Below are 53,868 nucleotides of genomic sequence, written 5' to 3'. Positions count from 1 at the left end.
TCTGTGTTGGCGATTCTTATATTTCCCTCTGTGGGTAGCAAGAGGAAAGACTTGAAATAAATCCCACAATGAGTGTCCCTTGGATTCCAGCTGAGATCTCCCCCGTACAGATCTTTAGTATTGATTTTAACAATCTCCTGCACAGCATTTAAAGATACAGTTATATAATATTGTCTGTGCCAGCTTCAAAACCCATAACACCATCAGACATTTGTAACATCTGTATTAGGAACTCGGTCTCTATTTTAAGTCAATGAAAAGAAACAAAAACCTCCAGAGAATGAGTCAGATTTCTGCACACAGACAGCTCTAGTTAGGATTGAATAGTTTATATTCAAATACTACAATGTTTTTGCTAGTAGCGTTTTGTTTTTATTTTAACCCAAGTGTGAATATGTTTTTTTTCTGCTTTGATCTAGTTTTCAATGATGAAAATGCTATAATAAGAAATTTCTACTAGAAGAAAATCAAAGCCAGGCTCTTCTTTTAATCTTTGTATCACAGTTCTGTTATTACAGTTTTACTAAAAGGTAGCTCTGAGTAAGCCTGCATGCACAAGTCCCTTGGTGAGGCAGGGCTCTGAGTGACCCAAAAGTTCTTCCCTTACAGAGACACCCCTTTGAATTTCACACCAAAGCATGAAGCTTGTGCTGACCTTTCTTCTGCACCTCAGTAAGTACAAATGTCACATTTATTCAGGCTAATTTTGAAATAATATCATAGGATTTACATGTCTCTATAAGATTTTTTAGAACACTTTTTTAAGGTACATTATTGATAGTGATTCCTTGTTCTGTCATCTCCTGTCCAGGAGCTATGGGTCTGATGTGAAACCTTGAAGTACAAAGAAAAGATACAAATTGTAACTGAGCTTGAAGCAGGCCCTACAAGGGGCAGTGTATATCTGCTAGCAGCCAATAAGTGTGGATCTGGAAAATAAGAAAGGGCAAGATACAAACACAGGCATTGATTTATATTCAAAGAATTAAGTTTCAACGATTATCCAAAGTATAGCCTGAACCATAAAATCTGGCTGTTGCAGATGTTTATACAAATATTCTTCATAAGCACTATGTATTTACTGCTGTAAGTGCACTAGTGTTTCTAATGTTCCTCTGGGATCTTCATGTATTGATTTTACTTTTTTAACCGCACTTTGTATAACAAGTCGAGCCAAGCAAAGCAGAACAGATAAAGCCTCCAAGGTACCCATTCCTGCTCAGGCTTTCAGGACAGAACTTGTTTAAAAGGACAGGTCCTGCAAGGGAAGTCCTAACATAATGGAAAAAAATATTTAAAGTAATTTCAGGCAAAACGAACCAAAGGAACTTGCAATTATTTACTGAATTCTGAATGACACTCTTTAACTACTAACATCCATTCCATGGTTCTTTATGGAGAGTTCTGAAGCCACACCATCAGGTTCATTTCAAATTACTAGATAATGGAAGGGAGCCCTGACGTTGATTTGGATCTCAGTTACACCAAGATAAGCTTGGAGAACTTAGCAGAAATCAGCAGAATAAGATCAATGTCTGCTTCTGCTCATGAAGGTTATTGAAGTGTCTGTGACTAGGCTGCAGTAGTGCTGGGAATATCAGGAGAGGAAGCATAGTAAATTATTGCTCCTAGCAGGCACTGAGGATTAAAGTTATAGGACAAATTGGCAATATGCTAGCTATTACATTTTTCTAACGATTTTGTAGCAGGTGCACCCATTAAAGAAGCTCTTCAAAATTCTGCCAAATGGTTTTATTAAGGACAAAAGGAGTGCAGACAAAGGATAATTTATTTTTCTGCCTATATTAGAATGAAACTGTTTCTGCAGCTAATGCTGCTGAGTATATGAATGAGTCTTTGCTCTTTTGTGCTCAGTGCTGCTAAGACTCCAGCGTGCACAGGACGCCTGTGATGCCGGTTCTTGCCACCCGGCCATTGGAGACCTCCTCCTGGGTCGCAGCAAGCAGCTAATGGCCTCGTCAACTTGTGGGATGAACGGCCCTCAGAAGTACTGCATCGTAGGTTACCTTGAGGTTGGTTTGTTCCTTTCCTTTTTTAATAAACTAAACTTTGCTTACTAAGAATATTCTCATTTATAAAAAGGAATTGTCCGGAGTAGGACGTTTCTCTTGGAGTTGTTTGAATAACCATCAGGCGGCACAAAATAAGCCTAGTGGAAGTCTACAGCTTATTGCAGCACAGATGGAGCGTTTGGCAGTAAACAGCAAAAAACCTTCAAAGTGACACATAGCTTCTCAAGAGAGAGGAGCATCAGCGAAATGCCAATGAGCGCAAGGACTTTGCTCTGAAAACCATCTTCCTGCTCAGAGGCCTCAACGATAAGGACCAGAGTTTGCATGGGCAGTGGTGTTTGGCACGATGAGCGCTGTAGGCTGTAGACCTTCCTGAGAGATCCTCCCACCCTGCACCGAGACCTGAGGCAGCCTGTTAGAGATTCATACCCTGTCTGCTCATGTGGTTTGATCTAAAATAAGATCTATGTTGACAAATGCAGAAAGACATCTCTGGCAGAGGGAAACCCTACAGTACGCTGCACTGGGACCAGTGTCACTTCTCCCCCTCCCTCTTCATCCTCTTTTGGTCCTGGTGCTTTCTTCCCTCCCTTTTCAAAACTGTCTCAGTGAAGCTGGGAATCCTTCCATTAGCGGTGGCCATAGGACTCCCACACAAGTCCTGGGTTCCTTTGCCAGTGATGAGGGACCAGATTGCTTGGGTTGGGAGCACCAGTTCCCATATGTACAGGCTGCACCTATGGGTCTTGCTGGCCATGGGAGAGGTCCCTCTCGCTCCCTGGCAAGGAGGGAGGTGCCTGTCAGGGCTCTGCGGGTCCAGCTGGTGTGTGGAAACACCAGCAGAGATGAAGGGAATTCCCCTTTCTCAAATCCTGGAGGACTTGGCCCTAGTGAGCTAATAAATCAACACAAGTAGAAATATTCTTTTTTTTTTTTTTTTTTTTTTTTACCAAAAACCAGCTATAGGCCGAATGGGAAGTTAATAAAATACTGCTTATTTTATAAGCAATTAAAAACTCTTACAGCTAATCACCTTCCAGCATAATGCCATGACACATTTACAGTTTAATGCTCTGCAGTACTGAGGTGTCACTGAGCTCTGCTTGGAGTTATTCATGGCAAATAGGTTTTTCTGCAAATTTGAAATGCCTCTTTCTTCTTCCCAGAGAGCCTGTGAGCCAAACTTCACCTTTTGCCGTTTTCCTCCCACATGGTTTGTTAAATGGGACTTCGGCATTTACTCTGTGTGTAGGCATTGCTTGGGGCACAGGAGTGCAAAGAGCCACCTAAGGGACCTCTTGAGTACTAGATAATTAATATTTTCATTTGCCGATACTTACCCTTTGAATTATGTACATACAAAGTCATTAAAATGAACAGCTGTTCTTGAGATAATCCGTGTGATTTAATGCTGTTTCAGTGTAGCTGGACCCCTCTGGTGACTCTTTCTTGAAGATAAGAGTCACAAATTCTGCTGCTTTACAGAGCTCGGAAGATAGAGGCTTATGCTCTGGCAATTTGATTTGCTACACTAGCTCCCTGTAAATGTGTGTGTGACTTACAGTCTATCAGAGAGATCTGCTGCAATTAGTTCTTCTCACCAGCACATTTTGTGTGCTTTCCTAGAGGGAGGCCAGGAAGCTTGGCATCTTCCAAAGTCAAGTTCTTTCCCCTAAAATTCTCCTTTGATGACCCATGTCAGATATCACGACAAGAACAAACCTTACTTGTGAAAGTACGCATTAGCCAATGTGGCAAACTGCCCAAAATCAGTAAGTGGTTAGGATGTTTTGTTGAAAATTCAGATCGAAAAATACAGAGTTTAATGTCTTAGTGTTTGAAAAGAGGCACTGTAATTATATGCGGTCTTATTTAGAATAACACATCCATTTGTTTCTAAAGACATTCAGTGGATTTTAGCCCTCTGAATGGATTTAACTTACACATATTCTGAGAGAAAAATAGAGAAAACTCAGTACTGAAGAAAGTACAAAGCTGCACACTGCAGAGACAAACAGGATCTGGCAGGCTCGCATTATGTGGACATGTATGTGCTTGTCATTTGGGAAGCGAAAAGATTTTTACCGTGCAACCTTGAATGTAAGTTGAATGAGTGTCATATTATGTATCTATATAAACTGCTTGAGTAACTTGAGCACTCCACACCAGAGCTATCTAAAATCTGGTGACTGGGTATTTTTTGTATTTCTGTCTCATCTTACAAATTGAACCACTCATCACATCCATGAGTCAAGTACACTGTAGAATGGCTAAATACAATATATATTTATCATATAATTTAAAACACGCCTGTGTATATAACATACCTGTGAATCTATATCTGTTTATTTATTTAAACATGAATAACTCCCAGCTGATTAAAGATGTGCAAACCATTCCTAATACTTCTCTGCACACCTTGAGCCTCAACTAAAGGCCTGAATCTGTGGCACCACTTCCGTTTGCTCCTCTCTACCCTAAGGTAGGGTTGTATTTTCTTCATCCTGACGTCCTGTCCCCCTTGGCTCCCCTGGCAATCTCCTCTGGTTCTTTACCCTTTCAGAGCACTCGCTGGAGGATCCTCCTCTTGCTGCTGACTTTTCCAGGGGCTCTGCTATCCTGAGGATCTTGCGTGAACTAGCTTTTAAACCAGTGTCTCTCATATTTCTCTGTCTGTAAAGAGATCAGATGCCTCATCTAGGTGTTCTTTCTTTCTGGATGTAGCAAAAACAAATTAGTGAGATTTTTTCCTTTTCATCATTTGAAACAATATTGCCATTGTACCTGCCAGTCAGTCACAGAACTTGAGCATTACCTTTGGCTTCCACTTCTCCATAGGTCCTTACAGCCAGACTGTGCCTATGGTTTGTAGAGTCTCCCTGTGCAGCATGTTGTAGAGGCAGCTGTTCATGTCATAGTCATGTCCCCACATCTTCTTTCTCACGTCGTTACATTTCCCCAGGGCATTGTTGAGGACAACCATATTCCACCTGTACTTGTTCTCAGTGTATGAACATGGATGATTTTCCAGCCTGGCACTTCAACCTTGTCACCTCTCCTTACATCTTCTACTAATTCCTGCTTCTTTATCATCATGAACACGAGCTACTTGCCTTCACTTTCAGAGCCTTTTTCAGACAACAACCTCTAATCATGCCACTTTCATCATGTGCTTGTTGCATTTTCAAACAAGCCCTATCACTCTGCTGATGCCCAACCTCCCCTACTTCACTTTTAAGCTTTTCCCATTCCACTATGCCTACAAGAGGCATCAACAGTGGCTGCAGTGATGGTATGAGGCAAGATCACCTATTTGTATTATGTCAACGGCTAGTTTTCCTTCTTTTTATACTGTTTGGTGCTCTCAGCCAGGTCTTTGAGGCACCACGGTGTCATAGATAACAGAGAATGTGCAAAAGGCAAAGTGAAATAAATCTATATGTGATTTAGGAAATGTCCCTTCCAGAGCTTCTCTCAGATCTTGAAAGAGCAACTCATCCCTCATATCCACTCTGCTGCCTCACTCCATTCACCCACTTGAATTTTCTGCAGCTTTTATGCGATACAACTAAAAACTTAACTTTTGAAAAATAATTTTCTCCTGAGAAATGCTTGCGAAAGAAACCACCTTACAGCTAAAGCTAGAACCAACACCTTGATAATCTTATTTATTTGCTAAGATTCCCTCTTCACAGCAGAAAATGTGTGTTTCTATATGGCGCCTGAGGCAAACCAAGGTCCTACCATCCCAACACCCATTACATTCCTGCATTCTTTGTGCATATAATGAATTTGTTGAACTCAGTTAGAGGTTTCCTTTACAGAGGCATCCAAAGCAACATGACAGGTTCCAATCTTACAATCAAACATGTATGTGTATATCCACCAGATGTTTAGAAAAAAGACCAAATTCATCCATCCTGCTTATTTTGTTTTCCAGGCTGACCAGAAGTGCTTTCTTTGTGATTCCAGACACCCATATAATTCCTATACACAGCACAACAGCCACATGATTGAAAATGTTATCACAACTTTTGAGCCTGATAGGAAAAAAAAATGGTGGCAGTCAGAAAACGGTAAGTTTCTTCAAAAAAAAAAGTCACTTCATATGGTTTGATTCACTTATATAATCATTATTCACTATTTTCCCTTTATAAAAAAGTAAGACAAAATTGCACACCTACTATTAAATAGGCATTTATTTTTATTAGCATCATTCTTAAAAATGAGGAAAACACTTTGGAGGGAATTAAAAGAAGAAATCTAGCTGCACACAGGATGACACAAACCTCACCGTCATCACGTATTTACAGAGCAAATACGGTGTGAACTGGTCTTGGAACATCCCATGCAGCCTCAGTGACATGCAGCATCGCTGGGTACCACATTGTGCATTGCATTACTCTGCAGGGAGGGAAGGGGACAGAGGGGTCTAGGCCGGATGCCAGTTTTGTGCTCCTTGCAAATGGAAAAGGCACTTTACATGTCCCACTGAAAAGCTATCTCAGCAGCCCCTGTCTTTCACTGTCTTTTCAGGCATTGACCATGTCAGCATTAGATTGGACCTAGAAACTGTGTTCCAGTTCAGCCATCTTATCCTGACTTTCAAGGTAATGTTGTATGCACATATTTTACTTGACCTTTCATTTAATTTTATACACTAATTATTAAATCACTGGAATAGATTGCTTAGAGAAGCTGTGGAGTCTCTGTTTTTGGAGGTTTGTAAGAACAGATTAGATAAACACCTGTCAAGAACGGTTAAGTTATAGCTGATACTGCCTTAGGGGAGTTAGATAGGCAGAATAGTTTCCTCTTCATGTGCCTTCTGGCCTTATTTTCTACTAATCTGAAAATTGTAGTTGAAAAAAGAATAAATTACAAAGTTGAGTTCTCAAAATTTAGGAAATGCTAGAACTGAGCATACTCATTCAAATATAACTATGCCTTCTCCTGCATATGTATTAGGATCCAAATGGTTACAAGTTTTTCACTACAAAATCAGTATTTTGTTGTAGTATATTGCCTTCCTGAAAACTCAGCTTGTATTTATAAAGAACATAGCCATTCCTCTTTGCTGAGAGGGTCCAGCTGAGGAATGCTGATTTTTATGTGCTTCGGGTGGTCTGCTTCAGAGACCCGTGTAACCAGCACAATAACCTCCTGATGGGCCTACAAGCTACGAAACACGGAATTTTAGCTGTCAGCTGTTGATGTCCCCCATACAGGAATGACAATACAACAACCTTTGATATCGATGCCTGGTTAAGGACTTCTTAAAATAATGTTTCTTACAGACATTTCGGCCTGCAGCGATGCTGGTTGAGCGCTCCACAGATTTTGGTCAGACCTGGAAAGCATTTAGGTATTTTGCCCAGGATTGTGCAGCTTCTTTTCCCAACATCTCTTCTGGTCCAGCAAAAAGTGTGGGAGACATCATTTGTGACTCCAGATATTCTGACATTGAGCCCTCCACTGAAGGAGAGGTATTACCAAATATCTCTATTCTATGATTTCAGACCATATATTAATATTTTTCTGTATCTGAGGAACTCTGTTCTGAGTCCATTGTATATATATTTATATATAATATATACATATCGAAAGAGAGAAAGAGACATGAATTGTTACTGATTTGACTAAAAAAGAGAAAAAAAAACCTACTGCATTTAACCTTCATATCCAAATGAACTCATAAATGAACTTTTACAAAACTTTTTAGTGTTTTTTTTTTCTGGTTTCCAAATTCATATAAAATTCTCTCCTTATAAGAAATATTGGCGCCCCATTGACCTCTACTGCTATGGCAAGGGTTTGTCCTTTGATCCCTTTGGAGGGAGCCAGCCCCATTTTCTACATCAGGCCTTTCCTGACACGTCCCTCCATCAAAAGGTCTTTTGCTTCACTTCAAAGCTATGCTGAACAGGGTGAGAGCATTTGCTGGATGAAGGGAACAGCCCTGTTTTCCCTTCTGTAGGATCAGTAAAGTGGCATCAGTAACAAGTGAGTCTCAGGTGACAGATTTTGTATGTCAGAAGAAAAGATTGCATTACATCTATTACTTTTTTTTTTTTTTTTTTTTTTGCAGGTTGTCTTAAAAGCTTTGGATCCCAGCTTTGAAATAGAAAATCCGTATGTGCCATATATCCAAGGTACGAACAGCCTGGGCTTTCTCCAGAGATATTTTGCTGATATTGTTTGTGTACGGAAAGGGTGAAGGGTTCAGCAGTGTAACTCAGTGATTCTGAAAATTAAGTATATAAAGATTTTAGGGAAACATCTGTGCTAAATAAAATAAGCCAGTTTTATTATTTGGTCTTGATGGTGAATGGCATGGCTCTGTGTAGCTTGGATTGATCACATCCTTAGAGGTAAATTATTATTCTTAGGAGCAATCTCAGAGCCATACTGCAAAATGCAGTTTGGTCCAAGCCAGAGCCATGCCACGGAGGATGCCAACACTTAAATAGCTGTATGCTGCAAACGGGTCTGTTCCCTGGCATGATACAGGTGACTGACCTGGAGGAGCTTGACTGACAGCAGACTACTTTACCTGGATTTCTTTGGTTTAGGGAAATTTCTGGATGATTTATCCAAGAAGATTTGACTTGGTTTCAAGTGTATAGAATTTAGAGTAGTTTGGGCTCTTCATTTCTTTTCTTTTCTTCTAGAGTTCACTACTTTGACAAACCTAAGGATAAATTTCACTAAACTCCACACCCTTGGGGATGCTCTGCTTGGAAGAAGACACAATGATCCCCTCGAGAAGTATTACTATGCTGTCTATGAAATGGTTGTGCGTGGCCGTTGCTTTTGCAATGGTCACGCCAGCCACTGTGATCCTGTGCAGAGCCTGCGGGGAGATGTTTTCCATCAGCCTGGAATGGTGCGTCCTAAAAGTCCTCTCCAGGAGGGCAGGCCCTATGGATATTTTGGAAGAAGGGCTGCAGAGGGGAGCAGAAGGGAGGTCTCTGATGATCCTTGGATTGATCATACGCAACTACACCCTGTAAAATGTTTCAATACAGCTTCATCCTTACAAACCCTAGGACTGTTTGCCCAGAATTTGTCCCTTTGTTGGCATTAGTGTGGGGCTTCTAAAGCAACCGAGAGGAGACATGTTGATGATAGCATCAAAATACCAGAGCTGTAATGGTGCAAATATAATGCAGTAAGTAGCTGGTGCTACGTGCAGGCTTGAAGGGCTGCTCATTGGGCACATTCCTTCCCTGCCGCTGGACTTGGGGCATCTGCAGCAGCAAAGGGAGACACCAGCACAAAGACAATCTGACAGCATTAAGATAACCGGTGAAAAGTGGCTTATTATAAAATTCAGGAACATGATCATGAGTTTCTTCTTTTTGGGAACAAGTGTTTTTATTTTGTTTTGTTTCCCTAGGAAGATACATATATGAATAGACATGTGGGTAGAGAGATGTAGAAATAAAAAAGGTTTCATTTACGTCACTAGAAATAGGTTTTCTTTCTAAACACTGCACAGCAGCTTTACAACTGGTTAAAGTTGGTAGGTATTCTCCATACCTTTTACTAAAAGACTTTTGTCAGCTGAGGGAGCCAAAGAGCTTTGGATTTCCCTGATTTTGCTGGCCATACCAGAGGCAGAATATTACTTGAGTTTTACCGATGTGAATTTTAATGTAGTGTACGGAACACAGGAGGCCTTTTAACCATTTTATGAATGGTTATATACAGGTGCAGTAGGTACCTGGAATGCCTTAATTTGATTTGTCCTGCTGGAGGCTAGTGGCCATTTCATGGTATTGAAACGTGCATCAGTAAAGAAAAAATAAACCACTTTAAACCTGTTACTTAATGGAGCAGTAAAGTCACCAGGAACAGAATTTATAAAAATTTGTTCTAAGATGCAAGAAGGGCAAAATCTGATTCTGTCATAGAAGAGGTCTTATATATGGAAGAAGAAACATCTTTTTGATCTACATCTATCTGTTTCATTTGGGATGGGGAAGGATACTTTAGTTTTCCCCTTCAAATTCCACAAAACTAAAGAAATCTCTCTTCTGTTTTCCTTTCCCGGGCCTTGCAGGTGCATGGGAGATGCATCTGCCACCATAACACCGCTGGTGTGGCCTGTGGAAGATGTAAGGATTTCTACAATGATGCTCCCTGGAGACCTGCTGAAGGGACGCACGACAACGCTTGCAAACGTAAGGACAACATATGCTCTTCCTTCTCTAGCACAAGGAGGACAGGTGTAGTACAGGCCCAGGGCAATGCTTAATGGATGGCCAAGTTTCCGGGAGGAAATCTTTTCCATGACCCTGTCTAGCAACATAGATGGATTTGTGTGTCCATCAGTGCTCAGCTGCCCTACAAGAAAAAAGAGCTGCTTCCCATTCTTATTTTTCATAAGATGATAAAAACAGGAAAAGGTGACTAACACAAAACAGATCATTCATTGGTTAGCATTAGGTCTTTCTTGTAAAGGAAAGACAAGGCTGAATTCTTTATTTTCAAAGTGAATGAATAACATTGGACTACAAAAATAATGTATCAGGATCTGTAACAAATATACAGTGAGTTCTTTCTTTGATGAAACTGTGTTCACTGCAGTGTATCAACCACACACATCAGCATGGACATTTTTCCAAGTTTAGGGCCCAGTTTTGTCTTAAGTTTCCAATTATCCTTTGCAAGAATATGTGATAGTTTATTTTTATAGTCTTTTTTTTTTTTTGGTCAGCCACTGTGACTAGCAAGCAAGCTATCTGCAGCAAAATTGAATGCAGAATAATGAATCATCATTAATACCATATACGTAGTATCAAAACTGTAAAGGTACAAAATCATAGATTTTAGAAATAACTGTTTCTACTGGAAAAGGAGGTCTGTTTTTGACCTGCACCTGATCCAGAAAATGTGTGTGTTTGGGTGTGCTTGCCAAGTGCAGCGTTGCCAGTTCCCACTAATTTAGGTAAGCCAGGCAGTTTTGGCTCCACTCCAGGAGCTCCCTGGCTTGCAATGCACTGCTGAGATCAAACTGCACCAATTTGATTGTAACACAGGCTCTTGGCACAGCTGGCAAATGGCCCTTCCTGGGTGCAGATGTCGGCAGGGCCTTCTCCTCTTCAGAGAGGTGGAGAAGAGATGATGCCACCGAGCGGCCATTTTCTACCAGAGGAGAAAAGAAAGGGGAAGAGTGAAGAGCAGCAGCCTCTGACTCCTCTTTCCCTACCCAAGGGTTGCGCTGAGGTGTTTCATGGGTGGATGCTGCTCTTCGCTGTGGGTGGGGAACTGGAGACTAAGTCAGGCAGAAGGATCTTCTGCTTGAGGCAGGACTGGACATTCCCAGGGTTTCTTGCATGGTCTGGCAGCAGTGGTGCTGCTCATGGTGACATCAGCCCTAAGTGAGATGCCTGGAGCCTTCTGTTTTCTTCCCACTGGTGGCTTATTTGACTGCTTGGTTTATGCTTTAGAGCATTTATATGTACCCAGGTCAACTTCAGAATGATTCAGAACTACCTCCTGCACATTGCTAACTTCTGTAGCCAAGAGAATTAGAAGAGCATTTGTTCTTGCTCCCCCTTCTCTCCAACTGTTCCACACAGTCATATGCTTCATTTTCCCATTAGCCCATAGTCTTGCCATCATTATGACCCACTATGACCCACTAGCGTATATATATAAAATAAAACTTGTTGGCAGCACCAAAGCTACTAAATTTGCTGAATGCAAATGTAAGCATCCTTGCAAAATTTGGACACTGAGTTCCCTGGAAAATCTTGGTGTTTCCACAGCTGCAACGCACTTGGTCTAGGAGGCAATAATCTTGTTGGCATCCCTGGGGCACTGAATATCATACTAATAACAAGTAGCTCCGTGTTAATGGTAGATAGAAGTGGTGGCAAGATCACAGTAAGACATACGGTGCAAAGTCCCTCACCCTGTGTTTTTGGTTTCAGAGTGTAACTGCAATGGCCATTCTGACAGATGCCACTTCGACATGGCAGTGTACAAGGCCAGTGGTGGTGACAGCGGTGGTGTTTGTGAAGACTGTCAAGACAACACCATGGGGCAACACTGTGACCAGTGCAAACCTTTTTTTTACCAGGATCCACTCAAAGTCATCTCAGACCCTCACGTGTGCCTTCGTAAGCTCCCCTTTTGTAGTGTTTTTAAGAATGGCTCAGAATGTAGTGGCTCCAGTTCTGTCTGTTGCTCTCTGAGCCCCATTGCATCACTACACTTAGATGTTAGTATAGTTGTAAAAATATTAATAGACCTATTACATCCAGGCTACCTTATAAAGTAACTGCATAACAGCATCCTTAAACTAGCATTATAAAAGGAGCTGTGTATTTTCAACTCATTGCTCAACTAAGCTTTGATATACAGCAGAGATGTCATCTTTCTTAAACAACATGAACAGAAAATATGCATAGCAATGGTGTTCTTGCTTCCATGATAGACATGGATTATGAAAGAGATGATAAATGATGGGACAACTAGTATCTTTTGCTAGATCAAATGCCATATATGGGAAATATAAACTTTCAGGCATGCAAGCCCTTCTTCTGAAAGATGGGCATAATTCATTATTAACATAGCACGGGAAAAATGCTCCGAGTATAATTTAGTTGTTGTAATTGATTGGTCGTTTTGAGTGAAAAGCAGAAGGGAAGATCATGAAAGGTAGAGGTGGGGTAGATATCTGCTGTGCTGTGAGAAATGGTTTGCACCCTTGGGAAAAATGGGATGCTTCATAGGACTGGTGTCTTCTGTTGAATCCAGTGTTTCTGGGAAACAAGTCAGCCATAGACAACTCAGGCTAGCTCTGTGGAGGTGACTCGTGTGTGGAATCCCTCTGCAACTGTTTTGAGCTTATATCTAAATATGCTTTTTTTATGTTTCCTGCTGTGTAGCCTGTGACTGTGACCCAGCAGGCACCTTGCACCCTGGCTTGTGTGAGCGCCACACAGACCCTCTTATGGGAACCGTTGCTGGCCGATGTCCTTGCAAGGAAAACGTGGAGGGAACCCGCTGTGACAAGTGCAGGCCAAACTACCATGGCCTGAATGGAAATGACCCTCTAGGCTGCCAGCGTATGTAAACCACCTCTGTTATTCCTCTTTCCAAAGCAGGTCCTGGGCAAGCTCCGGAAGTATGGGATAGATGAGTGCACAGTGAGGTGGATTAGGAACTGGCTGGATGGCAGAGCTCAGAGGGTGGTGATCAGCAGTGCCGAGTTTAGTTGGAGGCCTGTAGCTAGAGGTGTCCCCCAGGGGTCAGTCCTTGGTCCAGTCCTGTTCAATTTATTCATCAATGACCTGGATGAAGGCACAGAGTGCTCCCTCAGCAAGTTTCCTGATGATACAAAACTGGGAGGAGTAGCTGATACCCCAGAGGGCTGCGCTGCCATCCAGAGGGACCTGGACAGACAACTGAGCAGCGAAAAACCTCATGAAATTCAACAAGGCCAAGTGCAAGGTCCTGCACCTGGAGAGGAATAACCCCAGACACCACTACAGGCTGGAGACTGACCTTCTGGAGAGCAGCTCTGCAGAGAAAGACTTGGGTGTCATGGTGGATGACAAGTTGACCATGAGGCAGCAGTGTGCTCTTGTGGCCAAGAAGGAGGCCAATGGGATCCTGGGGTGCATTAAGAAGAGCGTCTCCAGCAGGTCGAGGGAGGTGATCCAGCCCCTCTACTCAGCCCTGGTGAGGCCACATCTGGAGTATTGTGTCCAGTTCTGGGCTCCACAGTACAAGGGGGATGTGGAGCTGCTGGAGAGAGTCTAGCGCAGGGCTACAAGGATGATCGGGGGCCTGGAACATCTGCCCTATGAGGAGAGGCTGAGGGAGCTGGGCCTGTTCAGCCTGGAGAAGAGAAGGCTGAGAGGGGATCTAATCAGTGTCTATAAGTACCTCAAGGGAGGCAGTGAGGAGGATGGTGCTGCCCTCTTTTCACTGGTGGCCACCAACAGAACTAAAGGAAATGGCCAGAAACTGAAGCACCAAAAGTTCCGCATGAACTTGAGGAAAAATATTTTAACAGTGAGGGTGACAGAGCCCTGGAACAGGCTGCCCAGAGAGGTTGTGGAGTCTCCTTCTCTGGAGATCTTCAAAACCCACTTGGATGCAGTCCTGTGCCACGTGCTCTAGGTGTTCCTGTGTGTGCAGGGGGATTGGACTAGATGACCTCTAGAGGTCCCTTCCAACCTTAAGCATTCTATGATTCTATGATTTGAAAGCTATTGAGGTACTAGAGCCCGTGGAAACACACATGACCTGCTTTACAAATTACCCAGTTGCCTACAGGAATTTAATGGCAGGGAGATCACATTCCTGAGGAAGGCAAAGGTTATCAGGACTGAAAAGACACACAGACGTTTGCAGAACATATGCTTATATTATAAAAAAAGGATTATTAATAGAAGGATTGTTAAATAGGCAATTTCATTGAAAAAAAAAGATTAAAACACGTGAATGTCATTTTATAATCAAAATGAGCAAAAGGGTGATTTAATAACCATGGAAACAATCCCAAGGTCCCCTCTGAGGATATCTGGGTTCTACAGAGCAGGGTCAAGATGGCCCAGCTCCAGCCTCAGAGATAGCCTCGCTGCAGTGCTGGGAGATTGAGGCCAGCTCTTTTACCGCATTTTAACTTCTCAGTGCTCACCTCTCGACTGAGGTGTCACAGACTGTGCAGGGTGGGTGTAGTTATACAGCAGGCTAACTCGATGTAAGCATTTCCCAAAACCATTCTTTCCACTCCGGTGATAGTGCTGGGCTGTAATGTGTAATGTTCTGCTTCCTCCTCCGTAAGGTTCCCAATAGCTAAGACTAGTTTCTATGGAACATATATATATGGCTCTTTCTGGGCAGCCATGGTCTGAAATGTTCTTTTAAATTCATTTAGGAGCCGTTTGTCAGGAAGCAAATGTATTTTTTAGGAAGAGGGAAATAGAAATACCATCCAAACCCACATATTCGGCTCACTTCAGGTTCCATGCTCAAACTACGGCTAACATAAAATGAAGAAAAATCCATGTGGCCTGAAGCAAACCCCAAATGAATGCTCCTTGAGGCTAATAAGATCATGACTTATTTTGCCCCTCTGCTTGTTTTCTAAATTTTGGGGATGGTGTTTTGGGGCTCTTGATGCGTAGCACTTAGTGACAGGGGAGTGAGAAAGCTGCTGAGTGCTTGTCTTGAGAGCCTGCAGCCAGGCAGTTCTCTGAAGTAGGAGACAACACATCCGTCTCCTACTTGGAGACATTCTGAATCTGTGAGCAAAATCTGAGGATCAGCACACAGGCTTGCAAAGAAAATCACTGCATGGACTCCTGCCAATCATTCCCTGTTGCCCCCAGAGAGGTTCCCCACCAAGGCAAAGGTCCTTTCCCCACAAACAAGCAGCTTCCTGTAGGCTTGGGCCAGGGAATGTCGATCTGCAGATCCTTTACCCGAGCGATGGGGGCTCCCGCTGCCACGTCCGAAGCAAATGGCCGCCCTGCTGCACGCAGCAGCGCCACACGAGTAACCACCCGTTTCTCTCCTCGCAGCCTGCAACTGTGATCCCTCGGGAACGCTGCCCTTCTCCAGCTGCGACACGGTGACCGGCGAGTGCCTCTGCCAGCAGCATGCCACCGGGCAACGCTGTCAGCAATGCGTTGTACGTACCGAGGCCCTCTTCCATGCGACACTGAACTGGGCCTTGATTCATGTGGTTTTGGAAGATGCCGCTCCCATTGCCTGCCTCCCTGTGGGCTCTGTGATGGCTTTGCACCAGAGCAGAGAGTGGCAGATGTTCTGGGTGTGCGGCGCCGTTTCTTATGCATTTAGAAACAGAAGGAAAATGAAAACTATTTGCTTTCACTCAGGAAGCTTATTGTATAATAATATTGGTTCAAAACTTATTGCATCTGTCTACAGAATTAAAGCATTTTAAATGGCAGAAGAAACAAACAAAAAGTGCAGAAAATTGCCCTATATACAAACTTTGAAAGCAGAGAAAGGGGCTAGACAGCAGATAAACTTTGCTGATGTTCCGCAGAGCTCTGTGGACAGCGTGGTATAGCTCATACAGCAGCTTGGCCTACTAGGGCTTGAAGCTTAATAACACATCCTTTCTTAACCTTACATCATAGCTCCAGAGGATTGTGCATCCAGAGAAGTAAATTTTGTTATGCTTTATATACTTAGATATTTTCTGTAAAAAATCATTTTTTTTTCTTTATATTCCAGCCAGGATACTGGGGCCTTGGCAAGAGCTTGTATGGCTGCTCTCCATGTGACTGTGACATTGGGGGATCCCAGAATAATTTGTAAGTCAGTGTTCGCCTTGAAGTTTTGTCTTGGCTTTGGCTAGACTTTCTAATTAGTTTCATACAGTCTCAGTACAAATGGAAAAATAGACTGAAGACAATTTTCTCACATGCAAACACCATAAAGTCATGTTGGGATCCTGGAAATTTGAGATTTTATAGGGGATTTGCCTTTTTTCTTTTGAAGTCCACTTTGAATCTCGCGGAGTTGAGATTATTTTAATGAAAAATACAAACCATCTAGTTTGAGAGAACCAGAAGCTCTAATATTAGTAGAAATGAGCAATAAGTTAGGGGTGACATTTTTAACTCAGCTTCCAATATCCACTTTAAATGCTAAAAATGTCTTATTTTTTCAGAGGTACTGGGCTCCTATTCAAAAGGCATAATTTTAGAGACAAGCTTTGTTTCAGTTGTGCTCCTCCAAGATTTAGATCATTGCTTGTTAGATTTCAGATATAGGATCATATAATCTGATCCCATAGGACAATTCCTCAATATGGCAATATGACCAGTGTGTGGTAAATCATAACTAGCCATTATGTCATATGGTAAATAAGAGTGTAAGTATATGAACATTACCATATCGCATCAAATCAAAACTCCTTCTGACCTAATGCTCTGTCCCTAAAAATGATAGGTGATATAATCTTAAGACTAGTAATAGACATAGTAATAAATAGAGTAACAGATATAATAATGGATAGTGGCAGATGCTCAAGAAACAAAGGAATTTGTTATGAAATAGACAGAAAAAGAAAGAGCCTGTCACACCTCTTGTAAGTGTTGAGAAAGTAGCAGTAGATTAATCCAGCATCAGACAGAGGAAATAGATGGTTCGCAGTAGGAAAAAGTATTATAAGGGATCTCATCTAGTGATGAAAGAAACAAAGCTGAAACAAAGCTGGAATTTAGTTCCTTTTGTTTTCAGAAGACCCAGATGTTTTATACTCTCATATCCTTCCTTTACCAACTCTTACCCTAGGTGCTCACCAGAGGATGGTCAGTGCAGGTGTCTTCCCAACATCATGAGCCGCCAGTGCAACGAACCAGCCCCAGGCTACTTCTTTTTACCCCTGGATTATTACATTTATGAAGCTGAGCAAGCCAAGCCCCTTTCTGGCTCTGCACCTTTGGTATGTTGTGTGCTTTTTAGGTGTGGAACTGAGAGGAAATTCATGCAGGGGCTACAGGGGAGCTGAGGCTCAGGAGAGCAGCCAGAGCTGCTCCTAGGCAGGAAGGTGCAAAACAACTTCCACAGCCATCATCTCATCCACTCATCCTTTTTGTCCATGTACAAGACTGCACCTGAACTGCGGTGGTCAGGGAACAGTCACTGCAACATGGTGTGACCATGTGCAGAGATGTCCCTGATCCCCAACTGGGTGCTGGTCTGGTTTAAATCAGAGCAATTAATTTAATTAATTAAATTAGAGAATGTATGTGAGATACCAACAGCTCTAGGATGAGATATCACAAACTGATATTTCTGCAAAACTCTTAACAGGGGGAAGAACCAAATTTCTCTCCGATCCACTGAACTCCATCCTTGCTGCTTTGTGTCATGACACTGATTATAGCCCAATTTCCTCAAGAATTTGGCATCCATGCATAATGTTTTTAGAGCACTTTTACTCTTACTATTCCTATTATTCACAAAATTACTCTAGTTGTTCTCCATCCCAAGTACAAGTCTGACCTTGCTGGAATGTGTCCCTTCCGCTGCCTGCATTTTTACTAATATTTCTTCTCTGATGTGTTGTTCAGAAGCTTTAGAGAAGGGATAATAAAAAAAAAATGTTTATTTGCAGGTCACGTCCAAAAATATTTAGCTATAATCACAACCAGTAATCATCCTACAGTCCAGCAATGAAATGGAAAACAGATGTCTGGGACATAGCTTATGAGAGGAAGGACAAGTTAATTGTAACAGAGCAAAAAAAAAGTTTCCAGGAGAGCTGGGAGCAGTTTTAGAAGAAGATAGAACTTGTTTTATGAATAACGATTTTCGCTTAGCTGCTTATCCTTCAGTATAGTTCAGACAACGCTGTCTCCTCTCTCGTTGCTTTTGTTTTTTAGGTTAAACCAACAACTCTTCCAAGGTGTGACGTCTATTTCCAAAAGCAAGGATATGAGTTCACAATAGAAAATGGAAAGATTGTTTTAAACAGAAGCAAGAAACAAAGTGTAAGAAAAGCAGGATTGAAACAGGTAAATAGGTGCTGTAATAGTTATTTAAGCAAGAGTACACCACATACTAAAATGTAAATTCACAAAAGAAGGTTGTGCAAGGAAACGTATTAAACCAGCAGCATCTGAGCATGTGAAATTCAGAGTTCTAGACAACACAATCCTGCTACAAATGAAATCAGTTTTTGGTATGCAATTGGCCTGGACATTATATAATTCACACAGGGCAGGCTTATTTTGCTATATTAGTGCAGTTTGTAGAGCCATGTTCAATGAACTGTTTAGAAGGGAAGGGGCCCCATGAAAGCAAAACATTTTTGTGTGTGTGAAGGATGTTTTCAATGTCAAAGCTGTACTTAGATGCTTCCATACCTACTCTACTTAAATGTTGTCAGCTTTGTCATGTTAAGTATTTATGTTTATGGAATGTAAATTGTACTGAAAAATATGCCCATGCTTAATTCTAAAACATAAATATATTTAAACTCTTTTTTTCTTTTAATAGTGTTACTTCTACTGAGAAAATTTATGTATCTGTACACGTGTAGGCACATGCACGTGCAGTTTCTAAATAGAGCTATCAGTATTTTAAATTACATTTGAATACATTTCTTGTATTTTTGAGAGGAAATTATTTTCCACAGATACAAATGCTTACAATGAAAAATCTCACCACAAAATCAACTTTACTCCTTTTAAGGTTTGCACTGTGAACACTTGGAGATGCCAAATATACAGAGATTGATGGGTTAGTCTAGTCACTCTTACTACTGTTGTTGTAAAGGTCTGGGAAGTTTTTCTGTCTAAGTGACCCTAATCTTCCCACACTTGAGAGTTAAGAGTGTAAATCCAGAGTATGTTTAGACAACCAGGCTGATTAATAGCTGAAATATGTAAACTACATGGCAAAAATCCTGCCTTTCTTTTTTCTCTGAATTGGTATTTTCGTAACTTGACTGTTTTTTGGTGAGAACACCAGTGTGTCTTTGCAGGGCCCGGCTCAGCTGGGGCAGAACCCCGCTGTGGACGTGGTTTTCCGGCAGCCCAGTCCAGGCAGGCCCGTCACGTGGACAGGGCCCGGCTTCGCCCGGGTTTCCAGGGGAGCAGGGCTGAGATTTACCATCAACAACATTCCCTTCGCTATGGACTTCGATATCATCATCCGCTATGAGCCTGAGGTACTCGTGAAGTTTCCGTTCAGGGCCTGTTTTACCAGCAATATGGCATGGCTTGTGTTTAAAGTTAAAATTCTTGCCTTTTCATCCTTATCAAGGGAGAAATAACACGCCCTCTGCCAATCTCCTTAACGCTTTCCACTTTAACCTTAAAAAAACAGAGTGATAAGTATTTTCTAGCCATCAGCCAAGATTTCATCTTCTGATTTCTGATCTCTTACCTCTGCTTGGATTGCACTTTTGTACACAAATCAGACACATGGCAAAATACAGATTCTTTTAGATGGCTATCCCAAATTTCTAGCTGGGATTTCCTAAGCAAGAATGTTTGTGCATGCAGGAGTGGGCTGATCCATGCATATTCCGTAGACATTTGTCCGAGACTTTTGCAGACATCCAACTTCCCACTTGCTCCAGCTGGGCTGGAGATGTATGAACATTGTAGGAAAATAGCCAAAATCTTGTTTTCTGCCTGAACAAAATTTCTCAATGATGAAGAGACATCTAGGAAAATCTGTTAATACAGATCTGGTTAAATCCAAGACTGAAGGCACATGTTCAAAAACATATGCCAGAGTTTTATCTTTACCAGTATCTGTGCATTCCTTGTGCAGTTCCCCCCCAGCTCCTTGGGATAATCATGGCATTCGAGATAGATACTCATTCTGCCTACTATATTCGGCTATTTTCCCATCATTTTGAGGCAAACAAACAATCCATTGACTTAAAATGTGAAAACGGACATTGAATAATTTTGTGGTAGGATGATCTGATTTTTCTACGTAAGAATTAGACAAAATAGTTGAATTTTAAAGACTCTTGTTACAAAGTCTTTTATGCTTGTTATTCTTTACAAGATATGAGTGGAGGTACATAATGAATGATTTCTCTGGGACACAACTGTCCTACAAAGAGGAACATCTCAGGTGACTTTAAAAGACCTGTTTTCATTTGCACCTGCTGAGGTCCTTTCCATTACTCCAGCTGCATTTGCCACGGCAAATACAGTGCATTTCTCACAGGTAACTCTTTTTTTTTTTTTAATCCTGTAAGGAGCAAAGAGAAAATGTGTTTTCTCACTGCAGTGTGCTGTCACTCAGTTTCAGTAACAATGACAAAGAGGAAAGGTTGTTTTCAGATACGAAAAATTACCTTTTTTTTTCCTTTGTTTATAGTCCTTGGAAGACTGGCTAGCAAGAGTTACCATTCAACCCAATGGTATTTTGTCAAGTCACCACTGCAAAAACAAGGCCATTTCACAGGAGTCACATGCATTGGCTCTCCCTGCAATGAAAAGGTCTGCCTATTCCAGCCCTTACAGCTGTGATATTCTGTGTACAAATCTTTTACTGAAGCACCACAGAACAGTAGATGTGGAAGAATATTAGAACACTAGAAACACACATGACACTAGAAACATGGCCTATCCTCTTGCTGCCATACCATAACACCATATAGCTCAAAGGAATAAACCAAGAATCTGATGCTTCAGTCCTTAGTCTGGCAGAGGTTTGTCAAAGCAAGGAGAGCAGCCTTAGGTTCTGCTGGGGTTAGTTGTTGCTTTGGCAAAAAAGACAGTTAAAGCTATATCAGTATAGAAGGGGAATACTGATGTAAAGACACTGTCCTAGCCTATTTTGAAAAATCAGCTGGCATTCATGGAAAGAAGAGAAAGGAGCTAAGAGGACTTACTGCAGTCTTCATAAAACATCAGTACAAAAGGACTAGGGTGAAGAGTGAATTGCAAACTCTCTTGCTTGGTAGAATAAAACCTGCCAAATTCAGTTTAACTTCATGCACAATCAGAGAGGCAGAAGTCGTGTAGCTTTCCCAAAGGCAGTGACACTGGAGCCTGCAAGCTGGGACAGGTTTGGGAAGCACAGCGGGTCCTGCAGCAGGGTTTGCTTGGGACCAGCAGCAGGGAAAGGCCTCTGTTCAGCAGAGAAGGGCAGCTCATGACACCGAATAAACTTATGTTGTGCTGCTGTGCTGAGAGACCCCTGACTGCTGGCCTTAACTGTGCTTTCTTTCCACTAAACAGAATTGCTCTTCTACAAAAGCCAGTCTGTTTGGAGCCAGGAACAGAATATTTTGTGGATGTTTATTTTCCTCAGCCATCTGCCTCTGACCCAAATGTTATATCATTCATCTTGATCGACTCAGTGAGTAATTCTGTCACAATTCCCTTGAAACTCTATTCATACTTCTTTTTTTACACAGACATTCAAACTATTTAAAAATGATTCATAAATTTGCTTTATCAGAAATTCAAAGAAGTGAGCTTATACTTACCTCGATTTGTCCTGCGTTTATATGTTTTTGTATGGAGAGAGGAATTTTATGCTTTAATTTTTATCAAGCAACGCCACAACACCTCATCAAGCCATAGCTGTGGGATATGTTAATAGCCAGTTAGAAGATGCACCTCTATTCAGTGTTTATTTATTATGAGCATGTTCCATGTACACTGACAAGATGCTGTGGTTAAAGATAGGCATTAATGCAGTCCTTTATCCATCTACTTTTAAAAAAAAATCTGTGTAATTTGTCTGATTCTAATTAAAAATTATGGCTATGTTTAGAGATGGGCCCTGCATAGAAAAATAAAATCACACCTGCAGTTTCTCGGGAATCACATACAGGCATTCCCCAGGTTTCCAAGAACTCATGAACTGTGTGTTAGTGTTGGGTCCTACTCTTGAGACCTTTGAAAGCTTTAAAAATCCATTCCTTTAGTTATCTCTACAGAAGTGAGCTTGACAAGGGTGGGCCATACTTGGACAGAGTCTTCAGTTGATTTTTCTCTGTCTCAGTAATACAAGTACAAATTTTGTTTGATACTGCTTTCAGGGTCATAAATGGCATCTCTTAGCAGCAAAAACAGTTCTGTGCATACATCTGAGTCTTATTATAACTGGATTTTTATGTACAGTCTCTTTTATTTGAAGAACTCAGGGAATGTCTAGAACTTTCAAATAAATATGAATTTAGATGACTGAACACCATAGTGACAGATTTAAAAATGTGGTGCTCAAGGCTTCTGTCCTTGCAATGCAGAGCCCAGTAACAGAATGTGGGAAACTTTAGTCTTCAGCATATCTAAGCATAAATATTTTCTTTTCTTTCTTAATGCCAAAGCTTGGAATTATTCCCAGAATCAGCTCCGTGGAGAACTTCTGCAGTAAAAGAGATTTAGAAGAGTACCAGAAGTACCAGTGTGTTGAAACGGCCGCAGAAGTTGGCGCTCACCTCCTGCCGGAAGCGTGCGCAAGGCTCATAGCGAGCCTGTCCGCGCGTATCCATAACGGAGCAGTTGGTAAGGAGCAACCTGAACACATTGTTATTTTGCACAAATATAGGTGGGTAGGATATTTTGACTGGCAAGCTTTCAGCCTGTAGCAGTGAGAAGCTTATGAAACTTATCAGCACATGGTGTACAAGAGCATGCAAAATATGGCCTGCTGAACCCCTAACATGCTACAAACAGCTTTCTGTGGTGTGTGTCCCTTGGTGAGTCACCACTAAGATAGACTTTGAGGTCAAAGAGACAGGAATCGTGGCAGTGCGGGTGTGTTTTTCAAAGAACATTGCAACCAGATGCTGCTCTGCCAGATGACCACAACGGAAGTACCTAAATGTTAGCTGTTCCATTAGCACTGGCTGGTTGCCTCGAAATGGCACAGTTGTTGTTAAGCCTTCAGCAACAGATGCAGCAGCAGCCAGCTGGATACAAGGGCAGGATGGTACACAAGCTTATTCACTTGAAGAGACCAACCACGTAAACCCTACCAGTCTCCTAAGAAATAGGCAGACAGGTGGGTTTGAAGCCCTGGGCAATCCCAGGGACCCACTGGTGGGTTTCCCAGGGACCCACCGGTGGAAAGGCAGCTTGTAGCTCAGCAGCTAAGTGAACTTCTCCTGTACTGGACGTGTAGCTGTGGGGCTTCTTTGGACTTCCTCTAACAGCAGGTGCCTTTATGGGCAACTTTGAGGGCCAATTCCTTGCAGGAGCCTCGCCTCCAATGGACTCAATAGCTTCTGCTTGCTTTGGGCCAGTGTTAGAACAGATGCTTACTCTACATCATGCAATATGGTCATCACTACACAGCCACAAAGGGCCCCTCATTTATGCTAGGCCTGTGCTGACTCCCCGTTAGCCTAATCAGGAGAGAGTTTGGGATTCTGGTTTCTGGAGGCAGCAGCGCACTTGGAGTCCTCAAGGAGACAGTACCTGAGCACCCCTGAAGGTGGGAGGCAGGTCTGTGCCAAGATAGTCCAAGGTGTCCAAAAGCAGCAGGCTTCATACACAGATGCAGGCTGAGTTTTGCATTCAGATTACATCCAACACTGGTGCTAGCCGCAGACCAACATCAAACGCTTCTGGACTTCAGGTTATCTCTATTTGGATCCACATTTTGATATACCCTTTCCTGTCCTATCTCCAAGAGAGGCTGAGGCCTGTTTGTCACACCTCCAATGCCAAGACTTGTGCTGGTGCCTGATACACCATCATCACATATACAGAAATATCAAATAACCCAAGCTATGGCTGTCAGTCATTAATGAACTCATGATGTGAAGTTGTTGAGCTCTTTCCTTCCCATTTTTAAGTGTGTAACTTCAAGTGTGCATGAACAGCCACGCTCATTTGCATTGTTTTGCCTTAATAAACCTGCTGTGATTTACTTTCCTGTTGGCAGCATGCAAGTGCAGTCCCCAAGGGTCGCTGAGTGCCAGCTGCTCTAAACTCGGCGGCCAGTGCCAGTGCAAAGCGAATGTCGTGGGCCGCTGCTGTGACATGTGCGCGCCGGGGAGCTACGGCTTCGGCTTCCACGGCTGCTACCGTGAGTACGCGGCAGTGCCCCCGGCAAGGCAGGGGAGGCTCTGCCCACCCAGCTGACTTCACCTCAGCTTTTAGGACCTCTGTCCTAGCCAATCCGTGTGGCTCTGCCCTTCCTGGCATTTGCTGAGGATGTAGGAATGGAAGTAGAAGAGTTGGTGGCCAGTCCTTCCTGGCTGGAGGTCTTAGCACAGTTCCAGAGGTCTGAGCACAAAACTTCTCACAAGATTTGTCACCCTCGCCTTACATTTGCAAACCATTCCATTTCAAAGGACTCTGTTTCAGTTGCAGAGCTTTCAGTACCAGCTCTTCAAGCACACCAAAGCTTTCAGGACTTTGAATCCTTTGTTTTGTGGCAAGCCATGTACAAAATGTTTCCACAAAACTAACAAATTTACCCACCCCCGCAGCACCTCTGAGTGGAGGTGTCATTGGATGCAGCGTTGCCTTTGGTGTTTTCCAGCGTGCGAATGCCACCCCCGGGGCTCGGTGAGCACGCTGTGTGACCAGGTGACAGGGCAGTGCTCTTGCCGGCGAGAGGTCGTGGGCCAGCGCTGCAGCCGCTGTCTGCCCGGCTATTTTGGATTTCCCAACTGCCGCCCGTGCTCGTGCAACGGCCACGCAGAGCTCTGCGACCCGGTGACAGGAGCGTGTCTCAACTGTGGAGGGTTTACAGCTGGAAGCCACTGTGAAAGGTAGGTGATGGCGGTCACTGCAGAGCTCACACCAATGCTGGTGGGTCTTTAAAATGTCTTTTGCCAGGGGGCAGTTCAACTTCAGCCATCAGCGCCCACTTAAGTCCCCATGAATGCATTGATGACCTTAACAGAAAATGTGCTTGGATTAAACTTGGCCTTACTACTGGATGGCAGGTGCATATTTGTTTAGAACGTGCGAGTTTTAAGGTGCTGGTCCATCTTAGCTGTTTTTGGAGGACTGGGGCACAGTCTGCAGAATAGCGTGTCAGGCTCCTGGTGCGAGTTGTGCAAGGTGTCAACGTGTCATGTGTTTGGAGACATGTGCAAAGTGCCATGTACAAGATAGACTTCTGCCAGTTTTCAAATAGCCAAGAGGCTATTTGTACCAAATACCCTTTTTAATACCTATAATTATCTCTGAGGAACTTAAACAAACATGTCCTCTTTGCTGGTTTGTATCGCTGCCATGTGACCAGCAAATGCCTTTTCCCACATGTTCCAGCTCCATTAAAACAGTGTTCCTCTTTTGTTCTACATCTTGGCAGCAGTATCAGAGAGTAGATGTCGGAGTAAAATTCATTCGCTGGTTAGTTTAGTTTGGTTGTTTTGCACCTTGCAATTCACTATTAAGAGAATTTTCCCATGAAACCTATTGAGTTTTTCTTGTGACACTCTTGGACAACAGAGTGGCTGTATTGCTTGTATGTGGTAAATAAATTAAAAATGGAAGAGCAAAGCACTTTTTGCCCTGTGCCTCCGCATTTGCTCCAGGCCCCAGGGCAAATATCATGGAGTAGCCACATTTTTTAGTCAGGATTGTGTAAATATACAGATTGTGCTCCCATCTGCCACCATAAAACAGGCTAAGGACTGATGGAGCTGCTTCAGAAGCCATTCTGCTGTCCTGCCCGGGGTCACAGGCATGGATGGCAGCGCAGCCAGCTCTGTGGCTGGTTTCAACAGAGATGCAATATATATATGCAGCATTTTCAATAGGAAATGTTCTCCTAGTGCATGCTATCAGTTTTTTATTTGCATCAGGATTTTCTAATGTCATTTCAACCACTCTGTTGTGTATACAGGGTGATAAACAAATATATGAATATATATAATGAATATGTATAATACATGTGATAGATGAATACGAAGGATTTTTACACTGCAGTTTTTAGCTATATGTACAGAGCATGTGTGGTGTGATATATGTATTGCCGTTTAGATTAAATTTGTTCTGAAGCAGGTGAAAGTCTTCAGTAATATTTCAGTAATATTTCTTGACGAGCAAATTATAAATTTATCTTTTGCCAGATTGGGGAATGCGCCTCTGATACTGCATTTTTGAGCATCTTTGAAGCTGGATATTCATTCAGGATTCATTCACCTTACAATGACCGGAACTGTTAAATCAATTATAAATATATGTAAATTGACTCACCTGCAGGGACTGAAAGGTGCATTTGTTGACTCACATTGCTTTGTCTTACCTGTTTTGGCAGGTGCCTGGATGGCTACTATGGAAATCCTGACAAAAGAGAACCCTGCCGCCCTTGCCTGTGCCCAGAGGCACCTACGAGCAGGAGATATTTTGCACATTCCTGTTATCAAGACTCCCAGACTGCACGATTAATCTGCAATTGTCTCAAGGGATACTCAGGTACAAAGCAAAATAAAGTGTGATTTTCATTATATTAACATTAATGCAAGGCAGAAAAGTTACCATGCTTTGCTCAGAAATGTGCAGTGAGAAAATGTGCAGATAATGGTAATAAAATAAATAACGAAAGTTAAGTATATAATTCACCTATGTGGATATGCTAAAGTCAGTAATTAATCTGAAGTGTTTATTCGGGGATGAAACTCTTGCATGTGTCCAGCTTTGCAAAAATGGGCTCCAATATTGGTGGCTCTTAGAGTTAGATGATTAGGAGGCATGAAGTTGTTCTGGGAAATCTTAACAAACTAAAATATGAACCAATGCTATCATCTTTCCCTAGATCATTTTTTTTTTTTATTCAAGAGGGATTTTGCTTGAATGATTGCTATAGGGCCATTTTTTTTCTTGTTGTTACTTACCCAGGGGACATCTGTCCTTAGAAACTACCAGTGTCCTCAGTTCTGAACTCTCTTGCTCCTGGTGGTCCCAGCAAAGCTCTGAAGCACCTCTGTGGCTCTAGGCTCACTTCCTCAGAGGCTGGGAAAGGCTCTGGTGGCACCTGGGCTGTGGGACGATGGAGTTGACAGTCCTTGGCAAAGAATGCACTAATGGACGAGATCCCCATGACACCAGTGTGCCCCAGAAAGGTCTCCAAGATGCACAGAGGGAGCACCCCTCACCAGGGAGGGCTCTGGGATTGCTGCAGACGTAGGTCATGCCAGTGAGCTAGGACTGAGAGCCACTGAACACCCCAGAACTCATCTGACCTCATGGAGGATCATCCAGTGGGATGGATCTGCTCCAGGAAAGGGCCTCCCTCCCCTCCATGTCATTGTAGGCCTCAAGGCCACAGGGAAAATCTTGCAGAATGACCCAGCACTTACTACCACTTTTGGAAAGACTTTGCTGGAAAAAAAAAAGATGTTCGGAGGTGTTGTCTGATGCTATTAACTCCCATTGAAAGGATTTCATGGTAAAAAAGGAAAAGTTTCCATCATCTTGCAGTGTGCAAGAGAGAATCTTAATTGATTAAGGCACAACAGTGTCAAACAAGTTGATATTTTCCATTGGAAATGTGTGTTTGAACAGTATGATTCCATTAACAGTATTGTTAAAAATTATACTTTCCATCAGCCCATTCCCATCAGCCAGCAAGTGTTTTTACCTTCCTTTCTGACAGGCAATCATTGCGATGAATGTCCTAGTGGGTTCTACAAAAATCCACGAAACCCTGGGGCTGACTGTTTGCCATGTTCCTGCAATAACAACATTGATGTGACAGACCCCGAATCCTGTAACAGGGTCACCGGAGAATGCACCAAGTGTTTACACAACACACATGGAGCAAACTGCCAGTTCTGCAAACCAGGGTATTTTGGCTCTGCTGTTGATCAGAACTGCCAAAGTAAGTAAGCAACACCTTGCAGCTGCGTATCACCACCAAGAAAAGATTTAAAGAACTTAGGGTACAGGCAGATGTTAGACTTTCGAGCCAGCACAACTAAAGCAGAGCAACGGAGAAAATATGCATCTGAGAGCAGCAAATACATTTCTGTCCAGTGATACAAAGAACTGTTAATGCAGCATCTGTTAAATTCTATCATTGTCATCCAAGTCTCACTAAATCTTATACTGAATATCTCTCCTAGGAAACATTCATCTGTGAAATGAATCACTATTTGTTAGAAAAACAAATGTGCATCCAGCCCTTTCAGGGAGGAAGCAAAATTAAAAAAATCAAAGATAATTGTTTATCCATGGTGCTGGTTGGTGCCAGCTAAGCAATGTTCAGTTAACCAGATGATCTCTTGCTGAGCTCCCAGACTTAGCAGTTGTGTTTATTAAATGACTAGAAAAAGACTGTTTAGACAATTGAACAGGCTACATGAAGACACTGTCCTTGTCTTCCACGTTATTGAATCTTGGTACAAGTTCAATACCAAGTTATTGAACTTGATATTTCTAATAGAAAGGAGTGTAAGAAAATTTAAAGTAACATTTCTTCAGTTTCTCAGTTTCAAAGACTATTTTCACAAATGAAGATGACTAAGGGTCTGATTTCTACAGGACAGAAAAATCTAGATAGTTTTAAGAAGCTCGTGTTCTGGGAGGGTCTCCAAAACACAGTGCAGGCCCATTCCCTAAACATTTTTGGATGATATCAGTTAGAAATGGTTTAGCAAGAGCTTTGTCCCATCTCAGGGCAGATTATCAGCTGGCTTACAGTTAAGTGACATTTCCCATGCTCTATCATGCCTACTGTAAATCAGCGACTCGTTCATCACATTTAACATTTCATTCTAATAATATTCAAAATTCACTAGGCCTTCATTTTTTGTGCCTGTCTTAAAAGTATTAAAAGCTCACAATAAGTTAGTTCAAAGCCATACCATAGAAGGATAAACAAACTATAAGAGATAAAAAAAAAAATCAAGTATCCTGGAAGTGAAGCTATAACACAGGCTTTATATACCATCTGATTGTCCGCTGGCTATCTGTATTACCATCTGCTGTAGTGATTGTCCCTCTTTTTGCAGGATGCACGTGCAATCTTGCGGGTGTGAGCGCTGCCGTGTGCCCAACTGGCAGCGAAGCCTGCGTGTGCGACCCGGCCACGGGGGCCTGCCCGTGCCTGCCCAACGTGGTGGGCATTGCCTGTGACCAGTGCGCTCCTGGCTACTGGCACGTGGCTAGTGGGAAAGGATGTCAGCTCTGTGACTGCAGTCCAAAAAATTCCCAAAGTCACCAGTGTAACCAGGCAAGAAAATTAGTCTGACCTCTGGGAACTGGGTTTGTGGCATTTTGACATGACATGGTCAGGACCCTCTCATAGACAAGAACGCTTATTCTTGTCTTACTGCCTGAAAATTCAAGTCTTTGGTAGTTTGGAGTTGGCATGGTGATCTCGCTTTGAGTCACTATGTCAAACATGCTTTTCTGATATTGCAGCTTGTTCGCAAGCAGGTTCTCTTTGCCCATGTTGTTCTTTGTAAAATGAATCATGGAAATATTTGGTAAGAAAATGACACGCAGAAAATACCTGCTTCATAAGCATGGGTACAGAGAAGCCATAAATCCAGTCTTGGTGTCACAAGAGTCTTGTGAGTGTTGTTTTAAGTATTATGCATTTAAGCATTTTCATAAAGTAGCAGTGAGGCCATGACTGTAATGATGCTTCAGGTATAATACTGTTCGAGTATGTTTATCATATTTAATTTCTGCTAACCTCTGTGAGCTAAAATGGAGAAAAATCTAAGAGTGTTTCAGAATACACTCGTGAAATTGTGATCACCTGAAATCAACAGCTGCCTCTCTACTGACTTAATAGCAACAGGAGCTTATCTCAAGATCCTGCTGATAGGCTTTCACACTTTGCTTTCAGCATGCTTTTTGCTCGTTCTAGTTTATTTAGTGGTTTTCCATGTTTTTCTAGGAAAAGTAGCTCTTAATTTTGAAGAACTACTACTGCTTTTCAGAGTTGTACTAGTTATCTGAACTGTAAATCCTTGCAGTTTAATTTAGTAGCTGAATTTCAAAATAAATTTTCTAGAGCAATGTACATAATGTATCCTTGAGATTTTAGTTACAGTGATATATAGTTAAAAGTTGAATTGTAAAGATCAGTACTTTGCTCCAGCAGAAATAAGAAATTAATCAATCATCTGTTTTATTAACTTCAGAGGGGAAAACCTCTGAGATAATGGTCAGATGATAAGTTCCTAAAGATCATCTCTAGACGGGAACATTCAAAATCTTTCTTATTAGTAAATTAAAGCTATGTCTCAAAATCCGTTTTGTTCTTACAGCCTTTAAGAAGGTGACTGTAGGTATCTGGGAATCTTGGGCAAAAAAGTATATAAACTATGTTGTTTAAAGAATGTGCAAAAGTAGTGCCACTGCAGGCCTCATATAGGTGTATTATTATAGAGGTCAAAGAGAAAATAAAAAAGCATACTTATATTCAGTCATTCTACTTTGTGGGCAGTTATTTAATGCTGAACTTTTGTTACAGTTTACAGGCCAGTGTCCATGCAAGCCAGGCTACAGGGGGAGGCGTTGTGATGAATGTGAGGAAAATTACTTTGGCAATCCACAGACACACTGCATTCGTAAGTATTATTAGGTGGGGGGCAACTGGATTAGAAACTATGTTTAAATTAATTTATGCCTTTCATTCAATTCATGGGGAGACAGGACATACATCTAGAGAGACCAGCTTTAACACTCTGGACATTTGTGTTTATACAATGGATGAAATTGTTATAATATTTATCTATGTTGTTGCTCTAGTTCACTGTAGCCTGAGCGCTGTTTTCCAGTCTGGTCTTTAGAAATTGTTGGCACTAGCTGAAGGCTGCCAAAGCAGTGTGTAGTGCAGCCCTGAGCAGCAACTCATAAAATATCAGCATGAGATTTCAAGTGGGATTTGTCTCACCTGACTATTGCTGTCTACAAGCTGGAGATCTGAACTCCTGTAGTCAGAGCATGTGCTCTTTCTAGGCCATGCAGGTAGCTAAGTGCCTCTGAAGAACCACTTTTGTTGGATACCTATTTAGGTTGATTTGGGGATATGCCCATTTCTCTGCAGTGACTGTGGAGGAGGCCAGATAGTTAGCACAGATTAGATGCTTGGCTTTTAAAGTTAGCTGATGTGAAATTTTGCCTTCAGTTTATCACCAAAAAGAATCCCAGTCTGAGGGGCTTGACCAGCAGCATCGAGAATGTTTTTGTATTTATTAGTGCAATACAGGGCATGCTTTTTGCATGTTTTGCTCCCAGGGAAGCAGCGCTCAGTATCTTTCTGTCCCCATCCTGCAGCGTGCGAGTGTAACCAGGAGGGAACGGGCCAGCCCAAGTGTGATCGGGCCACCGGGGCCTGTAACTGCCGCGCTGGTGTCACCGGCAGGTTTTGTGACCACTGTGGCCGCGGCTTCGAGAAGGACTTTCCCTCTTGCCGTCAGTGTCATCTGTGTTTTGATCAGTGGGATGCTGAAATTACTACCCTGTCACAGACTGTTCAAGGGATAATGAGGTTCGCTGCAAAACTGGAAGATAAAGGAGGACGAATGCCCAGCTGTGATATACGCTTCAAAGGCTTTGAAAACACCATTTCTGAAATTGAAAGAATTTTGAAACATCCTGTTCTTTCACTGAAGACATTTGCAGGCGTCAAGGATTTTCATGCCTTTGTGCAGTAAGGACTCTGCTACCCCCGTGAAGATTGCTTGGTTAAGAAAATTGTCTTCCTTCCCTGTCTTCCCCACCGGCAATGCCCTCCACTTGAAATCCTGGTTTCGATCAGCACTCAGATGCTGGTCCATTAGTTTACAGTTTTAAGTTGATGTATCAACAGATTAATCCATATATATATAAATTATTTGTCCCCCACAAGCCTATACTTAAATGCTGGAACTTCACAAGTTCATCCTAAAAGTTTCCTAAATAAGCTGTTACAAGTATATGCTTCTTTCTTAGAAAATGATCTGTTGTCCTCAAAATATTGCATGTCTCATCTCTCAGACTTCATCTAAGAACAATCCAGTGTGCCTTCTGCATAATTGTAATTTTTCTTTTAGACAAAAAGCTGCACAAATGGATCCACTTCACAATATACTTTATAAATTTCCTGACTTTAATGAGAGAATAGAAGAGATTGGGGAAGAAGCTGGCCAGCTGTATGAGCTTCTACAGCAGAAAAAGCTTCTACATCACAGTTTTCATTACTTGAATCTCAAAGGTAAGGCAGTCAGGAATTCATTGAAAAAGGTGAGCATTTTCCATAAAATTCCATGCACATTTTTCTTACCATAGAGTTGTACAATGTTTCAAAAGAAAACCTAGATTTTAGTTTCCCATGATATTGCAAAAATGTAAATACTAACAATATTTTTATAGTGACTTTCCAAATTGCACTTTATTTTCAAATGTTGTGATTTCTAGCATCCAAATTTTCAGATGCATTTGCCAGAGTCACATTAATCAAAAGTCTGATGAATCTTGGTATAAAGCTCAAAAGCTACCTGATTTCACAATGTAGACTAAAATATCAAAAAATAGAAGAAGATTTTTTTACATGCTTCTGACTCCTGTTTCTCTTAGCAATACTTTAAAAATGTTATTCAACAAGTGTTTGTTTAATTAAAGCTGGGAGTCATACTGTAACTTCCCGATGTTCCCATGAGAAAATGCGTAACTTCATGTGGTGAGGAACAAGTTCTCAACCATCAAAAAATATGGAGTCAGAACTGAGTTCCTTGGCATTTTTGAAAGACTTACTTACACCCTCCATGCTTGAGCTAAGTATAGTCTCCATCAGCTGCTAATTCTAATGACAATGTCACAAACTGGTTTCTGGAGAAGGAGGGAAATGTGCCAGCTGGGACTCCTGATCAGATACTACAATGGCAGGAGGAAACCAGCAGTAGATGCTCCACTAGCTGACCTTGGGAACAGCTGGGGGAGCCCCCCCAAAGATATGGGGAGGGCTGTGGAAGACACAAGATGGAGGCAATGCATCACATTTAGAGTCCTTCTATGTTTCATTCAAGCAAGAGAAGGATCAGCCTAAATCAGATTGAAAAGAATGAAGGAAAGGTCAAGGGAATATAAAGCTGAGGGAAAGGAAGAGGGAAGAGAGAGATGAATTAAGTTTTAAGGCATTTCTCCCAGGCTCAGTTTCCCAGTTTAATTGTGCATTGTGTTGACTTTGAGAAAGTCAGGAAAGCAAAGAAACAATAAATCCCAGTGAGGTCAGTGGTGCACAGCTGAAGCATCTGTGATGCTCTCTGGTCACACTCCAAGCCCACTTCACTCTTTAGGCCTCTGGAGGCAGATAAACTGTTCTATAAAAGGCACACGGGGGTGTGGGGAGGGCAAGACCTTGAGTTTAAGCTGCATTTCTGGTCAGGGCCACAAGTATTCATTGGTCCTGCTACCAAGCAGCTAACAGCACCAATTAACAGTCCCTCAAGACAGCAGCGGTGTCCTGGAGAGACCTGGCCTCCCTTGCCCCATCTCCAACTCAGGACCAGCAGTACGTCCTCGTTGTTGCTCTGCCTGCTCTTCCCTCACCCTCCTTCAGCAGCCCAAGCAAATGGGGTAGAGCAGGATGGAGGATATACCCATGTATCCCACCTGGGACACATTTGTGCCCTAGACACACAGAAGGGATGGGGGTCCGACCTACCTCTTTGCAGAGGACTCAGCAAATCAAAGGTCAGGAGTTAGGCTTCCTCACAGGCATGCACTCAGACAGTGCTAAGATGCTATGTTTAAAGTAAAGAACTTGGAAATGCTACAGCTACATCACAAAAGAGCATGTAAATGCATTTGGGCTATTTAATGAAGAGCTGACCCACTGTAAAATATTCCTGCCATGGAATTCTTATACAGAAAATAATCTCTTGCTCAGATATTGTGATGCTCTTGCCAGATGTTTTATGTAAAGACCTAACTTTAAATTGGATGTTTCCAGGAGTTGAAACATAAAATAAATAGACCTGACTCCACACAACTAAACTCTGGTGAACTTGATTCAAAGCAAGGCCAAGTGTTTTAGTGCCTTGTTCAGTAATTGACTTCAATAGAAACTGATCTGGTTACCAACACAGAAAGAGATAGATGTCTATCAATGACATCTACTGCCTTTTTTGTTGCATATCATCAGTTCTGGCTTATTGCACATATTTCTCCCTGGGGACTTGGGAAATCTCTGAGTTCACTGGAGGTCTGGGCAGCCTTGACAGCAGCAGCTTTAAATAATGAGTTTTCAAAGGGCCATAGTTCTTTCTTTAGGCTATTAATCTGCAAAGGAAATGTAATTTTCTTCACCCTTTTTGAGTCTCTGCTTAAAGGAAGGCTTACACTAGGCAAAAAAGAAACACCTTTGATGGAAAGCATTTGTTGCCTGGACTAGAGCGAATATGTTTTTTTAATACATCAACCCTAAGATTAAATTTTTCCGGAGCCAAATGAAATTTATAAACTCCCATTTATATTCTAAATTTTGGCCTCAACTCCACAAACGATTTTACTTTTGGGTGCTATGCTAAGTAGAGACAGGACAAATAAGTCACAGAAGCGATCATTTCATTTTTATGATTGGCAGAAGCAGTTCTCCTCCTTGAACCTCCGAATAGCAAAAACAACAGGAGCTTCTGTCAAATCAGTAACTGTGGAAATTGATGACTAGTGAGGAATACAAATTAATAACAGTTTGTATCATTAATCAGATTCCCTTTATACTTTTGGAACTTCCACTGGCTTCCCATGTACTCTGGGCTCTGAAGAATTACGTAGGATCCACTGCATTTACATCCATCTGAGCTGGTTTTATGGTCATCAACAGCTATTCCTACTTAGCAGCTGGGTGAATGAGAGATTAAAGAACCTGCCTGAGAAAGTTACAATTCATGTCCTTCCTTGCTATTCCAAATCAAACACTAGTGACACAAACTCAATCACCTGTCACTCACCACATGTCTAGAATTCAAGTAAACACAGCAATTTAATACAACAAAAATGCAGTCTACACTAACATTATCTCTGTTCCTTTAGAGGCTGTCAGCAACATTAGGAAATACTTTGAAATATCGTTGTTGGCTGAAAATAAAACTAGTGGGACAATCCCTACCATAAGATATTCCGAGTACACCAGAAAGAGTGTACTTGCTATGCTGGACAGTCTCGCCTTGAAAGAGGGCAATGTGCTGGAACAACTCAGGATTCTCAAGACTCCCGACATCCAGATTTTGAATGAAAAGGTAGGTAGCTATGGATTTTTAATGGGAGCTAAATAAAAATCTCCTTCTAGATGCTCTTACTAATTTTTATTTTAAAAGGATGTTTACGTGCCTTTCAAATCTGGAAAATGTTCCCTGGCAGAGACATGCAGTCTTTTTAGAAACAGCTGTACTTGTCAGGTGCTAGCGACCACCAGCCTCCTGGGAGCCATTCCTCCCACGCAGAGCCAGCAGAAAGAGCTATTTAAGCCCTTTCTAGTCTTGCGAGCACCTCAGGGTAAAGTATAAGCCCCAAACATCATCATCAGTGGCTTAAACTTAAGCTGGGTACTTTGCTCTAGAGTGGACGAGGAGGCCTTACATGATCCTCTGCATCACCTGTGGGATGGGAAGGGATAATAACATCCTGCTAGGCAGTGATCAGAGCATCTTCAGCCTCCACTGCCAGACCAGGAAGAGGAAATGTGTCTAGAACTTCAGTCTGACTGTCCATGTTAAAATATCTATTTTATCTCTATAGGATCAATTCAACCCTTCTTTTTTCTTTTTTGAGTCTTGCATAACTGAGTGCATTTGTACCCTGTACCCCTTTTATACTTCACATGTGCCACAGTTTTACCTAGACGTGAGACAATCACACTGAAGAGTATGGTGCTTAAAATGGACTTGGTTGTATCAAAGATGAGAAAGTCCATTATGCTCCTGAAGTTCCAGGGCAGGATGAGATATCAAGATCTTTGGCCCTGCCAGACCCTGGTTTTCCCACAGTTCTTCTCAAGGATTGCTTAGTGTCCATTTTCACCCCAAAGACTTCAAAGAGCCAGCGTCTGCCTGGACCACATCATAGACAATAGATACTGGGTAACCCAAACTGCTCATTATGTTCATGACCGTGGACCCCTTAGGATGTAACCTGAGAATTCTTAGTGACATTTCACATGTAAACAAGGTCTCATCCCCACCAACCCACCCCAAAAATAGCATTAGCCTTTTTCTTTGATAGCAATTTGTTGGTATCAAAAAAAAGGCCAATTATTTTTTTCACTGAATTGGCTATATGTATGCATATATGTTTATACAGCCATGTGAGGTTTGCCAGATGAGTCACTGCTGAGTGCCCGAGTAAGACCTGCACGCTGGTGATATGGTAGCATGTTGTGTGCGAGGTGATTTGGATCCTTTAGGATGTATCTGTGGGTTGGATATGGCTAGGGGACCATTCAGCATTTCATTTCTGCCATAGAGGAGTGAAGCAAGTGTTTTAGTCCAGCATATGGAGCCCAACAGTTGGCTCTTGCACGGAAATGCTTGAAGTCATGGATTGCCATTGCATCCTTTAAGTCAAGGAAGGGCATCTTTGGAGGGACTGAACTCTCAGGGAAAATCTCCATACAAATTCAATGTCCACGTGACATTAAACATCTCCCTTCCTCAGAACCACCGAGGATTCTTGACACAAAGCTGTTGTTTATTGTAGGTCTGTGGGGCACCAGGAAATCGGCCCTGTGTTTCAGCTGCGTGTGGAGGAGCTCTGTGCCGAGGTGGGCCCGGGCCCAAGCAGTGCGGCGGCCCAGGCTGCAGGGGAGCTCTTCCTCGTGCTGCAGAGGCCTTCTGGAGAGCTGAGGAGACTGCCATGGCCTTAAAAAATTTGACTATCCAGCCACAGGATCCTGAGAATCAGGTGCTGTATATCAAACTTGCATTTGTTCAGTGAAATGGATGAAGGATGGGCAATGGAGCAATCCCTTCATGGAGAACATCATCTTGTCCATAAGCCCAGTTATGCTAAAACGCTCAAAATCCAGGGAGTCCAACACATCCTGTGGCACTGCTGCTTTCGACAAGAGGGGTCCTTCTCTGCTGCTTTATCCCATTAGGGAGGAGAAACTGCCTGGAACACAGAGATGAGAGGCAGAAAAGCCCAGCTCACTTCCAGAGCAGATTGCTGATGTTGAACAAGGTGCTAAGGAGGGGATTCCTACCACATGCTTCATGGCAAGGCAACTGGCAGCACCTAACCTAGTCCTCCACACTCCTGTTAGAATTGGGAGAAGAAACAGGCAGCTCCAGCTCTTTCTTCTCCATATCAGATACATACATGAGGATGCAGTAGTCACTGATGGAAGATGTATTTTTTTTTCCATACTGTAAATGGCTGGCTTGCTTAGATTTTATATGGCTAACTTGTAGGCAGCTAAAATGAGGAAAGATGCAGTAAAAATCCCCAATCCTAGAGAAATGCCCTTGCTCCTTTGACAGCATCTTAGGGATGGACTATGTCCCAGTCCCACAGGCACAGCACAGTTCAGTACTGGGGGAGTTAGTTCCCAGTTCTATTAAGGGGCTAGTTACTAATTATACCTTACTTCTCCCTACAGCACTAAACTCATTCTATATAACTTTTTTTTCCTTACTGTTAAAGATTTTTTACAAATAATTTCAATCCAAAACTTTGTGCCCTTTCGTTGCTACCATTTAGAAGAGCACCCAGTGATGGACTGCTCCTCTTTGCTGCACAGTAGCAGTGAAAATAATTCAAGCAAAATGTGGCCAACGCAACATGTGCAAAGGAAGCAAAACAGACAAATCCCAAAGCAACAGTAAAGACAGTTTGTTCTCATTAGAAATCAGAGATGACGCTTGTTACAATTTTAGGCAAAAAAAAAAAACATTTTCCAACAGAAATGTAATTCTGCTGTGAATTTGTTCTGCCCTTCCAGGGTGCTTAGGCATCCACTGCCTCATTTTAAAATACACATGAGAGCGTGTTACAGCTTATGGGTTTAGAAAGGAGCAGTCGGGGCACACGCCTGGGCTCCAGGCCCTGCAGAGGTATCCATGAAGGCGGATGCCTCACTTGGAGGTGGCAACAGGAGGCTGCTGCTTTTGGTCCTCACAAGCCTCGGGCCAGCTCTGCTGCTGACAGCATGTGTGGATGGGGAGTGGTGAGGACTAGAGAACGGGCAGGATGTTTTTGAGATAATTCAGAAACAAAAACATCATTGCCGTTCTTGTTGCACAGGGAAGCCATGAGCCTCTTCCCTCCACAGACTGCGGAGAAGCATTTCCCATGCATTTCCCAAGGCAAAGCGTAGCCCCAAGGAAAGCAAAATGCTGTTGGAATTGGTTAGTTAAACTAGAGCTCTCCATTAAATGATCTGGAATAAAAACAGAGTGGGAAAATGCAGCTTTGAAATACAACCTTTGAACCCTACCTTTCTGACTTATTTCCCCTTAAACATAATTTTAACAGTAATTCCAAAAGAAGAGGCAAATTAATTATGTGCCTTTTTCTTAATCTGTTCACTCACACAGTGCAAAACTGCAATAGAAATAGCTGCCAGTGTCTCCTTTTAGAAATAGAAGGTGTTGTGGCTTATTGGTTATTTAGAGAAAGAGAAAAATGCTCGATTTAGGCTTTGCTTCAAGGCCAGATGAAGACCATGATGTAACAACTTCTGGAGCTCCCCAAAGTGGTTTCCAAAGCCACTCCATCCCTTCCATCTCCTAGGATCAAATGATTCTATCTGGGAATCATATCAAAATTATTTTGGTGTCAATTCAACTGGCCAAGCAATGGTATGTAATCTCCAGAGGCAGGCACTGCTATTTCTAAAAATATTTCCAGGTTGAAAGCCTCAAAAAAATGGCAGAAGACACCAAGCTGAAAGGCTCGCGATTAAATGGGGAACTAGGGAGAGCTAAGAATCAAATTGAAGTGGACCGAGAGATCACTAAGGAGTTCATCAAAAAAATAAAAGCCTTCTTATTAGGTAAATATGAAAAAAGGTACTTTCTAACTCATTTTTCTTTGATATATTCCGGTATAATATAGCATGATACATCGAAAAAGTTTAGCTATATACCTATCTAACTTCCTGTCTACCTCCTGATCTGAGAAATCTTTTTCAATTCCTTCTTTTATAGTGTTCCTTTCTCCCAGAAGACATTACTTCGTATGACTTTTCCCATAGATCTGTTGTGTCATCTCTTATTCATTTGCTTAATTTGAAACATGCAAGCAATTCCCTCAGTGCCTGGTTTATCTGAAAAAAAGTGCCACTGATGTAATTTCATATAGTATATAATGTCCAGGCACGATCCAATACATCCTCAAATTGTTATTCCATCCCCTTCCTCCAGACCCATAAATAGAGGATCTAAGTAGGGAGCGTGGGAATTCGGATACAAAGGAACATACGGCTCCATCTTCTCCATAAAGCTGCAACTTGAGGAATCAAAGGATTCCGGACAAACCCTTAGCTCCCATTAAAAATAACAAAACAACCATACATACCTAAAACTTTTCCACCCTTGTGAAAAAAGTTGTTAAGAGACTGACCCTAAGATTTCTTTTAAGAAATGTGCATAAAATGGGTGTTAAAAATGTCAAATATGTTAGTCCTTTTTTCATCTCTTGAATGCAGCCAATGTCATAACATTTTAAGGAGCGCGTGTTGGCAGTTTTGGAGGAAAACCTCCATTTAAAGCCTTAAGAATCTCAGATTTTGTTTGGTAGTGACTGCCAAATCCTTCTTTGGCTCTTCCTTTATATGTCTTAGTATTTTTTGCTTTGTAAACTAAAATTTATTAACTATAGCAGCTGAGGTACTTGAAGATACATTAAATCTGCTCTACTGTACATTGACATATTTCTGCAGAAAATAACTCTCAGGCATGTGCTACTGTTTGCCCTGTAGATGTCTATTATTTAATTATTGGTAAGTTACTTTGCAGCATTATTTCAAACATTTAGTGTATGTTTCAAGTGCTTTATCACCCAAGGTTTTGTCTGTAGAGGAAGGGGGTGCAATGAGAAACGGCGATGAGACTTTGCAAGGCATGAACTGCTCTAGCCCAGTGTGCCTGTGCAGAGGTGGAGCTAGGAAGAAATAATCTGTAAGGGGACTTAACAGAATACAGTTTTTCCACTACAAATTCTCTTTCTATCTCAGTCTGAGCCAACTTTCCTACTAGCCAGTGAAGGAGCCACTTTTCAGATGTCAGGTGGTGGCGGGGAAGGGATTACAGCCACATGCTGGCTCGGGAAGGCTCGTTTGCACCGCGGGCTCCTCAGCACCCCTTTGATCTGAGGCTGAGGAGAAACGGGCTCTGACGCGTTTAGCTGTACTGTGCGCCGAGCTAAACCCTCCCAAGGGTTCACTGCTAAATCAGAATTTTAATAACTCTGTTCAAAGCAGGTTCAGACCCTTATTTTAGACAGCTCTGACAACACTAATAGCAGTACCTGGAAACACAATACTAAATTACAAAATGCTAGAGATAATTCTCTTACCCCCTTGCTGTGCTTATCAGCTTTGTTCTGACGCATATCTCAATGGGTAGACAACCATAATGGTCATTTACATTTCACTGGGAAGTTTCAGAATGTGTTTCAGAATGCTGTAAACACTGTGTTTTTTTAAGATGAGAGTGCACCTCCAGAGGACATCGAGAAGGTGGCAAACTATGTTCTGCAAATAAAGCTTCCCCTGGCCCCACAAGAGCTTACAAACATGCTCAACAAAATCAGAAACGTTATGAGCTACTGTGAGAAGTACAGACTGAATGTGAATAAGAGAAACAGAAAAATGGAAGAAGCTCAGAAACTACTGGTGAAGGCAAAACAAGCTGAGTGAGTAGATATTCTCTTACGGAGGCACTAAATCCAGCTGAAATTCAGCTAAATACAGCACAATAAGGCAACTCCATACCCCAGGCAGTTAGAAATCCTAATAACACTGGAAAGAAAGTTCAGATTACAGCTGATTTCATATTGCCATTTCTACAAGGGTCTCTCCAGCATCCGTGAGCCTGCGCGGAGCTGACGTGCTGTTTAAGGTTATGGCTCCCGCGAGCTCCGGGCTCCTCAGCAGCTGAACTTAGAATCATAGAATCATAGAATGCTTAGGGTTGGAAGGGACCTCTAGAGATCATCTAGTCCAACCCCCCTGCACACGCAGGGACACCTAAAGCACGTGGCACAGGACTGCATCCAAGCGGGTTTTGAAGATCTCCAGAGAAGGAGACTCCACAACCTCTCTGGGCAGCCTGTTCCAGTGCTCTGTCACCCTCACTGTTAAGAAATTTTTCCTTAAGTTCCTATGGAATTTTTGATGTTTCAGTTTCCGGCCATTTCCTCTAGTCCTATCAGTGGCCACCACTGAAAAGAGAAACCAATGCAGCTACTTACCAACACATGGGATCTGGTGATCATTATAGCTGCTTCCCTATGAGGTTTGAGTAGGGATGGTCAAGGAAAGGGATCCTGCCCCTTTCCTCAGCTCTGGTGAGGCTGCACCTGGATTAGGAGGTGCAGTTCTGGGCTCCCCAGGACTAGAAGGACATTGAGCTTCTAGAGAGGGTCCAGCGTAGAGCGATAAAGATGATTAAGGGACTGGAGTATCTATCGTATGAAGAAAGACTAAGCAAGCTGGGCCTGTTTAGCCTGGAGAAGAGAAGGCTGAGAGGGGATCTGATCAATATGTACAAGTACCTGAGGGGAGAATGTAGGGAGAATGGGGCCAAACTCTTCTTGGTGGTGGCCAGTGAGAGGACAAGGGGTAACAGGTACAAGTTGAAACACAGGCAGTTCCATCTCCATGTGAGGAAGAACTTCTTTCCTGTGAGGGTGACAGAGCCCTGGAACAGGCTGCCCAGAGAGGCTGTGGAGTCTCCTTCTCTGGAGATCTTCCAAACCTGCCTGGATGCCACCCTGTGCCACGTGCTCTGGGTGTCCCTGCTGGAGCAGGGGGGCTGGACTGGATGATCTCCAGAGGTCCCTTCCAGCCTTAACCATTCTGTGATTCTGTGATAATGAACCAACAAGAATTGGGAAGAAAATATATTCACCTCTCAGGTGAGCTTTCCATAATAACAGTAGCCCACTAGGTAACCAGCTACCATCACCGTTAACCTGTTATCCAATATATCCACACGTAACATCCCTTCCTGATATTTGGCTTTGCCAGCTGCTATACACAGTTACAAATTACTGCCACAATTTGTAATGGATGGTGTTTGGACTCAAGGGAACATTTCTACACATGAGCGTGGGTGGATTTGAAATGTCTCCTTTCTTCAGCCTCCACACTTTTTTTTTTTTTTGCTTTAGCAAATCAGCAAAAGCTCTTCCACCTGTGAATGAAATTAATAACACACTAAAAAATGTTGTGAACTCCCAAGGACACTCCAGAGGAACTTTCGAAAAGCTAAATGAAGAGATACAAGAAATGAGAGCACAAATCTCACAGGTATCTTGCTGTACATCTTTTAATTTACTTCACTAACTGCATTTTAGAAAATAAAAAGTCTCAAAGTTTCCCCAATGTAAGTGTAAAAATGAACAAAAGAAGAATGTGGCTCAGTTAGGACATCGGTTCCATAGCATCTTGGGGACTCCCCTATCTGGCATTATCATCTCCTCCGTGGCTGAGCTCTGCAGGTTGGAGGGACATGGCACAAAAAAGCAGCTTCCCATTGTTCTGTTTTAGGCTGAGACTCAAGTGAACAAGACAAGCGATGAACTAAATGACTTCTCAGCAAAACAATCTCAGATGGAAGATGAAATTACCGTGTTGCAGATGAAAATGATGAAGAGCAGGAATCAAGCTACAAATGCAAAAGCAGGGGCAGAAGCAGCAAACAAGCAAGCTCAGAATATCAAGAATGTAAGCCATTCTGTCACATGTTAAAGAAAAAAGATACATATATCCCTTTTATATTTTGTACTTTTGATTCAGCAGTATGATTGTGTTATGCTGTTCCCCTCAAAACTGTTGAAGTTTTAAGTATGCTACCCACATATTTAAGATATCTAGCAAGTAACAATTCTGTTGTTGAAGCCTGAATGAAAGAAACACATCCATTTGTCTGCCTACTCCATGACATTTTTCCTAGCTCTGTGTATAAGACTCACAGTCACCATGGGCACCAACAAACACAACAGAACAATCCACAAAAACAGATATTAAAATATATGCAATGGGAGAAGTCTGGCCATTCATTTAGTGCCACTCTCCTTCAGCCAAAACGGCTGTGGGAGTTGCAGAGTCCTGGGTTGGCTGGGTGCTTTTTAGTAGCTCTGATTTTTGCGACTGCGCTGAGGCAGCTGGAAGTTCCTAGCGGGCTGCGTGAGGAGAACCCGGCTCCGCAGCTCACAAGGCGGAGCAGGACTAAGCTCCCAGCTCATAAGAAATCCAGTAGAAATCCCAATTGCAGCCTCCACGGCAAGCTAAATCAGTATGGGTGGCATCAGTCCAGAAATATCATTACTGCTAAAAGTGTAAATAACAATAATAATAATAGCTAATTTATTAAACTTTAATTAAACCTCGTCGCAAAATGAATTTTACAGAAAAGCTGTATCAAAAGAAGTAAAAACAGCATGAGCCTTGAGAAGCTTAAATGATATTTCCTTTACATTGTCATCCCTCTTATGCTCCGGTTCACTTAACTGGCAATTTGCTTTAATTGAATTCTGTCAGGTTTTGGGAGGCTTTGTTCAGTGTATACTCGTTACAGTGTTTTTTTAAGATTTCAGAGAATGAGAGATGGAAAGTTGATTTAAATGGGATAAGAAACAAGGTAGAAAAATCTTTTTCAGGATGCCAGATTAACTGTACAATGCTACATTTTCTTAAACTATGCAATGGGGTTTTGTTACAGGAATTTGCTGACATTAAAAGAAAGTACGGCATTCTCCAAGAGAAGCTAAAAGCCAAAGGACGTCCGAAAGTAACATTAGAGAAAGTGAAACAGCTGAAAGAAGCAGCAGAAAAACTGGCTGAAGAGACTGAAAAAAAAATCAAAAGAATCACAGGTGGTGTTCTCACTTCCACAGCGAGCAGTGAAAATTGTGAAAGTCGTGTATTAAACTAAAATTTTTGTCTACAGACACTAACTGACTCGGTTCACCTGAGATCAGTTTAAAAACAATTTGACTAATGAAAACCCCTGCTTGAACCTACCTGAACTGTTCAAAAGTAGCTAAATTGATTTGGCTTATGTACATTTTTGGATAGAAATTGGTTGCCATTAGCAGAGTTCAAGAAGTGCCCACAGAAGGACTTGCAGTGATTTAATTGCAGCAATTTAAGAATGTGAAAAGTGCAAAAGTTGCCTAACTCCTCTAAGGCTCTTAGCAGTGGACTCAGCTGCAGATTTAGCTGGGAGCCTTGATTTACATCCTTGCTTTGGGCATTCAGACCTTAAATCATTCCCCTGTTCTCCATCTGTACTTACATTATTTGAGCAATGACTCATGCTAATAGAGACCTGCAGGTAGCCTTTCTTCATCAGCCTGTCCTTGCTCCCTTTCAGGGATAGCTCTGAGCAACAGCAGGAAAAAAAAAAAAAAAAAAAAAAAACACGGGTATAAATATTGGCTTGTTTGAACAAGTAGAGAAACATCTGTGTCCCCGAGCGGGCAGCAGAGCAGAGCGCAGACACGTGTCCCAGGCACATCAATCCAGTCTAGTGTCTCATCCGCGTGCGCCTTGGAGATCTCAGCTCATCTGCACGGGACCTGCTGAGCTATAGCAGGCAAGAAGAAGGGGCTATGGGTTAGGAGAGACCACAGCTCCTTCAGCACAGCCTGACAGGCAGGTTGAGACCATCACTAGAGAAATTATGCGCCAACTTCCACTATGTCTCCTGTAATTGTACCCAGGGGACCTAATTCTGCCTGTAGGGCAGCTCTGGGCTTCTCCACTGAGCATCCTGGGCCTAGGATGAGACCTGACATTAGAAATTACTGCATCATTTAAAGAGAACTGAAACAAGTTTCCATCCTGGGAGGAAATGCTTCAGGTCAGGATCTCCAAATCTGCTCATTTTGAGCAGATACATTGAGAAGAACCATTAAGATCATCCCAGCCATTCCAAATGCTCTGACGATAAGTGCATTGGAAATGTAAGACGTGAATAATGTGGTCTTGACTCATTATCAGTATGTTCTAATTTGTGTAGCTTCACAGGGACCAGTAGTGTCATCTCTGTAAGAGGGTGATCCAAATCTGGGCCCAGACTGTCCAGGCTTTATATTCCTCAGTGGACACACCGTTCCTCTGGGTTTTTTCGATTTAAAGCAAATGCTTAAGAGCTCTGTGTCCTGGCCCATCACAGTCGATGGACAAAAGCATATACTGAGAAATGAACTGCTCTAAGACGGTCACATTCCTTTTTAAAAATCCAGAAGCCAGACTTTTGCCCTCGGTTACACAAAGAACACTTCCCATTTGAATGGGCTTATTTCCTCTAAAACTGATTGGGAAAAAAAATGCTGTTAAACGCTTGGTTTTACTCACAAATTACAACATTACTTACAACAAATATGCTCACCATGACATATCACTTTACTTTTACAGATTTGGAGAAGAAACTCCAGGATCTGAATCAAACCAAGCAAGACAAGGCAGAGCAACTCAGACAACTAGAGAAACAAGTGATAGCCATTAAAAATGAAATCACTGAGCAGGAAAGCAAATTTGCAACCTGCAAAAGTTAGGGGCTGAGGAGACCATCATGTCAAGAAAATCTGGAATCTGTGTGTGCCACCTCCTGAACTTCCCAGCATGGGAAATACATCTCTGTAAATACATCTGAAGGTGCATATGGTATTTTGGCATGTGGAACAATGTAACTTCCTCTTGTTTTTTAGTCCAGTTTGAGTTGATATGAAAATAGGAAATGCTTTCTAATAAAACACCGGATTGACTAGTCAGGATGCAGTCTCTGAGGGAACTCTAAAATACACTCCTGTACCCGGTGTAGGGGGATGGAAATGCGCAGAGAGGTTGTATCACACAGCTGAAGTAATGGTCTCTAGAAGAGACTTCGCTCGACATCCCCATTGAGCCAGCGTACTCCTCAGGGTGCTCTCCGTCCAAAGAAAAGAAAAGAAAGAAAAGAAAAGAAAAGAAAAGAAAAGAAAAGAAAAGAAAAGAAAAGAAAAGAAAAGAAAAGAGAAAATAAAAGAAATAAAAGCAAAGAAAAGAAAAGAGAAAAGCAAAGAAAAGCAAAGAAAAGCAAAGAGAAAAGCAAAGCAAAGCAAAGCAAAGCAAAGCAAAGCAAAGAAAAGAAAAGAAAAGGAAAGAAAAGAAAAGAGAGAAAAAAGAAAAGAAAAGAGAGAAAAGAGAAAAGAATTGAAAAAAGAGAAGAGAAAAGAAAAGAAAGAAAAAAAGAGAAGAAAAGAGAAGAAAAGAAAAGAAAAGAGAAGAAAAGAAAAGAAAAGAAAAGAAAAGAAAAGAAAAGAAAAGAAAAGAAAAGAAAAGAAAAGAAAAGAGAAAAGAGAGAAAAAAGAAAAGAGAGAAAAGAGAAAAGAAAAGGGAGAAAAGAGAAAAGAAAAGAAAATAGAAAAGAGAAGAGAAGAGAAGAGAAAAGAAAAGAAAGTAAAGAAAAAAGAGAAGAAAAGAAAAGAAAAGAAAAGAAAAGAAAAGAAAAGAAAAGAAAAGAAAAGAAAAGAAAAGAAAAGAAAAGAGAAAAGAAAAGAGAAGAGAAGAGAAAAGAAAAGAAAAGAGAAAAGAAAAGAAAAGAAAAGAAAAGAAGAGAAGAGAAGAGAAGAGAAGAGAAGAGAAGAGAAGAGAAGAGAAGAGAAGAGAAGAGAAGAAAAAAAGAAGAGAAAGGAAAAGAAAAGAAAAGGAAAGAAGTTTCTTTTTCTGGAAAGTTTCTGGAGTGGGACCTTTTTACTTTTTATGAGCTCTTAGTGAAATGATATAGCTATTTAAAGGTAGATTCCTTTTAAACTGAGTTTCCACATCACATCAAGCTGAGTTCACAGGAACCTTTGATGAGCAGAAGAATTTCCTTTAATAAAAATCATGAATATGATTAATTAACAAGGTTACCATGAGAAACAAGCAGGTGCTTATCTTTTTTTTTATGGCTTTTAGGATAGCCTTTGCACACAAAGGAACTTCTTAATTTTACATTTGGTAGCAAGATTCTGTTGCAACGGATCACTTCATAGTGTTGCTTAACCTGCTATTAGCAACCCCTTAGAGACACACTCAAGCTATTTGATGATTGGAGCCTAAAGCAATGTTTCAAAAAAACTGCAAGTGTGCATGTACAGTCAATGAGTGATCTATAGATTGGACCTACTTTACTTGAATAATTCACGAGGCCTACGATCTTTTCTCCTTCCCTTTCTGGAGACCTCAGAGAAGTGGACAGGGAGTAGAGATGTGCAGTAATGAATTGTTTTGGCAAATTGCTCCTTGCCTTGCCTTGGTTATCTGCAACTTTGCAGCTGCTTCCTTCATGTGTGACTGAGTATAATCCCAAACAGTGCTCCATCGGATGGAGCTGACAATGATGGCTTGATCATCATGGCAAGATCAAACCCGGCTTTGTTCAACGGCTTGAGACAAACATCACCAGCACCAAGAAATGCTTCCGTGTTTTCTCCAGAGATCATGGGGTGCTGAATAACAGTCTCTCAACCTCAGGATATAAAGCACTGATTTGATGGAATGGGGTCCTCACTGTGATTTCATTGTATCTTTACATCACTGTGACAGCAGTGGTATGGAAATGCAAAAGCAACAAGCTAATGGTAGCTAATATGGAGATCTACAAAGTGTTACACTGCTTTTGTATAAAGTCGAGGGGAAACTGCAAAGAAGATGGGACTAAACTCTTCTTGGTGGTGGCCAGTGACAGGACAAAAACACAGGAAGTCCCATCTCCATACGAGCAAGAACTTCTTTACTGTAACGGAGAAAAAGCCCTGGAACAGGCTGCCCAGAGAGGTTGTGGAGTCTCCTTGGGAGATCTTAAAAAACCCATCTGGATGTGACCCTGTGCCAGGTGCTCTAGGTGTCCCTGCCTGAGCAGGGGGATCATCTAGATTATCTCTAGAGGTCCCTTTCCAACCTCAGCCATCCTGTGATTCTATGAAATCCTACCTCACTTTTTGCAGAGACGAAAGACCTCTCAATCATGCAGCCCTTTATTTTAGTGCAAAGGAAAGCACTGTGCAACCCTCTTTGGAGGGGGATGCTTCTTCCTTTTTCACTATCCTTACTACTGAGCAATCACTACAGTCATGATAAATGAGAAGGAAGAGCAGAAAGGAAGAGCCATCCCTTCTCATACCTGTAATTTTCCGGTTTTTAGAGCACCCAGTTGCTTACCGAAAAAGCATTTGAAGAACATGTGCAAGGAAATGTAATCTGAAAACTAGGAAACCAGGTTAAGTGCCCAAATCCTGAACTTTGAGATAGAGCACCTGGGTTGTGCAGTCCCTAACAGGATGACAAACAATGAACCTGCCAAAGAGCCCAGGATTAGAAAGTGGGTCCAGATCATTGTCAGCCCAAAATTTCTTCCTGGAAAACTGAAGTCACAATCATCTTGAGTCAAAAGGCATAGGTAGTTAATGGTTTTATTCCAGGCAAACAATTCTTTCACTATTTAAAAGTACGTCTTTCTATTTTTCTCACTACTCATCAACCAACTCTCAACCCAGCTAAGACATCTGCCCTGTTGTGGGAGGTAGTTCCATTGATGCGTATGCACAGATGTTCTGGAATGCCAAATGAGAACGATCTGGGGGTCTTCTACAAGTTCAGATGGTAGTTCTTTTACTTTCCCTTTCACATGTTCATGCTACGTTGAGACACCTAAAGAGGACATTGACCTCTAGGTTGACTGAGTGCAGAAGAAGTGTGAAAGTTGGGATTCTGGGGCACTGTTTGGGCCCTGGTTTTGTACCGAGAACAGGTCCTCCTCCTGGACAACTCCAAAGCTGGTCTAGCTGTGCCAGGACCTGCAGGGCCATTGCAGCCATGCAGGCAGGCTGCCCTGTGCCCCCACCGCCCCTGTGTCCTGCTCCCTAGCACATCACAGAGCGGCCACCGTGTCACAATGTGTGTCAGCTGCAGAATCGAGGAGAAAAACATTAGAACTATCCAAGGAATAGACTAGAATTCACAACAGAGCATTTCTACCATAGCGGAGAGCTGTTTGATGAAGGTGTATGTGATTTAACTGCTGATTATGACCCTAAATAATTAATGTCACAAGCCAATCCAAGCCCCATTAACATTATTAGGGTGAAAGAGGCCATAAGAGGCACACATGTCAGGTTCAGAGGGAGCTCCTAAAGCGACCACATATGATTTCTATTCTGCTGAAATATTATTTCCTCTGAATTTGTTCAAGCCAGCTGCTTCACTTGAAGTCCACTTCTGAGATAGTAATGGGAAGATCAGAAATAAAGTTAATTTGAAAGGAAGTTTGCCATTCTACAACACAGAAAAGCCTTAGCAAAAAAAAAGAGCCCTGCCAAAGAGCCCAGGATCAGAAAGTGGGTCCAGATTATTGTCAGCCCAAAATCTCTTCTTGGAAAACTGAAATGAAAAGGTATTTGTAGTTAATGCCTTATTCCAGACAAACAATTCTTTCACCGTTTCAATGTCTTTCTATTTTTATTGCTACTCATCAACCAATGCCCAACACAGTTAAGACACCGACCTTGTTGCAGGCGATACTGCCATCGGTGCATATGTGCATGTGTTCTGGAATGCCAAATAAGAATCATCTGGTAGTTCTATCCTACAAGTTCAGATGGTAGTTCTTTTACTTTCCCTTCCATGCGTTCATGCTACCTTGAGACACCTAAAGAGGACATTGACCTCTAGGCTGACTGAGTGCAGAGGACGTGTGAAAGTTGGGATTCTGGGGCACTGTTTGGGCCCTGGTTTTGTACCGAGAACAGGTCCTCCTGCCGGACAACTCCAAAGCTGGTCTAGCTGTGCCAGGACCTGCAGGGCCATTGCAGCCATGCAGGCAGGCTGCCCTGTGCCCCCACCGCCCCTGTGTCCTGCTCCCTAGCACATCACAGAGCGGCCACCGTGTCACAATGTGTGTCAGTGGCACAGAGGTGGCCTCTGCCACCAGCGCCCACCCGTGCCCCGTGCGTTGCTGTGCCGGTGTGAGAAAGCAGGGAGAAGTTGGACTCCCAGCTAAGTGGCACTACTACGCACGGGGGACAGTGGTCCCGGTGTTTTTTGAGGCCTGCTCAGCTCCTGGTGCTGCTCGGCGTGGTCATCTGGCCGTTTGCAGCACCATGGGGCAGCTCATCTGCTGCGGCACGCGGGGCTCTCCCGACCCCGCTCCCAGCTTGCAGGCCTCATCTGGGGCCTCTGGCTCCATGGTGCATGGCACCAACGTTGAGCTTGTGGGCAGGAAATCCTCCCTTTTGGCAGAGGTGAGCAGCTGCCAGCACCTTGTGGATGCTGCCAGGAGATATCTGTGTTTCCCAGGGGAGGTGGTAGGGGCTGAAGGGCTGGAGACAGCGGCTGCTGCCCAGTGGGGCAGCCTGGGAGAAGCTGCCCCAGCCAGAGGCAGAGCCAGTGGCTGCCCTAGGCCACGTTTGGGCACCTTGTGCGGGGCTGCTCCTTCGCAGCACCCTCCAGCCCCGCAAAGCGCCCGGGGGCTGTGGGTGGCAGGGCTGGCTCTGCGGAGCTCCTGCAGCCTTCGCTGCTGTGGGCGGCCCTGTGAACGGAGCCCGTTTCTTGCAGGCTGGTTCTGCACAAGGAGCTGCTGTGGTCCCCGCAGCTCCTGAGGACGGACTCTGCCATGTGCCCGGTGAGTGGGCTGGGAAGAGCAGCGGAGCAGCTGCCCTCTCCCTTAGCGCTCCCCACGGAGCCCCGTGCAGAGCCCCGCGCTGCTCTGCTCTGCTCCGCAGGCGGCAGCTCTCGGCGCTGCTCGCACACAGCTCTGCCCCTGCTTTGGAAGCTCACTCCTGCTTTCCTCTCGCCAGCAGCTCGCGGGCCTCCCCGGAGGAGGAGGTTCCGGTGGCCGTTTACCCGCAGACGCAGCTCTGCCGGCGGGAACGGCCCGGAGCAGCCAGAGCCTGTCCTCCAGAGCATGCTCTTTGGGCAGCCTCTGGAACGGCTCTGTGGGGAAGAGGGGAGCCTTCCCCAGCCAGTTCAGGTATGTCAAACAGACCAGTGTGGATCTGGCCTCCACACGCACTTCTCTGCGGCCAGGCCTGAAGCTCCCATCACTAGCGGTCTTTCTACACCCCAGGAATCCCTCTGTTTGCTTTTCCCGGCAGGATCTCCTAGTCATCCTGAACAGGGAGGGACCTGCCACAGAGGGCATCTTCCGCATCGCTGCAAGCGAGAAAGATCGGCGGGAGCTAAGGCAGGCCCTCAACGCAGGAATCCATGTGGACCTAGAGAGCAAGCCAGTGAACCTCCTGGCTGCTCTCTTAAAGGTGACCTCTTCTGCCCTGCAGCTCAGTCCTTCTCCACCTCCTCCTTGTCCCCAGCTGCCCCCTCTGGGAGGGAGACGGCAATTTTGGGGTGGAATGGAGTCTGATAGGCACGAGGACTCTCTTTGCACTCAGCCAAGTCTGTGCCGAAGGGGCAGGGATTCGCACAGCCCACTGCTTGTGCAGTTGGAGAACAGGGAGCTCAAAGCAAGCCGCCTCCTGGGGAGCCCAAGTGCTACGCATGCTCCCTCTTTGGGTGCCTCCAAAGCCTCATCTCCATATCTTGGCCTTGCAGGATTTCCTGCGCAACATCCCGTCCACTCTCCTGTCGTCGGCCCTCTACGACAGGTGGATGCTCGCTCTGGAGATGGCAGGCAAGGAGCAGCAGATTGCAGAGCTCAAAGAGTAAGTGCTGTAGGCAGTGCTAATGTTCTGGAGTGCCTGAGAGAGCTCAGGGCCTTCTCTGGAAATGGGCAGACTCCCGCAAAGACCCATTGTTCTGTTGGGCATTTGCAAAACCTGCCACCGCATTTCCTGGCAAAGTCTCCTTTCCTCACACTGTCCATGTCCTGAAAAACAAGCACTGTGCTGAGACACCTGCCTTTTGGTCAAGATCTTGCCCTTCCAGAACTTGCACTTAAGCAGCTGCTCAGCTGCCCTTGGTGCGTTTCCCGTAGGACCTGTGTAAAGCAGTGACAGAAAGCAGTGGCCTTATACTCTGTGGAGGAGGCACCATCATTTGTGGCAGTTTACTTGAGACTTCTTGCTCACAGCAAGAAGCTGCGGCCAGTGCCTCCTGAAGTCAGGGTGCCTTGTGTTTGTGTTCACACAGGGTGGCTCAAGAACTGCCCCAGGCAAACCGCCTCTTGCTCCGCACCTTGCTTGCCACGCTCCACAACATCAGTCAGAGCGCAGCGTCCAACAAGATGACCTCTAGAAACCTGGCCATCTGCATCGGGCCCAGCATGCTGGGTCCAGGCCTGGACAGCACGTTGCCCCTGCAGCTGCAGATTGCGATGAACAACAAGGTGTGTGGAAGTTGCCAGGGAGCTTCTCGCGTTGGGCCCCTCTGAGCCAGGTCCACACAACCCACAGCCACAGCAAAAGCAGCAGCAGCCCCTGGGAGCGTGGGGGTGCCCCTGCGCTTGGCAACCTGCAACCTGACAGGCAGAGCTCTGACTGCAGCCGCAGAGCTACAGCTCTGGGAACAGAAACAGCAGTGGGGAGCAGCAAACATCGCTGATGCCTTTGCAGCCCTTTGCCTGACGCCCATGGTTTGTGCGTGCAGGTGGCCGTGCTAGTGGAGGTCCTCATCGAGAACCACGCAGCGATATTCGGGGAGGACGTGGCCTTCCCTGGCAGCTCCTCTGCTGAGGAGCCCTGCGAGGACACCGGCAGCTCCGCAGGTTTGTGTTCAGAGGGTTCACTGGCTCCCGGCAGGGCTTTAGTCTGGCAGCATTTGCCAGAAGTTGAGAAGGACCATGCTGCCTCCACACAAGGGTGGGGGACCCTGCTTGTGCAGCTGGGGGAGCCCTGATGTTAAAGCCTGGTAGAGCTCAGCTTTTTGCAGCATTGCTCACTCTGGGCTAGTACTGCACTCTGCCTGAGCAGGATCTTTGCCCTGGGCCAGGCTCTTGCGTCTCCTGAAATGCTCCTCACCTCCCAAAGAGCTAAGGTTGCATCTTGCCATCTACCAGGGCTGTGTGGTCCCACCAGCAAAGACCCCTTTTTCCTGCAGAGAGCCATGTAGAAGTTGCTAACAGGCTCTTTCTGCCCACAGGACCCCCCGGGGCGGCTCTGGAAGATGCTGCGGTCAGCAGCAACCCGGAGCCTGCAGCTGCACGTGGACCTGAGACCTGCGAGAGGCAGCAAGAGCCCCCTAGGAGAAGCCCCAGCAGGAGCAGGGCTATTGCAGCATGCGCCTCTGCCCCTCCGCTGCTGCCTCCTAGGGAAATCCATCACACCATCATGGAGAGGAGCCTCTCAGTTCCAGCCTTGTGCAT

General features: G+C 43.3%; 2 protein-coding genes across 3 annotated transcripts in view; both read left to right on the top strand.

The window, feature by feature from the left end:
• The first annotated feature begins 638 nt into the window (after positions 1–638).
• Positions 639–46,205, top strand: LAMB4 (laminin subunit beta 4). Of its 2 annotated transcripts, none has more exons than XM_088533221.1 (34): positions 639–672; positions 1,876–2,033; positions 5,974–6,109; positions 6,570–6,643; positions 7,331–7,519; positions 8,122–8,185; positions 8,705–8,919; positions 10,099–10,219; positions 11,975–12,163; positions 12,935–13,114; positions 15,581–15,690; positions 16,263–16,342; positions 17,328–17,478; positions 18,422–18,553; positions 19,525–19,710; positions 20,883–21,004; positions 21,749–21,869; positions 22,846–23,023; positions 24,408–24,551; positions 25,011–25,242; positions 26,742–26,899; positions 28,080–28,304; positions 29,437–29,657; positions 30,912–31,008; positions 31,718–32,093; positions 32,476–32,636; positions 35,456–35,661; positions 37,118–37,321; positions 39,269–39,413; positions 41,068–41,275; positions 42,755–42,893; positions 43,134–43,310; positions 44,308–44,461; positions 46,008–46,205. In XM_088533221.1, the coding sequence occupies exons 1-34, from the start codon at positions 639–641 to the stop codon at positions 46,145–46,147; spliced, it is 5,427 nt and encodes a 1,808-aa protein (XP_088389347.1). In that variant the 3' UTR covers positions 46,148–46,205. The 2 variants fall into 2 exon arrangements, with proteins under 2 accessions (XP_088389347.1, XP_088389346.1); XM_088533220.1 differs by having other exon boundaries at positions 44,308–44,488.
• A 4,508-nt stretch (positions 46,206–50,713) lies between these two features.
• Positions 50,714–53,868, top strand: part of LOC148592897 (T-cell activation Rho GTPase-activating protein-like) — a 3,426-nt gene continuing 271 nt past the window's right edge. The window contains exons 1-7 of the mRNA XM_088533257.1: positions 50,714–50,854; positions 51,385–51,582; positions 51,707–51,868; positions 52,161–52,270; positions 52,698–52,893; positions 53,154–53,271; positions 53,646–53,868. The exon at positions 53,646–53,868 is cut by the window's right edge and continues 271 nt beyond it. Coding sequence (XP_088389383.1) covers positions 50,714–50,854; positions 51,385–51,582; positions 51,707–51,868; positions 52,161–52,270; positions 52,698–52,893; positions 53,154–53,271; positions 53,646–53,868 — 1,148 coding nt within the window. The remainder of the gene's footprint in view (positions 50,855–51,384; positions 51,583–51,706; positions 51,869–52,160; positions 52,271–52,697; positions 52,894–53,153; positions 53,272–53,645) is intronic.

This window comes from Tinamus guttatus, unplaced genomic scaffold (assembly GCF_059628265.1).
Source record: "Tinamus guttatus ecotype Peru unplaced genomic scaffold, ASM5962826v1 Tinamus_guttatus_pri_ptg000489l, whole genome shotgun sequence".
NCBI lineage: Eukaryota > Metazoa > Chordata > Aves > Tinamiformes > Tinamidae > Tinamus > Tinamus guttatus.
This window is presented reverse-complemented; position numbering and strand designations above follow the sequence as displayed.

Coding starts and splice junctions, on each gene's coding strand:
- LAMB4 (XM_088533220.1), top strand. CDS start 639: ATGAAGCTTGTGCTGACCTTTCTTCTGCACCTCA. Junction 21,870..22,845: donor CATTCATCTTGATCGACTCA/GTGAGTAATTCT, acceptor TTAATGCCAAAG/CTTGGAATTATTCCCAGAAT. Junction 28,305..29,436: donor TGTTGATCAGAACTGCCAAA/GTAAGTAAGCAA, acceptor CTCTTTTTGCAG/GATGCACGTGCAATCTTGCG.